The following is a 72,089-nucleotide window of genomic DNA, read 5'->3' as shown; positions in this document are numbered from 1 at the left end:
TTAAAGCTTGTGTTTCCTTATTTATTTTCATTTTGGATGATCTGTCCATTGGTGAAAGTGGGGTGTTAAAGTCCCCTACTATGATTGTGTTGCTGTCGATTTCCCCATTTATGGCTGTTAGTATTTGCCTTATGTATTGAGGTGCTCCTATGTTGGGTGCATAAATATTTACAATTGTTATACCTTCCTCTTGGATCAATCCCTTGATCATTATATAGTGTCCTTCTTTGTCTCTTATAATATTCTTTATTTTAAAGTCTATTTTGTCTGATATGAGAATTGCTACTCCAGCTTTCTTTTGATTTCCATTTGCATGGAATATCTTTTTCCATCCCCTCACTTTCAGTCTGTATGTGTCTCTAGGTCTGAAGTGGGTCTCTTGTAGACAGCATATATATGGGCCTTGTTTTTGTATCCATTCAGCCAGTCTGTGTCTTCTGGTGGGAGCATTTAATCCATTTACATTCAAGGTAATTATCGATATGTATGTTCCTATTCCCATTTTCTTAAATGTTTTGGGTTTGTTATTGTAGGTGTTTTCCTTCTCTTGTGTTTCTTGCCTAGAGAAGTTCCTTTAGCATTTGTTGTAAAGCTGGTTTGGTGGTGCTGAACTGTCTCAGCTTTTGCTTGTCTGTAAAGGTTTTAATTTCTGCATCAAATCTGAATGAGATCCTTGCTGGGTAGAGTAATCTTGGTTGTAGGTTTTTCTCCTTCATCACTTTAAGTATATCCTGCCACTCCCTTCTGGCTTGCAGAGTTTCTGCTGAAAGATCAGATGTTAACCTTATGGGGATTCCCTTGTGTGTTATTTGTTGTTTTTCCCTTGCTGCTTTTAATATGTTTTCTTTATATTTAATTTTTGACAGTTTGATTAATATGTGTCTTGGCGTGTTTCTCCTTGGGTTTATCCTGTATGGGACTCTCTGTGCTTCCTGGACTTGATTAACTATTTCCTTTCCCATATTAGGGAAGTTTTCAACTATAATCTCTTCAAATATTTTCTCAGTCCCTTTCTTTTTCTCTTCTTCTTCTGGGACCCCTATAATTCGAATGTTGGTGCGTTTAATGTTGTCCCAGAGGTCTCTGAGACTGTCCTCAGTTCTTTTCATTCTTTTTTCTTTATCCTGCTCTGCAGTAGTTATTTCCACCATTTTATCTTCCAGGTCACTTATCCTTTCTTCTGCCTCAGTTATTCTGCTATTGATCCCATCTAGAGTATTTTTAATTTCATTTATTGTGTTTTTCCTCATTGCTTGGTTCCTCTTTAGTTCTTCTACGTCCTTGTTAAATGTTTCTTGCATTTTGTCTATTCTATTTCCAAGATTTTGGATCATCCTTACTATCATTATTCTGAATTCTTTTTCAGGTAGACTACCTATTTCCTCTTCATTTGTTAGGTCTGGTGTGTTTTGACCCTGCTCCTTCATCTGCTGTGTGTTTTTCTGTCATCTCATTTTGCTTATCTTACTGTGTTTGGGGTCTCCTTTTCACAGGCTGCAGGTTCGTAGTGCCCATTGTTTTTGGTATCTGTCCCCAGTGGGTAAGGTTGGTTCAGTGGGTTGTGTAGGCTTCCTGGTGGAGGGGACTAGTGCCTGTGTTCTGGTGGATGAGGTTGAATCTTGTCTTTCTGGTGGGCATGTCCACGTCTGGTGGTGTGTTTTGGGGTATCTGTGGCCTTATGATTTTAGGCAACCTCCCTGCTAATGGATGGGGCTGTGTTCCTGTCTTGCTAGTTGTTTGGCATAGGGTGTCCAGCACTGTAGCTTGCTGGTCGTTGAGTGAAGCTGGGTCTTGATGTTGAGATGGAGATCTCTGAGAGATTTTTGCCGTTTGGTATTACGTGGAGCTGGTAGGTCTCTTGTGGACCAGTGTCCTGAAGTTGGCTCTCCCACCTCAGAGGCACAGCCCTGATGCCTGGCTGGAGCACCAAGAGCCTTTCATCCACACAGCTCAGAATATAAGGGAGAAAAAAAAATAGAAAGAAAGAAAGAGGATAAAATAAAATAAAATAAAGCTATTATAATAAAAAATAAGAAAAAAAATTATTAAGAGTAAATGTATTCAGAAAAAATTTTTTTTTAATTTTAAAAAATAGATTTATTAATTTTTTATAGTAAAAAATAAGAAAAAATTTTTAAGAAAAAAATTTATTAAGAAAAAAAATTTTAATTTTTTAAAATAAAAAATATGAAAAAACTTATTAAAAAATTTTTTAATTTCTAAAAATAGAAAATATGGAAAAAATTATTAAGAAAACATATATTAGGGAAAAAAAATTTTTTTAAGTAAAAAAAAAAAAAAAAATGGACGGACCTAACCCTAGGTCTAATGGTGAAAGCAAAGCTATACAGACAAAATCTCACCCAGAAGCATACACATATACACTCACAAAAAAAAGGAAAAGGGGAAATATATCCTGCTCCTAAAGTCCACCTTTTGAATTTGGGATGATTCGTTGTCTATTCAGGTATTCAACAGATGCAGGCACATCAAGTTGTTTGTGGAGCTTTAATCCGCTGCTTCTGAGGCTGCTGGGAGAGATTTCCCTTTCTCTTCTTTGTTCGTACAGCTCCCAGCATTCAGCTTTGGATTTGGACCCGCCTCTGCATGTACGTCGCCTGAGGGCGTCCGTTCCCCGCCCAGACAGAACGGGGTTAAAGGAGCAGCTGCTTCGGGGGCTCTGGCTCACTCAGGCCGGGGGAGGGAGGGGTACAGAGGAGGCGGGGCGAGCCTGCGGCATCAGAGGCGTCGTGACGTTGCAGCAGCCTGAGGCGCGCCGTGTGTTCTCCCGGGGAAGTTGTCCCTGGATTACGGGAGCCTGGCAGTGGCGAGCTGCACCGGCTCCCGGGAGGGGCGGTGTGGAGAGTGACCTGTGCTCGCACACAGGCTTCTTGGTGGCGGCAGCAGCAGCCTTAGCGTCTCCTACCAGTCTCTGGGGTCCGCGCTGATGGCCGCGGCTCGCGCCCACCTCTGGAGTTCGTCTAGGCGGCGCTCTGAATCCCCTCTCCTTGCGCCCCGCAAAACAAAGAGGCAAGAAAAAGTCTCTTGCCTCTTCGGCGGCTGCAGACCTCCTCTCCGGCTCCCTCCCGGCTCGCCGCGGCATGCCAACCCCTTCAGGCTGTGTTCACGCCGCCAACCCCAGTCCTCTCCCTGCGATCCGACCGAAGCCCGCGCCTCAGCTCCCAGCCCCGCCCGCCCCGGCGGGTGAGCAGACAAGCCTCTCGGGCTGGTGAGCGCTGCTCGGCGCCGAGCCTCTGTGCGGGAATCTCTCCGTTTTTCCCTCTGCGCCCCTGTTGCTGTGGGATCCGCGCTGATAGCCGCGCGGCTCGCACCCGTCTCTGGATTTCGTTTAGGCAGCGCTCTGAATCCCCTCTCCTTGCGCGCCGCGAAACAAAGAGGCAAGAAAAAGTCTCTTGCCTCTTCGGCAGCTGCAGACTTTTTCCCGGACTCCCTCCCGGCTCGCACCAAAGCCCGAGCCTCAGCTCCCAGCCCCCGCCCGCCCCGGCAGCTGAGCAGACAAGCCTCTCGGGCTGGTGAGTGCTGGTTGGCGCCGAGCCTCTGTGCGGGAGTCTCTCCGCTTTGCCCTCCGCACCCCTGTGGCTGCGCTCTCCTCCGTGGCTCCGAAGCTTCCCCCCTCTGCCACCCGCAGTCTCTGCCCGCAAAGAGGCTTCCTAGTGCCTGGAAACCTTTCCTCCTTCACGGCTCCCTCCCACTGGCGCAGGTCCCGTCCCTATTCTTTTGTCTCTGTTATTTCTTTTTTCTTTTGCCCTACCCAAGTACGGGGGGAGTTTCTTGCCTTTTGGGAGGTCTGACGTTTTCTGCCAGCGTTCAGTGGGTGTTCTGTAGGAGCAGTTCCACGTGTAGATGTATTTCTACTGTATCTGTGGGAAGGAAGGTGATCTCCGCGTCTTACTCTTCCGCCATCTTGCCCCCTCCCCTCATTGTAGTTTTGATTTGCATTTCTCTAATAATTAGCAATGTTGAGCATCTTTTCATGTGTCTTTTGGCCATCTGTATGTTTACTTTGGAGAAATGTCTATTTAGATCTTCTGCCTATTTTTTGATTGGGTTGTTTGATTTTTTGATATTGAGCTATATGAGTTGTTTGTATACCTTGGAGATTAATCCCTTGTTGCTCACATCGTTTGCAAATATTTTCTCCCATTCTGTAGGAAGCTTTATTAGTAGACAACATATGCTAGAGTTGCTCAGGAAATTGATGACCTCAAAGTTCATCTTGAGATATGGAATTGATCACTGGACAGATTTTCTCATTAGTTAAACATCACTGAAACTGCACCTAATCATGATAATACATCACATTCATCTATTCTCTTTGTATAATTTTGAAGTTTAAAGTACAATATGTCCTTGTATCCACAGGTTCCCCATCAGCTGATTTAACCAACTGCCAATTAAGTTAGTTGAATCAACAGATGGACTTGGTTGGATCAGAAGCTGCAGAACCTGGAGATACCTAGGGCTGACTATGCTATGCCATTGTATATAAGGGACTTGAGCATCTGCGGATTTTGATATCTGCAGGTATCAGGGGGAACCAAACTCCCATGGATATGGAGACAAACAATTGAACTTGAGATGTCTGTGTATATATGCCAGTGATTTCTTCTTTTAATTTGATTTAATCTCCTTTGTTTTCGGCATGGACCAACTAGATTGTTGAAATTTATTAAGGTGTTAATTTAAGTTATATGACTCTTCAGCATTAATAAAAATGAATAAATTTCATTATCCTGCATTTTTGCATTATGGACTACATTCAAGTCATCTGAAATGTTAATTTAGAATGTACATAACATATTTTATACAATGGCCGACTGGAGAGAAAATGTTGAACCAAATGTGATCTACATCTGGTATTTCTACAACTACTGAACTATATTAAATTTAAAATTCCTTAACTACATTTAAAAATTAAGGTTTTTTTTTCCTACAATTCATAATCTCTTGTAAAATATGTTGTGTGAAAAATTTGCTAGTATTCCTGCTTTGCTTCTTAGGTATTTACAAAATCATCATTAACATTGTTTACACTCTAGGATGACAGGATCTCCTTAGATTATAATTATATTTCTCTTTACTTCAAGTTTTAAATATGCTTCATATTGACATTCATACCACATATTAATACATAAAATTGCCCCTTTTAACCTACATAAAGCATTATATTCTATAATTAATACACTTATATGATCTTTGTGGAAACTTCATTTTTGTTACTTGGAACCCTATTGTGACATTAAAAAGATAAGAAAATAGAGAAGACATGTCTCTTCCATGATATCTTGTGTTTGAGTTCATATTTACAGCTTTATTAATGTGACAGGTATAATGAAATTGCAAGAAAATCAAGCACAAACTTGAAATATGTAAAAGTTATGGAGCACACTACCATAATGTTCAACTCCTTTATGTATTATTATAATTCTGATTGTTCTCTCCTGTGACAAGCATTATAATGAGAAGGAAAAATGTACAAAATTAATTTATTCTGAAGACAAAGATAATAATGAGGTGAGATGAGAGAATACACTTAAAATTTCTAACTGTCATTGTGTAAGTTGTACAGTTTCTATACTTCAGGACTTGATAAAATAAATTCTAATTTTATTTTAATTGTGATATGATTCAACAACAGAGGATTTGGTAGGAGCAAGAATTTTCTAATAGAGTATATCTCAGTTATAATTCTTATTTTTTTCTACAGAATTAAGGAAATTTTTTTGCAATGTAAATGTGATAGATAGTCACATATGTACAGTGTCCAAGATAGGGCATTTTACTCTATTTTTGGCTAATGATTTTATCTGAACTCTGAAAATGTTTACATACATGGAAATGTTTTGTTCCTTGATGACAGATTTTGTATACCTTTCTTTCCTGTTCTCATGGAAGCAAAGTTCTCCTAAAATATATATGCATATGACTAAGAATAATAATAGCTAACAATTTTAATGCCCTAGACATTGAATTAATTGCTTATTTAATTTCCAAACCGGTTTATAGGATGGGTGCTAATATAATTCCTACTTAGTTATAGAAAGATACTTTAACCAGGCCACTTAGCTGTTATATGACAGAGCTAGGATTCAAAACCAGAATTTAGAGTTCCAGAGCCCATATGCTTAACCACTCTACTATACTGTTCCTGGTCAACATGACTCATATTCATGTTTTCACAGACTATCATATGTTGAGATCTGTGATTACCACGCTGGCAGATTTCAAAATTCCCTACTTTTATTTTACTTATTAGTATTAAGATGAAATATGATAACCCTGGAATGAAATATCAGTTACCACCTTTTCATAAAAGAAATGATATCACAAGTGTTTATATCATCCTCAAATGCCTCTCACTTGCCTTAATAATATTCATAAATTAGAATTTATGGATATTTCTTTACCTTCCTAGCCTGTTAACAAAATGCAATTCTAAGCCATTTTAGATTACATAACAGACATATTGTTAACAATCTTTTTTTCCACTGACATGAGTTTATCATTTACATGATTATTCATAGGAGTTGTCACAGCTAATACTTAAGCAAGGTGTAGTTGGAAAAAATTAAAGAGATTGAGAGTTATAAAGCTCATTTTATGTCAATCTCTTACACACTACTATATTTAAAATAGATAACCAGCAAGGACCTACTGTATAGCACAGGGAACTCTGCTCAATATTCGGTAATAACTTAAATGGAAAAAGAATTTGAAAAAGAATAGATACATGTATATGTATAACTAAATCACTTTGCTGTACACCTAAAACTAACACAACATTGTTAATCAACTATGCTCCAATATAAAATACAAATTTAAAAAAAAAAAAATAAAGCAACCACCTCAAAAAGAATAAAAGCTCATTTTAAAATTTTTATATACCACTCTTTTATAATTAATTTTTATTGGAGTATAGTTGATTTACAATGTTGTGTTAGTTTCAGGTGTATAGCAAAGTGAATCAGTTATACATATACATATATTCACTCTTTTTAGATCTTTTCCCATACAGGTCATTACAGCGTGTTTAGTAGAGTTCCCTGTGCTATACAATAGGTTCTTATTTGTTATCTTTTATGTATAGTAGTGTGTATATGTCAATCCCCATCTCCCAAGTTATCCCTCCCCACCCTTCCCCTTTGGTAACCATAAGTTTGCTTTCTACAACTGTGACTCTAAAAACAATGTATTAACTTGTTGGGGGATTTATCAGAATAAGATGGTAAAGGCATTCTCTAACCATAGATATGATATCACTCTCTTTTTGTAAAGATAGATGTTCTCCCCAGATAATTCTTACTAATATCTGAACCAAATAATCTTTACAACTAGGTACATGTATTGTATGTATATATAATATATAAAATACAAGTGAAGTGTAGATTATGAGAAGCCACATGTTCTCCATAGCTTTGTCTTAGAGGAGAGTGCCATGGAATTTGGTTAAAAAAGTGAAAATATTGTAAGTAAACAATTGCTATGAATAATACGTGGTGCTTTGTAAGAATAGCCAATCTTCAGAATCTACACTTTATATTTTTCTGTTGTTATTATCTGTAGAGACTAATATCTGAATTACTACTTAATTAAAACTGTATTTTATTTGTCCAACACTTACAATGACAGATATATTTATATATATATATACACACACACACACACACACACACGTGTGTATAGACACTGGATATTTTCTGAAACATTATAAAATAAAAGGGTATTTGTTTATTGCCGTCATGCAAATGGCCAAATAGATATCACTCTTCTGAGCCCTTCAGAAATGTGCATTGCTGTTAGAAGTCTTACATTCTAATGTCCATTCCAGAATCACCTCTATAAATGTAAAAGAAAAACACATTGGTAATATTTTAAAACTTGTCTCGCAGGAGACTGAGAAAGGAAATATGTGGGTTACAATTTATCTTTTTGAGTGATTTTTTTTTTTAAAGGAAATAGATTTCACACTATTTGGTCTACATGCACAGCAGCATACAGGTACTTATTTATCAGAAAGGCCAAAAAATAAAAATTAAAAAAAGGACAAGAAAGAGAATTGAAAATCTAAACTTTAAGAATAATTTCAGGCAGGGCTTTGCCTACAAAACTTCTCATGTATTTTCATGATCAAGCTTGAGATCGTGACCAAAAAATGATATTTATATTGAAAGGGTCTTAAGCATTTTGGAGAGATACTTTTCATTAGGATATTGTTATTTATTATTTGCAGCCAAGAATGTAATTTTGGATACATTCATTAAATCTCAAAAATTCCCTATAGGATCCAAGCCGAGAGATTTGGATTTGATATACTTAACATTAGAGAGTGTATTTAAATGTGACTTTGGTTAAAGTTTACATCTATCTCCCTTAAACTATTTATGCTTCTTCTAACTAGGAAGGATTTAACTCTAAGCAACTTAGAATTTGTTTTAAACGTTTAAAGGGATGTCACTGGTTTCATTGTCTAATGGCAGCAGAGCATGAAATAATTTAAGCATGAATATAGTGTTGTGATTACGAGCACAGGTTATTAACACAGCTACATGAATTACAATAATGATAATTTATGTAAGGTGTCATGCCTCAGCTTCTTTATTTCTAATACGTTGATAATAATAGCAACTTAGTATTTTGTGTGACTATTATGTGAATTCGTCATGCAAAGCACTCAGGGCAGAATCCAATACACAAAACTTTAGTTATTGAGATTCTGTCTGAGGTTTTGGATTCCCTGTACTATTGCAAATCCATTGGAATTATCCTCTCACCAACTGAGTTGACCCATGCAGACTTTTGCATATTATACATACTACAATTTTTCATCTCTAGGCCTGGAGGGAGTCAAACAAAATAATACAACACCTAGGACAAAAATTTGAAGTCCAAATCTTTGTAATTTTACAAGGAAAAGAAGAAAATTTTTTAAATAAAAAAATATTCTCTTTATCATATTAAAGTATTGTAGAAATCACCTTTTGTTCAAATACTTCTTTGTTGTATTTTTATACTAATTACTGACCAATATTATGTGGGTATTTCTAGAAAGTGCAGAATCAATAACCTTTATTTCCAGAATATACCTGTCATTTCCCTTTTTACCTTTGTAGACAGGAAATCTGTAATCCTCTGACCACGTATCACCAGGTACTCCAATCTGTCACTTTTACTAAAACTGTGGTGTTGCTCGTATTCCTTGAACTTGCCTCACTTATATGCATCCTTTAGTATATCAGTGATGGAAACAATAGTGCAAATTCTGAAAATTAATTTTCTATAACATAAAGCATGCATTTGAAATGGCTTCAACAAAGTCATCTAAGGTTGTGATTATTAAGAATTAAGATAATGCTGATTGATATTAAATTCAAACTAAGAATATATACCTATTCCCTGTATTAAATTATTCCTAGGATTTTTAGTTCAAATTATCATAATTGTTCATATGGTAGAACTTTGCATTGTTATTTTTCAATTTTTATATTCTTGCAAAATTTGAAAAAAAAACTGAGCAAAACTCTTTAGAAAATTCATTATTCAAGTTAACTATTACTTTTTTATATATACTTATGACTAAAATTTTTCATCAAGACATTAAATAAGCAAGTGACAGGCAAATGTGTCTTCTATGAAATGCCTTTTAAGTTTTATAGACTTGAAAATATGGAATTGTATAACTAATTTCTATTTTTCAAATTTATCTTTAGGTTTTAAGACAAGTTAACTCTCTAGAGAGATTAGAAAGAAAAAATAGCATTTGCAAAAAGCAAATATCAGGAGCCGGATAAAAGGATTGAGAATAAATCAGGTTGCATATAAGTTAGAAAATATTATTTTTCTGAAATACGTGATCTTAAGTCACAATTAAATCCTCAGGATTTTATTTTTATTTTATGGGGGAGATAACTCTTAAAAAATAAAGAAAACTTGCTCTAGGCACTCCATTAGCTATCTAACTAAATATCTTAACTTTGTCATTGACAGGGAGTATTCTGTGATTCTTATCCTGCCAATAGGCATGAACTTTACTAGTATTGCCCCATTTAAAAAAAAACAACTGTATATTATAACCCAGCTTGTGATAATTGTCTGTTATTATGCAATATTGGTAGTTTCTATAATTTCATCATTAAAGTATTTTTAATAAAAATACTAAATATATTATGAGAAATAAAAGCACTGAGTGACAAGTAGAGATGATTCATTCATTCATTCATTCACTCATTCATTATTTAGCAACGTGCATTATGGTATCCTAATGAACTTTTGTAATTTACTAAGTGCCCAGGTATATACCAAGACAAACAAAGCGTGTCCTAAATAGCTTATAATCAAATAAATCAGGGTTCTACAAATAATTACAGCAAATTAGTTAAGAGCTAAAATATGCATATTCTAGGTGTCCTGAAAGAGCTCAAACAAATATGAGCACCAACTAAATGCCAGAATATACAAATACAAGTTTATTCATTTGCTTAGTATTTCTTTCTTTGTCTCTTTCTCTCTCTAGGTATGTGTAGATATGTAGGTATAGAGAAATAGATTTATGAAATATGGAAGTTTAAAAATATGTTCTTTTACATTTCTTTTGCATGTTTGTCTAATGTGATGTTGTTGCCTGTATCCTTCATCTGGTTAGATCTCATTTACTTAAATTGAAAAGACAGTTTCTGCTCTTGGTGAGTTAACAGACTTGCGGGGATACACATATATACAGACTTACAATAAATGTATTGCTGGTAAAGCTCTTAGAAACAGATACTAAGTTAGGTTTTGTATCAACCTGTTTAGAAAAGGAGAGTAAGCAGGCCTGGGCAGAAGACTAAGTAGAAATGTCAATATGTTTAATTTGAAGAGTCTGGGAGATATTTATGTTTACCTTAACATAAAGCTCAACACAAAGATATTTATAATCAATATTTAACACTGGAAATGAAGTGGGAGTCTAGGGAAAAGTGCATTCATAGCTCGGTGATACTAGTTGCAACAAGCTAACAGAGCAACTAGAAGTTTAAGAAATAGGGAAAGACACAACCCCGAGGGGGGAGCCCTAGTAGGATCAGAGACAACACTGGGGTTTGGAAAGGCTGTGTTTGGTCAGGAGCAATCAGGTTTGAGCCACACACAGATCCACAAAGGGTTCACCTAAGCACAACCTTGACCAAACACTGGCTGAACAATATGATATTCTGACATAGAAGCAACTCCTAGGAAGAGTGACTTAAAAATACAATCACACAGATCCCTGTAGTCTGGAAGGCTGTGTGTATGACCAAGACTGAGCCCTTTCAAAGGTAATCAGAGAGGGAGAATCCAATCTATTAGCCCTTAGATGAAAATAGATTAAAAAAAAAAAAAAATGTAAACTTGAACTGTGAGAGCAGCCTCCAAGCTATTATACATTCAATGGTAATGGGTGAAAATCTAACTGGTTAAAGGGTCTTAAGCACAACAATCTTTGACCAATAAATGGCATATGTTGTTCCAGAGCTAAAATATAAAAACATGAAAAATATCTGAGGAAGTGCATCAGAGACTTCACACTGTGGGGGAAATAGATTACAGAGAGTTGTTTCAGCCAAGTCACTAAACAAAGAAGTGACCAGAAAAACAGCAACATCAAAATCAAACCCTGGGAAGGAAGGAGCCTAGGGGACCATGATCCAGAATTGTTAAATGTATTTTCTAAAAGGTTCATTTTTCAAGTAAAAATTGTGAGACATACAAAGAGACAGGAAAGCGTGATCCACATATAGGGGAAAATGAAGGCTTATTAACACTGCTTAATGAAGAGGGCCAGATGTTAGACTTTGCAGACAAAATCTTCAAAGCCATAATAAATGGAAGGTTGCCCCATGTTTATGAATTAGAGTAATGAATATTGTTAATATGGCAAGAATCCCCAGATTAACCTACAGATTCAATTCCATCACTATCAAAATCCCAGCTGGCTTTTTGTGTTTTTGTTGTTTCCAGAAATGGACAAGCTGATCCTAAAATTCATATAGAAATACAGTGGGCCAGAATAGTCAAAAGAATCAATTAAAACCAGTATTCGTGAGAATTTGACTTACAGAGTTGTATATTCTTTAGAGGACAAAATTCTTATCTGTGAACAGGAATCATTTGCCTTGTTGTGGGCAGGAGAAATTTCTGTCGCTTTAGGTTTACTGTAACTTTAACCATACAGGATTGTAAAATAGCCTAGTCAATAGCAAATCAGTCTGAAGTGCACACGTTATGGAATCATATTCCCTTGAGGGTCTGTCAGAAAATGCACAGCACTCCTCTTTTCAGAAGATTTTTTTTTGCCCATTTCCATATGTTTTTATCCAGGTATAGCAAGGGATTTAAATGGGTAAGGCTTTGATGGAATGAATTTGTATATTATTAAGAAAGGCCTAAGGTAAAGAAAGAAAGCTGCCAAAAGAAAATGGAGCTTGCCAACCCTTAATTAGCTTCAGGCCAATTAAGAAACTAGGTTGTTTGTCACTGTCAATTAAGAATATATCGACCCTTTGTATTACCAGATTCCCCATTTGCGGATTCAACCAACTGTGATCAAAATATTTGGAAAAAAAATTCAGAAAGTTTCAAAAACCAAAACTTGAATTTGCTATGTGTCAGCAAGCATTTACATAACATATGCATTTCATTCGGTATTATAAGTAATCTAGGGGTGATTTAAAGTATATGGGAGGATGTGCACAGGTTATATGCAAATACTGAACCATTTTGTACAAATGACTTGAGAGTTCACAGATTTTGGTACCTTGCAGGGATGGGGGTGGTCCTGGAACCAGTCCCCCGTGGGTCCTGAGGGAGCATTCTACTACCCTTCCCTATCCCCCTACTAATTTGTCTAAATATGTGTGGTTCAGTAGAGGTGAAAGTGCATGTTCTGGTCATTTCAATAGTAAATAGGTATACCGAGAGCTCACATTGGTGAGAATATTGAAGACGTCATTTGCCCTGGGAAGCAGACCCCCTGCAAAGACAAAGGGACTTAGAACACTAGAGACACTTCTCTCTGGCATGAAGCTGGGCATTGCCCACCTTGCTTAGGAATCCCAAGGGGCAAAAGCCAGACCAAATGATTTGAATGTGGTGCAAAGAGGGATGGACACAGAGAGTGAGTCCACGGTGTTAGGCTTAGGCCTTAATTCCTGTATAAGTACTTTAAGTGCAAAAAAGGATAACTAATGTAAAGACAAATGTTAATGGACTATCGCTACAGCTGGTAATTAGGTACAGCAAAAATCATGAAGGTGAAATGTGATGCCTGAAACTAGGAAAATGTCCTATTAGAGTAAGTTGTCTTGTAAAAGGGCAAATGGTAGACCCACTTGAATAACTACACACAAGCATCTGTAAATGCTTATAAATTAACTCCAGGGGAAAGGACATCTAATAACCTTATTATTCTTTTACTAATCTGACAATATTTGTAAAAAAAAAGTTCCATTCCTCTAGGATTTAGCAACTTTGAAAAGGTAGATATGAATCTATATCTAGAATTATTTCTCAGTATTCTTAAATAATAATTAGTTTATCTAAAGTCAATGACCCATGCTCCTAAAGAAATGCATTATTTAATATTCATATTACAGATTTAATATTTAAATGATTAAAACATATAGTATATACGTTTATATATATGTCATAGTATATAGATATACATTTATAGTTTATAGACGTAACTTTTATTACATAAGAATGAAATATTTTGCAAGCAGAATGAATAATTTAATTCTGGTGATTTTAATATGGTTGACAATTTTGGAAAGTAGGTTATTGCTTTTGAAGTGGCTAAAATTATTTTCTGAAATGCAGTTTGAAAGCACCTAAAAAACAAGGAACAAATAACATGCAGATGCCATGAACAGAGGCTTGCAAACTGGTGGCAAGTAGGCTGAATTCAGCTCCTAAAACAGGTTTGGTTCATAAAGGTCAGGATTCCACTGATTTTTAACTTTAATTATTTGATTATGCACACATTCCCCAATATTCTAGTTTGAATCACTCCTTATTTTCTTAATTCTAATAAGCTTCACTCATTTGCATTTACTTCTTGGACCCTATTTTCATTTGCATTTGATACTCCTGCCTGAGCCCCTTATTTTCTGGAAGGAAATAATTACCAGTAGATTTGCAGAATAAGAGTGTCAACCCACCCCAGAGGCTACTGAGATTTTCAAATTAGGAGGCTGGTATTGATATTTCCTTTTCCTCTCCTCCAGGTCACACAATAATAAGGGCAATAGTAACATCTAGTTCATGCATATTCGTTACCAGTCCTCTGTGGTAGGTTTCGTGATTAGTACCAACTTATAAATAAGGAAACTGAGACACTAATTACTTTCTCAAGTTATTAAGTGATGGAACCAGGATCCTAACATGGGTAATGGCACCAAGACCTTTGCTCTTCAGTACTTCTCTATTTGACAGCAGTCAATGCACTGATAAAGCACCCAGTGACTCACAGGCAATCTTAGTAATAATTGTACAGCTATAAGCACTTACTATGGACTGGGAACTGTACTAATAACTCCGTAAAAATTATGTCACTTAACCATCATCCAAACTTATGAAGTATGTATTTTTATTATCTCTTTTACTGACGAGAAAACTAAGGCACGGAGAAGTTATTGGCCAGCTCAAGGTCATATAGGAGATAAGGGGCGTAGCCAAAATTTTAATTCATTCAGTCTAGCTCCAGAGCTTGTGTTCTGAGGGTTATCTTTATATTTATTTTAAGATATTGCAAATAATCTGTGAAGCAGGAATATGTCATCACAGAAATATGTCCTACAAGTTATTTATTATTTTAATCTCTGTAGATACTTACGTGCGAAAATAGATTTTCTTAGCCAAACAATGCTTGATCTATTGCTGGAGTGTGTAACCTCTGATTTAAAGGACTCTCCATACTGTTCCACATTCCAACTTTAGAGTCATTTTTTTTTTTTTTATTCAGGCAGAAACTCACTTAAAAACACAAATACTTTATTTCAGAGGCATTATTGAGTTTATTACTCATATAAAGACTAGGTATCTGGTAGGGTAAGGCAGCAACACAGGTCTTTCTTGATGCGCACAACAGTAAAGTTTCAGATACCAAAGTCTCTGGGTCCTGGAGAAAATAAGTAGTATCACCAACAACTATCAAGTGTACTATTTGTGGGTCTATTTTATTAATGACAGGAGAACAGGAAGGTGAACTACCTCAGGCTTACATTATCTGTCTGGTTCACTTGGCATTTTGTTTTTTAAATATTTTATTTATAAAATAAAGTAAGCAAGATCAGGGAAACTAATCCTAGTTTGTTTGAAGCTTTCCCTGTCTGAAATTTCAGTGTCCCAGGAGCTCCCTCAGTCCTGAGGATGGTTGTTCACTATGAATTGGGCTATTCTGAAGGCAGGTAAAAACCTTAGTGGAGTTTACTGCTTTCCTGCCCAATCTCATGTTTCGTCCAAAGGACAAAGCTTGTAACTATAGGAAGTATGGGCAAATGCCCACCAAGACTCAGGTGAACATGTAGTAATATGCCTAGATGCACTGGAAATTGAAATAGAAATGTTCCTCTCCAAATCAGCTTGGTTTATTATCAAATAGTCTCCATATGGTCTAATCAAATGTTTTAACATTTTAATAAGGTCAGCATAATTTGTTCACTAAGATGATGAAATAAATAACTGCCTAATCCATTTCTAAATTGTTGCTGCCTTTATTTTCATGTAATGTCTTATCATAAAGAGATAGGGGGAAACTAAAACCCTTGAAAGTCTCAATGATCACTCAAGGAAAGCATATATCATGCTTCATATCCTAGGAAATGCAAGATTAACTCTTCTTACCATAGCATACCCTTATCATAACATTAACATTCTAGCCCCTTGTCAACTATTTTGCTCCTTTGAAGTCTAAAATTAAATTCATTGTTAGTTCACTTTAATGACCTTAGTCATGCCCCTAGTAAATAAGCACTTCTTTATGGGACTATTGCATAGATCTCTGTTTAACATACAGCTAACCTAAAACGGCAGTGTTCAGTGACTCATATCTGGCTGATTATTTTGTTGCTAATAATCTGCTTCTCTGAGGAATAAACCTGTACTTTGAACCATGATGATTCTTAAAAGTAGCAAAACCTGTGGGGAAAACAACATTTATAGTTGAAAATATTGATTTATGTATGCCAGAACTTGGTTTCAGGTGTTATTACATTTCACCTGTATGAAATAAGAAAATGAGTTTTCATCAGTAGAACCTATTATTTGGAATGAACTGGACTTGCGGAATTAAAAGAAGATAGTCAATATACCTTACACCTATACTGTGAAATTCAATCTTAAGTTACCTTCTTAAAAAGAAACTATGAGGTAATTTTCTTCAAATAATACCAGGCTCCACGAATAGCATGTCTTCAAATGTAATACTGAAAACTATGCACTATTAATCATTATTTCTATATCGTATTTTACTTAATGAATTTCAGTTATTCCATATAAGTATTGCTGTCATTCAACAGACCTGGTTCTTTATTAGTTATTTGTTTTTTGGACCAGGCATGAACTAAACACCTAGCTGCTAGGGACCAGGACCTTTTTCTGAGGAATCACAGGTTATGCAATGGCAGCTCAAGGAATGCCGTTCACACAACTGAACTTGACTTTGTTCTAGGTATGATATTGGCAAAGAAACCATCTTACCGGGGAGAAACTATCTTACCAGGGATAGTTTAAATGTTTCAGGATCAAAGTCAACTATCAACTGTATTTAAGTTTATAAGTTACAATTGAATGTTACTTTAAGTAAGTAAAATAGAACACTTGTTATTCAAAGTCCCCTAATATTCTTATAGTTTGGTAATATTTAACACACTGTATATGTATTTTGTAACTGAAACAGGATGATGTGTAAGTCAGTAACCATATGTTTCACTTAGGGGGGTGGTCAATGAATTTATTTAAAAATATTTTCATCTTTCGATGGATATTTTAGCAAAAGATGCACATAAACATTACCCTGAAAACAGAAATGGATATCAATAGAAAGAAGTATATCACTTACATTAATTCAACCTTTTGTATTAATTACTCATCCAGTTCTGTCTAGTTTATGGTCAAGTAGGAATTAAAGTGTTTTTTGTTGTTGTTGTTGTTTTAAGTTTTATGGCTTGAAGAGGCGTATATTTTGTTTGGGGTAACCTGTAATATATTTAATCAGTGAGGGTAAAAAAGGAGGAGAATTTAAGTTTATTTTTGAGCCCTTCTGAGGAGCCAAAATTTTTACATATTTTATTTAATTTTCAGAGAACCCAATAAATCAGATATAATACTTTTTCCCTCTTATGTACAAGTGAGCGCGCTCTAAAAGGGAAACTAACATGCTAGAGATCACATATTTTAAAGAAGACAAACGGTTCAAAACATGGCCGTTCAGACTCAGATCCTTTATTTACCCTGTTGGATCAGCAACCAGATACAGTCTTTGCATTGTCATTATTTCGAAGGATTAATCCAGATGTATGTGTTTGACTATGTGTCTTATTGCAAAAATTTAGAACTATGTCTTAGAATGAAGGAATAGAGTGGGATATATATTAATTCCAATCATTTTTCAATGCAGAGATTTTGTACCTGTCAATAGAGTTCGTGAGAACGAACCAGATTTCTGAGATGTAAAACAGACCTCAGTCATCCAAAAGTCTTGGAGATTTCTTAAGGCTGAACTGGGAAACACTGAAGTTCCCCCTTCTCTGCTGCAAAACTGCCCTGTGCTCTCCACACCAAGGTGATAATATAGAATAGATGTGGAAGTGTTTAGTAGGCAAAGGCTGTTTTTGTGTATTTTTCCCAGCAAACATTAGGAATTTCTATTTATTGATACAGATTTAGATTTACTGTGCTTATAAGATATGAACAAACACCATACAAATAAATTTAACATATATCCAAGAGTCATAGAAAAAATATCCATTACCTCATAGAGTATAAACTGTTGTTTCTGGAATCCAAGAGGAAAGAGAATTCAACCATTCCTTTATCATACTCAGAAAAGTCAAACTTTTGGAGGAATTTCTATCGTATTCCAGTGGGCTACAAAGCATGCAATTTTAAAGTCCCACCTAGCCCAAGCTGCTCTTGCCTTAACATCTTGGGTTGTTGTTAAAGATACCTACAAAAAATGTCAGAGAGACTGACACTGCGTAAGCTTCCTTTCTTTTCTCTGACTGAAGATAACAAAGTTGAAATATATGAAAATTATACTTAAAAAAAAAAGAATGTGATTTCATGCAAGCTACCAAAAGCCTCTCAGCATCAGTGTACTCATATGTAAAATAAACATTGATATATTTTTCAAGAGTTCATTGTGAGACTGTAATGAGATAATTTATTACAGCACTAAGCCTAGGGGTTGGCACAGAGTATTTCTGTCTTCTAATATAATTTCCTACCAACTAATTTATGCCTGCATTTCATTAAAATATACTGGCTATTTTAGGTTTTCAATTCAGATATTAAATATTTCAATGGTTCATAGTTGTAATTGATATTTTATATCTATTTTACATTGTAATGTTCAAAATACATGTGATATATACTTTTAACAAACTTACTAAACAATTAAAAATGATCAGTTTATGTAATAAAGGAAGGTTGTTAGCAAAATTGTTATTTCACTTCTGTACAATATAAAGGAGTAAAGATGTTGACAAATTAAAAACAAACTGAAGTATAATTAATAAAAAAACTTATACTCTTTGGGAAAAAATGGAGTGTGGTAGAACACTCATATATTTATGCTGTACCTTACTTGTAACTTATCAAGTATTGATTATTTTCATTTAAGTTATTGATTCAAGGCTGTGGTCTACCTGATATATCTGTAACTAAGAAGCCATTTGAGAAGGTTCTTATTCCGCCGTCAAAATGAATCATGCTTGTAATATCTTAGACAATGAAAGGTGATCAACTCCCACACATAAAGCACACGTCAATTTCTGTGCTTGTAGTCATATCTGTATTCACTGTAAAAGTTTTTACAATCATAACTTCATTGAGTGTCTTCAGTAAATCTTTAACAATTTTCAATATTTATCTTTTTATCATTTCTCATTGTTTTAACTTTGGATTTCTTTATTATTCTTGTTATGTATGGAATGAATTTTTACAAATTCCTGAGGACATAATTTTCATATCATTAATTGGTGTTTGCACTTTATGATAGTATATGTATGCTTGCATTATACTTTCTGTCATTCTCTCATCCATTCTTATCAAAATAACATATTGATAGAAGTGACCTCCATGGAGAAAATTGAAATATAATGGATACTTGATGCTACTGTCTATTCATTAAAATCTATGTGTACCAATAACAGTTGTTCTATTTATCGATGAAATACTTCATTTAAAAAAAAAAAGAAAAGAAAAACAAGAGGAACTTATGCATGGGAGCATAGAGAGCATATTTTACTGGGATATCTCAGTATGCAGGACAAAGAAAGTTTGGACACAGAAAAGTCCTAAAAGTATGCGTTATTAAAGTCATCAAGTATAACTGCACGATTATTTTTAATGCATAGAATAGGTGGTATCCCAGATGAATTACATGGTGAAATAGTCTTGCCATATTAACTATGTGTTTGTATTACACATTAAGATTTTAAAAAGTAAATCTCGTCTCTCTCTCTCTCTCTCTCTCCCTCTCTCCTCTCTCTCCCTCTCTCTCTCTTTCTGTCTCCCCACCCCCCCCACACACACACACTCCTCAGTATTTTATAAGTGCACATTAGCTTCACAAGTTTCCATTGGTTTCTACTTCATCAGCTATTTGAGGCTCTGTTATTAGATACTTGGACAAATAAGTTCATTAGATATTCTGGATGACTTGAGTTCTTTATCATTATGAAGTGTCCCACTTTATTCCTAGTAATATGTCTTGTTCTGAAGTCTAGTTTTTCTAATATTTTTCTAAATTAATTTTTATTGGCATATAGTTGCTTTACAATGTTGTGTTAGTTTCTACTGTAAAGTGATTCAGCTATACGTATATATACATCCCCTCTTTTTTGGATTTCCTTCCCATTTAGGTCACTGCTGAGCACTGAGTAGAGTTCCCTGTGCTATGCAGTAGATTCTCATTAGCTATCTATTTTATACATAGTATCAATAGTGTATATATGTTAATCCCAATCTCCCAATTCCTCCCACCTCCCCTTTTCCCCCTTGGTATCCATATGCTTGTTCTCTACGTCTGTGTCTCTATTTCTGCTTTGCAGATAAGATCATCTATACCATTTTTCTGGATTCCACATATGTGTGTTAATATACAATATTTGTTTTTCTCTTTCTGACTTAATTCACTCTGTATGACAGTCTCTAGGTTCATCCACATCTCTACAAATGACCCAATTTTGTTCCTTTTTATGGCTGAGTAATATTCCATTGTATATATGTACCACAACTTCTTTATACATTCCTCTGTTGATGGATATTTAGGTTGCTTCCATGTCCTGGCTATTGTAAATGGTGCTGCAATGACCATTGGGTACATGTGTCTTTTTGAATTATGGTTTTTTCTGGGTATATGCCTAGTAATGGGATTCCTGGGTCACATGGTAGTTGTATTTTTAGTTTTCTAAGGAACCTCCATACTGTCCTCCTTAGTGGCTTGGCTGTATCAATTTACATTTCCAGCAACAATGCATGAGGGTACCCGTTTCTCCACACCCTCTCCAGCATTTATTGTTTGTAGATTTTTTTGGTGATGGCCATTCTGACCGGTGTGAGGTGATACCTCATTGTAGTTTTGATTTGCATTTCTCTAAAATTAGTGACGTTGAGCATCTTTTCATGTGTTTGTTGGCCATCTGTATGTCTTCGTTGGAGAAATGTCTATTGAGATCTTCTGACCATTTTTTTTTGATTGGGTTGTTTGTTTTTTTGGTACTGAGCTGCATGAGCTGCTTGTGTATTTTGGAGATTAATCCTTTGTCAGTTGCTCATTTGCAAATATTTTCTCCCATTCTGAGGGTTGTCTTTTCGTCTTATCTATGATTTCCTTTGCTGTGCAAAAGCTTTTAAGTTTAATTAGGTCCCATTTGTTTATTTTTGTTTTTATTCTCCTTACTCTAGGAGTTGGGTCAAAAAAGATCTTGCTGCGATTTGTATCAAAGAGTGTTCTGCCTATGTTTTCCTCTAAGAGTTTTATAGTGTCTGGCCTTACGTTTAGGTCTTTAATACATTTTGAGTTTATTTTTGTGTATCTGATATTAATATATCTACTCCATCATTCTTGGTTGGTATTTGCCTGGTATATTGTTTCCCATCTTTTAGTTTTACTCTATAATCTGTACATTTTAAAATCACTTTCTTGGAACATCATATAGTTTGGTCTTTTTTTTTCTCTGACAATGTTTGTTTTTTAATTACATAGTGTGTTTAGATCTGCACTCTTCAATGTGGTATCCACTAGCAGCATGTGGCTGGTGAGCTTTGAAATGTTGGTGAATTGATATCTCAGACGTGTGCTGTAAGTATAAAATACACTCCAGAGTTCAAAGACGTAGAATAAAATGTAGACTGTCTCATTAATGATATATTGATTACATGTTGGAATAATATTTTAAAATATTTCTTTAAATATAATATACTAAATTAAATTAACCTTTTATTTCCTAGTGTGGACCACAGAAATATTTAAATTATGTTAGTGGCTCCAATTATATTTATATTGAATAGTTTTGGTTTATGCCACTTACATTTAGGTTAGTGGTTTTAAATCTGTCATCTTGTTTGTGTTTTATACTTTTGTGTACATCTTTTTTCTTCCCAATTCCATCTTTTTCTTCCTTCTGTTAGATTGTTTTTATGATTCTACTCTGTGTCTACTGTTGGCTTATTAGCTAGAACTCTTCTCAGTGGTTACTCATGGGTTTATAAAATATATCATTGACTTAGAATTTACCTTAAAATAATATTATACTTTATGGATGGTTAAAGATGCTTATAACAATGTATATACTTCCATTTTCCTCCTCTCATCTTTTGTTCTATTTTGGCTTCATTATACTTAAACATATACTCTAAAATTCACAATAAGGTGTCAATTATCATTAAAAGATATTAAAAATCAGGAACACTGTGTCTTATATAGACCCACATATATGCAGTTTAGCTCATTCTTCATTTAATTGTGTATATACTAATTTCTATTTGGTACTCTTTTTCTTTTCCTTAAAGAACTTTGTAAACGTTCTGGTAGTACAGGTCAACTGATGAAGAATTCTCCCACATTTCATTTTTCTAAAACATCTTTGATTTACCTTTGTTTTGAAAGATATTTTTACTAGGCATAGAATTCTGAATATGTAATTATCTTTTCCCCCTGTACATAATATTTGTTTTTGTTTTCTGACTGCTTTAATAGATTCTCTTTATTGTTTTCAACCTTTCATGTGCTTGGTGTGGTTTATTTTATGTTTATTCTACTTAAAGTTATTTAGGAGACTTTCTTGTATCTGGGATTTTAGTGTTTCCATTATATTTAGAAAATTTATAGTTATTACTTCTTTAAATATTTTCCCCCTCTTCACCTTCATTCTGGAATTCCAATTACAATACATGTATGTATCCCACGGGTCACTGTAGGTCTATTCATTTTTTTTGTTTTCAGTCTTGCTGTTTTATATTGGATAGTGTCTATTGTTGTGTCTTTAGACTCAGTGACATTTTCTTCTGAAATATCAATTTTTCTGTTATCATCCTGTCTATTTTTTAAATAAAATATTTTAGTTTTCATATGTAGAATCCACTCACACCTTTTTTTAATTTTTCATTTTTCTCTTCATTATGTTCAAGCTGTCTTTGCCATCCTTGAGCATAGTAATAATATTTATAATAGATGTTATAAGGTTTTCTGCCTATTTCATCTTCTCTCTAATTGCTATTAATTTATTTTTTCTGTTTATATTTTATATTTTCCTCTTCATTACTCACCAATTATTTTTGTTCGGGTGTTGTTCATCATGGATTTTGTGTTTTGAGTGCTATATTCAAGGAGTATAGGACTTTGTTCTTGCACACACATAAATTAGTGAAGATTAGTTTTACCTTTTAGAGATTTTCACTTAAGCATTTTCGTGTGTGTCCAGAATACTTTTTAATCTAGGCCTAATATAGCCACAGTCTAGGGCATGACCCTTTGGAGGTCTCTAACCAATGCCTTGTCTTTATGGGATTTCCTGATTCTGGCTGGGGGGAATGGAAACTCTTCCCAGCCCTATGAACTCTGAAAAAAGTTTAACCTACTATTTACTGGTGGTTCTTTTCTTGATATCGGGAATTTCCAGCCCTAGTTTTATGCACAGGATAGTACTCTGTCTAATAAAATGTGACACAGAGACACAAAGTGAGCAAATGCTGTTGGAAAAATGGTGCCAATAGTCTTGCTCCGTGTAGGATTGCCACAAACTTTCAATTTGAAAAATGCAATATCAGTGAAGCACAATAAAATGAGTGATGCCTACATAAGCTTCCTGAAGACCAAGCCTGGGTCTGTCTCCTTTATTATTGCATGCCCAGTGGCTTCTATATTACCTGGACAGTAACATGCACTCAACAACTATTAGGAACATAAATTAATGAATGAACAAATAGGAAGAGTCTTAAACAGTGTAATCCATATCTCAGCCAGAGTCACTCTGCTCTTTAAGATATATCTAAGGTTAACTTAATTTCCATTCATACATTACTGAAAGTCACATGCCTTCCCAGACATTTCTGAAAATTCCTGAGGGATAATATTATGAGTCTCATGTAGAAGGGACCTCTTACCTCTGCTTAATTAATTTAATTTAAGGCTGTTCTCATTTTTCACATGGATTATTACTTTTAGATTCTATATTGGCCAGATGGAGAACAGCACTATTTTTTGTTAATGGGAAGAGTCATAAAATAGAATAAATGTTTAATAGCACAGACATATACTTACTTGTTGAAAAAAATAATATTCATAAAAACATAACTCTGAGATGGCTTAGTGGGTACATAGATGAGATCTACAGTTTGCCTACTACATATGAAGTTGAACATTAGTCACACCTGTTCTTAAAATTTTGCTCAGTGTTTTGCTCAAATCACACTTTGCCCTCCCATCACGTTGCTGTGACATGTTGCTTTTTCTTGCTCTCTCAATCTTCACTTGTCTTTTCTGTCTTCTTCTAGTGCATCTTAGTGAGAAAGTGACCAGCTAAACAACCAATCAACCAAGTGAAAGCCCCCAAATCCTCTCATATTCTTAATTAGGGGAAATTGACTGGTTCTAGCCCTTTGCTCTCAATTACAATCTAGGAGTCAGCCCTCTTTCCAGGTGCCAAGGAAATCTTAAAAATTACTGCTTGTCAGGCTAACAGATTTCAGTTAATTTCCTTTACAAAGCTATTCTTATATGCTTCTCCTATTTGAGTAGTAGGGACTGACTTTTTAGTCTTCTAATTTAATATAGAATTGGTTACTGGCCACATAGTGCTTTTAATAAATAGATCATAGAGCATTTAAGGTAGCCATTATGAGGAAAGGCTGAAAGAATTTGTTAAGATCAGATAATTGCAAAAAGTTGTAAGATTTATAAAAATCAAAAAGAAAAGAAGGAAGGAAGGAAAGAAGGAAGGAAGGAAGGAAAAAGAAAAAAGGAAAAAGGAAGGAAGGGTCATCCCCACTTCATAATTACCCATGATATTGAGGAGGCTTATACTATACTGAATTATCGTTCAACTTCTCCATCTAGCTACTTCTGCATCCTTCACTCCCTCATAGGGATTGTTCTCTAGACCATTCCTAATATCCCACTTATGTACAAATCTCCATGTCTGACAACATCAAGTAAATAGTGAATAATTTACATGTTTGAGGGCTGTAAATTTGGAAGGAGCCCAATAAATAACACCCATCTTATCTCTCTGAATTCTAAAGCATTAAGAAACAGACATAGGACTCAACCACATAGAGATCGAAATACTATTTTTCTTTTTAACTGACAAAGGCAAGGTTATAACTTAAACGTGTGGCAGTAAAGGGCTTCTTCATGCAGCACTCAGAAGTAAGCAGTCTCACCTTGTTGGAAGTTGATGGGATAACTGCAGACATATTATTACAGAATAAATTTTTTACAGAATTTAAATTTTTGGCATGAAAGAACATAGAAGACTGTATCTTTTTTGAAAGGAAATAATACCAAAGAAGAAAAGGAAGAACTAAGCCAAACAGAGGTAGTTCCATTTCCTACACTTATCCAGTTTTATCGTTTGTTCCTCTTCCCCTTAGAAACACTGGTAGCTTTTACATTTTTTTATCTTTATTTTGTTGTTGTTGTTGTTGGTTTTATGAGACAGAAAGCTTGAGTTGAGATGTAAAGCTAAAGAATGCAATTGTATTGACACTAATTTTTCAGGTTAGGCAGGATCTGTAAATATGACTGTTGACTCCCACACATAAAAAATCTTTAAAAATCTTTTATTAACCTACTTATTTGAGCGTAGGAGATTTCCATGTGCATCCAAGGGTTGTTCTTAATATTCCACCTCAATACACATAGCTTTATAGCTTTGTTTTCTGTAAAAAAAACTTGGCTAAAGCTCATCACAACACAAGAGGATACTCTGACCTCAACCTACATCTTAGTTTCTCCCCACAACTGGACATAATAATGAAGTTTCAGTACCTTTTTTTTCCTTTCCTCAGCCTCTTTTATTATTTTATTATTGCCTCAGCTTCTGCACTGTAAAAAGAAACAAACAACATTAACAATATGAATTCATTCGTTCTACCTTTGCTTTATCATTGCAAATTTTACTTCTTTTGGATTTGACTCATGCTTGAGATTTCAACCATTATTTAATAGAAGGAATATGTCAGTTCATGCTAGCCTTTATTTTTCTTGAAGGCAATTAGCATTTATTTTCAGCACTACTATTATTTTCACAATTTAGACTATAGTATTTGATCTCATTGCCTCCTCTGTTTATCAATGAAGTTTGAGCACTAAGTGCCTAATTAATACTTATTAAATAACTGAATGATGGTTGAATGTGTGATATTTCTTATGACCTTGAATTATTAATCTCAGAGTGTTTGCTGTTGTTTAGGGACATTATTTCTGTAATAAAGAGGGAGTAAAGAATACGAATGATAGATTAGAAGGAATCTAAGGATAACCACTAATATTTGTGCCTATGAAAAGGCAGGCAAATAAGAATATATATTTCTTTGAGAAATTACTAAAAAGGAACCATTTAATTCCTTTAATATAACTCAGAAAAATACTTTCAAATATATGGCATTTTTAAATAGTACAATATTGTAGTTGGGATGGACCAAAGGACACTATAGTATGGTAGAAATAACTTGAGCTTTGAAATCAGATGGTTCATTTAGGACTTAAGTCTCAACTCTTCTCAACTGTGTAACCTTGACAGTTACTTAAACTCTTTGATTCTCATATTCTTTATTTTCAAAATGGTAAGAATAATAAAAGAAAATATACAGATAGCAAGTAAGCATATGAAAAGCTGCACCACATCTAATGTCATCAGTGAAATGCAAATTAAAACAATGATAAGATACCACTACACACCTAACTGAATGGCCAAATCCAGAACTCTGACAAAACCAAACGCTGGTGAATATGTGGAGGAACAGGAACTCTCATTCATTCCTGATGGGAATGCAAAATGGTACAACCACTTTGGAAGACAGTTTGGCTACTTCTTACAAAACTAAACATACCCTATTGTAGGATTCAGCATTCATGCTCCTTGGTATTTACCCAAATGAAATGAAAACTTCTGTCCAAAAAAAAGAAACTTGCACATGGGTGTTTATAGTATATTTCTTCATAATTGCCAAAGTTTGGAAGCAACCAAGATGTCCTTTAGTAGGTGAATGGACTAATAAACTGTGGTACATCCAAACAATGGAATATTATTCAGCACTAAAAAGAAATGATCTATCAACCCATGAAAAGACATGGAGGAAACTTAAATGCATATTACTAAGTGAATGAAGTCAATTTTTTAAGGTTACATACTGTGATTCCAACTCTATGACATTCTGGAAAAGGCAAAACTATGCAGACAGTAAAAAGGTCACTGATTTCCAGGGGTTCAGGGTAGGGAGGGATGAATAGGCAAAGCACAGAGGATTTTTAGGGCAGTGAAATTACCCTGTTTAATACTATAGTGGTGGGTATATGTCTTTATACATTTGCCCAGACCCATAGAATGTACAACACAGAGAGTGAGGTGGGCAGGGAGTATATAGGAAATCTCAGTACCTTCTCGATATTGCTTTGAACATAAAACTACTCTAAAAAATAAAGACATTAAAAATAAATAAATAAATAAATAAATAAATAAAGACATTAAAAAATACTTTAAAATGTTGTTATAAGAATTAGATGTAATCATCTGAGTGAAATAACTGGCACAAATAATTGTTCAATTCAAGGTCAACTAAATTGCATTATATCTTAAATTAATATTCTGTGAATGATGAGAAATATGTTCATCATAATCCTTTTTCATTCTCAGTCCCATCGCAGAAGTTTTACTAAAAATGCTTGAAGGCTTTTTTAACTACCTAAATTCTGTTATATAAAATAATATTCTTTGAATGGTCAATGTTTTAGCTATTATTTTCAAAGTAAAAATCAATTGTTATCATGAATAGTATGAAAAGTATGAGAAATGTGTATATTTTCTAGAATGAAACAGATATATTGAAGATCTCGGCTCAAACTATATTATGAAGAGGTCTTTGACCTCAAAGCAAAATATCAATCTGAGACACTGGCTTCCTCTTTCAAAAATAATTGGAAGTTAAATTTGCAATTATGAATTAGTTAATCATCCTGTCTCTGTTGTGAACTCATTCTCAAAGTTTAAAAGCTTTGTTAATATCTCTACACTTTGACATGAGTGGGTTTGCTGAGGCTCAAACTGACTTAAGCCTGGATTTTCTTCTTCTCAGTGTTGTTTAAAGATAACATAGGTCTTTTGTTTCTTTCAAATAAATACTGATGAATAAAAACTTGACACCTTAGCATTTAAATGATCATGACTCATATTATTGTGAGAGGATATAAATACATATGTATACATAATATATACTATATATAATATACATAGACATACAAAATTAATTTTTCCAAATTTTAAACTAATACCAGAACAATTACTTTTTATGTTTACCATTGCTACTTTATTGCGTCTTCTATCGTAGTTTAATATCTTTGATAGAATGGGTTTTATTTCCTGGTTATGTATTTTCCCCTTAATCTTGATGATTAAATTGCTTACAAAAAATGGCCTCAGTTCATCAGTCCTCTATATCCATGACCTATGCAATATCACTTTGCAGCTGCAGCTATTAAGGGGGTGGAGTCTATTTCCTAACCCTTAAATTTAGGCTGGCTTTGTGACTTACTTTGGAAAATAGAATGGAAGAGAATGGTTTGTGTGCCAATTTTCAGCATAGGTCGAAAAGGTCTTTTATGTTCCGCTTACTCTCAGATTCCTGCTGCTAAATTTAAACAAGCCAGTACTAGCCTGTTGGAATGTGAGCAATGTTGTTACCTCCACCTATGTCAGCTAATACCAGCCAAAGAGACAGCCAACCACTACACATATGAATGAAACCATCCTGGAGTAGACATACCCAGCTGACCTGTCAAATGCATGAGCGATCCCAACCCAGATGAGCTGAGCCTGTATATATTGTTCAGTAGAACCTCTCACTTGACCCGCAGACTGACGAGCAATGACAAGTACTTATCCTTTTAACCCACTAAGTTTGTTTATCACAATGCAAGAAATAACTAGTATAGTTTAGCTATTTTCAGATCAAAATAGACCTTTTAAATAACTTTTGATTAAATAGGTCTTGTTACTTGATATGACTGACTGGTACCTTATTTGCTACTCATTTTTCAAGTTTGCTATGGGAAATTATTTATTCATTCATCAAAATAAGTATTAAGTTAATTTTATTAAATTCCAATGAATCTTATTTTAGAAATGTATTTGGCTCAGGCTCCCGAGAGAATCTATGGTAAACCAAGTTTGTTGGAAACTAAAGATAATATTCTTTTTCCAATATGTTCAAAGATTTTGAGTTCCTTTCTGTGAAGAATGGGGTGAAGTGATCCACAGAGGCAGCAGGTTCTGCTATAATGAGTGATCTAGGGACAGATACTACAGCATGTATCTTAGTATTTCTTAATTATATTTCAGTCATTCATGATTCTCCTATCCATGGATATCTTTATGAAAAAACCCCCACCATTATCAAGATTTTCATACTATTATTATGACTGAAGTAAAATAACAAGTCCTGTGCTGGAGACTACTAGATAATGAGGTAAAGAGCTTTTTAAAAATACTCGTTAGTGCCCGGCAGCAGATGCACGAGGGCCAGCCCTGGCAGGGGCTTTTTCTAGTGCCTGGCAGCAGGCGTGCAAAGACACATGCACCCCAATGTTCATTGCAACACTATTTACAATAGCCAGGACATGGAAGCAACCTAACTGTCCATCAACAGAGGAGTGGATAAAGAAGATGTGGCACATATATACAATGGAATATTACTCAGCCATAAAAGGGAATGAAATTGGGTCATTTGTAGAGATGTGGAAGGACCTAGAGACTGTCATACAGAGTGAAGTAAGTCAGAAAGAGAAAAACAAATATTATATATTAACGCATATATGTGGAATCTAAAAAAAAATGGTATAGATGGTCTTATTTGAAAAGCAGAAATAGAGACACAGGTGTAGAGAACGAACATATGGATACCAAGGGGGAGGAGGTGGTGGGATGAATTGGGAGATGGGGATTGACATATATACCCATATATATATGGGTATATGGGTATATGTGGGTATATGGGATGACATATATAGTGACAATATACACTATTGATACTGTGTATAAAAAAGGTAACTAATGAGAACCTACTATAGATCACAGGGAACTCTACTCAGTGCTTTGTGGTGACCTAAGTGGGAAGGAAATCCAAAAAGGAGGGGATATATGTATACGTATAGCTGATTCACTTTGCTGTACAGTAGAAACTAACACAACATTGTAAAGCAACTCTACGCCAATAAAAATTTTTAAAAAACAAAAAAGAAAAATACTCATTAGACACGATAGTTTAGTGGTAAAAACGAACCAACCAATAATTATTGTACATTATAGTAAGTACATAAAATATTGTTACATACAAATAGAGTGCTCCAGGAACACCAGCTCAAGTGATGCACCAGCTCAGAATTTTCCTCAGGAACTGAACAGGAATCTTTTTTGAGGTGGCTAAATGAATAGAGGTTTGAAGGGAAAGTGGGAGTTGCATGAAATGGTATAAAGGATGAGGTGGAGATGATATTCCAGGCAGCATTGCTGTAACACGCTAGGACCTACATGAGACACCACAGGGCCACCCACTTTAGGAAATCACTCAGCAACCAGCTGAGGCTTGCTAGGGCAATTCTGGGAGTGATGTTTAAAAACACTACATAATCTAATAATGTAGAAAACCATTTGTACTTTCTAATAAAGAATCTGTGTGTTATTTGTGTTAAATATAGTTCTAAGACATCCCTGGTGGTGCAGTGGTTGGGAATCTGCCTGCCAATGCAGGGGACATGGGTTCGAGCCCTGGTCCATGAAGATCCCACATGCTGCAGAGCACCTAAGCCCGTACGCCACAACTACTGAGCCTGTGCTCTAGAGCCCGTGAGCCACAACTACTGAGCCCCCGTGCCACAACTACTGAAGTCCACGTGCCTAGAGCCCGTGCTCTGCAACAAGAGAAGCCACCGCAATGAGAAGCCTGCGCACTGCAACGAAGAGTAGCCCCCGCTTGCCGCAACTAGAGATAGAGTCCGCATGCAGCAGTGAAGACCCAACGCAGCCAAAAATAAATAAATAAATAATTTTTTTCAAAAAGGAAAAAAATATATAGTTCTAAAAATATAGTTATTTTATTACTACCTGCACAAATAAATAATTAAGGAAGATCCACAATATCTTGACACCATGTATCCCTAAAACTTTTTATTTTGTGGCTTTCAATTTTGAAATAATTTCTGAATTTGAAGTTCACATAATTTATCCTATTACCACTTATAATATCCCAGGTCTTGCTTTATTTCTAAGTATTCCTAGAGCTAGAGCAATCCTTCACCTATTTCACATAAGAAGACATGAATATATTCCCAGGACAGCCAGTCTAATGCTTCTACTCATTTCAGTACAGTTGCCTTTAGGCTATGATAAATAATCTTTATTTCTGGAATTTGACACCTGTGATAGTTATATTAGGCTCCTTCAGTTTTCACAAAGAATTATTGTGTTGAATTTTGACAGCAATTGAAATGGGAGAATTCCATTCTTAATTACAGAGACAGATAGCACTTTATTGTCCAAATAAATTTATAATTTTAGAATTACAGAAATAAAAACTCTCCAGGCTACACTGCATAACTGAGTCTCTGCCATAGTCAGAAGGTTAGAATATCCTAAAACTACCTACAGCTTCAGCAGCATCGAGCTGAGAACATCAGGCCTGAAAATGATCCCTGCCATCAAGGTATTCCTTTCTCCCTGTCTCTTTTCCATGTGTAGCAATATGAAGTAATTTTGAACAGAACTGAAAGAGGACAAATAACATCTGTAATCCTAGCTGTAAGAAACAAGGGAAGATGTTGTTTCCAAACTTTTCATTCTATGAAGTACAGGAAGGAATTCTGCAAGGGCTATGGAATCAGCACCAATGAGCCAATCCTTGATCTCTCTATAGTCAAATCCTTTATTTATTCAGTTTCCATATACATTCCTTTTTCCCATATTTAAGTTTCTTGATAACAACAGCAACAAAAATAAAGTATAATACAGTGCAGTGACAGCATCTATAAATACAAACAGGCCTGCAGAAGTCAAATAAGTCAGTGTATCACCTTGCCTAGTGAATCTTGAACACAAGCTCATTTTTCTATATAACACGAAGCACTTCTTTGAGATACTATTGTGTGGAATATCATGATGGCATGTTAGGTATTTAGAAGATTCATAGTTGTTATCACCAGAAGAACTGTGTTGGTGAGAAAGACAGGTAAAGATAAAGAGCAAGGGAAAATTACTATGCCCTCCTTGATAGAAGGGGACCAGTATACTTGATCTAACACTGGATGACTGTCTGGTCTTAAGATACGACATCATTTGGAGCAGTTTATCATTTGCTTCTGAGTTAGCAGATTAGAAACTTAACAGTAGCAGTAGACTGATCACCAATGACAAATAAAAAATTCGTATTGTTGATCCTGTGCATAATCTCTATTCCTGTCACTACAGCAAATTGCATGAGCCATTTGATAAAGCATTGAGATGACTGGCTGGAGAAATATGATTTCTAAGAAGAAGTCATATTGTTCACCTGGTTACTGAGATGTTCTTCAAGATATAGAACCAAGTTATTAAGCATTCATATGGAAACAAGCATTTTCAGAGCCTGGATGCATTTTGTAAGGTTTATCCTAATACGTCTACTTATATTTTCTATTATTGCTTTATACAAGTCTCTAATCACTCATGAAAACAATTAACCAACATCCAAAAATCACTGTAGATTTAAACCTCCAATGGTAATCTTTCTTTCCTGATAATTAGGACACCCAAATATACTGCTTGAAGCTCTTAATCCACTTGTCATTCAGAGCTGCCTTAAAATGGGACCAAATGACAGTAATAGTTGTTTTATGTCAAGGGATTTCTGGACTTTCAATCTCAATTATCTTAGGCCAGCATGGAATCTGTATTTCATCTACTGCTTTGGGAATTAGAACCACTCTCAGAAAATCAAGGTAGCATATTTTTATAGGAGACATGTAGTATATACACTCATATCAATGAATTTATTCTGCTCTAAAATCGTTCTCCATTCCCTGTTCTAGAAACCTCAGAATCCATTCCTTTTATAAATGATAAAATCTTGCCCCTCTTCTAGTAGGTATACCTTTCGTTCAAGGTAAAACTTAATAATTAGCTCTTTGTGCTATGCTGATTTCTGGCCTCTAATTTATTTATTTATTTATTTTAAAATCTTTTTGGAGTATAATTGCTTTACAATGGTATGTTAGTTTCTGCTGTATAACAAAGTGAATCAGGTATACATATACATATATCCCCATATCTCCTCCCTCTTGCATCTCCCTCCCAGACTCCCTATCCCACCCCTCTACGTGGACACAAAGCACCAAGCTGATCTCCCTGTGCTATGCGGCTGCTTCCCACTAGCTATCTATTTTACATTTGGTAGTGTATATATATCCATGACACGCTCTCACTTCGTCCCACCTTACCCTTCCCCCTCCCTGTGTCCTCAAGTCCATTCTCTACGTCTGCGTCTTTATTCCTGTCCTGCCCCTAGGTTCTTCAGAATCATTTTTGTTTTAGATTCCATATATATGGGTTAGCATATGGTATTTGTTTTTCTCTTTCTGACTTACTTCACTCTGTATGACAGTCTCTAGGTCCATCCACCTTACTACAAATAACTAAATTTGGTTTCTTTTTATGGCTGAGTAATATTCCATTGTATACATGTGCCACATCTTCTTTATCCATTCCTCTGTCATGGACACTTAGGTTTCTTCCATGTCCTGGCTCTTGTAAATAGAGCTGCAATGAACATTGTGGTATTTACTCTTTCTGAATGATGGTTTTCTCAGGGTATATGCCTAGTAGTGGGATTGCTGGGTTGTATGGTAGTTCTATTTTTAGTTTTTTAAGGAACCTCCATACTTTTCTCCAGAGTGGCTGTATCAATTTACATTCCCACCAACAGTGCAGGAGGGTTCCCTTTTCTCCACACCCTCTCCAGCATCTATTGTTTGTAGATTTTTTGATGATGGCCATTCTGACCAGTGTGATGGCCTCTAATTTAAATCTGGAAAAAATGAAGGGTGGCATGGGAAGACCTGCCTGGCTTTTACAAAGGAATATCTTGGGTGATTCATCAGTCAGAAAGAAAATTTGGCTTATTCCAGGGGGAGAACCTTGGTGTAGGTTGGCTATTTCAAAGTACTCTAAGTCATGCACACTTCCTAAGTGCCATTACAATTTAGGGATCCACCAATTTCCATAAATTTTCTAACTTTCACTAAAGATATCTGGCAAATTGAACCTACTTTATAATTCACCAACCCACAGAATGAGACCTGGAATCTCATTTTCCTGTACAGCAACCGTATTGTTATAAGAGATAAAATAATTATTTTATGTTAGTCATAGAAACCCTCAGATCTTCTGACTGTGCTATGAGATAAGAAATTAAAAGCTGGTGCCCTTCATTCTCTATTTTTTAAAGATTTTCCCGATTGATTAAAGCACCCAGACTTCCATAGTCTTTTCATTACTTGCAAAACCCCTAATGATTTTTGCAGCAAATATTTGGCCACCCAGACTTGCCTTTAATGCCTTCTATTACTTAATTTCAGGTGCTCATCAGTGACAATCCAAGTAACTAAATGTGGAGTTTTAATGGATTAACTTTTCCTTACTTTATCGCTGTCAAAACTAACTAGCAAATTCCAACTTCCCATATTCTTGAGAGCGTGTGGCCAATGGATGTTACTGATAACAGTTACTCAAGTATTTAATGCTTTGAGTTGTTAGCAGCAGTACCACCTTCGCTATTTAGAATTGTAGCTACTTTATGAAATCACTGTGAAAGTGCAACCTCTAGAAACATCTGCTAATCCACACTGCAGAACTGGACCACCAAGGGTATTATCTGCTGGCTCACAATCAGAAGTTGCACAACTGTGAAGCGCTGTTTATAGAACCAATTCTTCTCTGCCAAGAAGAGGAAACTGACAAAGTTGAAGCAGTCTCGAGGATCAGGACATCAGTACAGGATCCAAAAGCACACGTTCTCGTCCGTTGATCTGCTTCTTCAAAATGGATGCCTTTTTCTACGTGGAGCTTAATTCTTCCTCGAAATCCAATAGCTGAATCTATGTCATGCCTAAAATCTTAACTAGAAAAAGGTCTAGGAAGTGTAGTTTTACCTGGCCTGTTCTCCTCTTCTCCTAGAAAGTATGATTAAAAGGGATCAGTGAGTATTGAGTAAACAAATCTGTATCATCAGTATAAAATTGTTGGGCCTTTAAATTATGTCACATATATTTTATAAGTTTTGTAATTTATATGCACAAGTTTTAAAGTCTTTATTTTGTAGAATAGAATATAATTTGTTAATAAAAGGAAAAAAGAAAAGAATACATTTATCTTTATAGAAAGACTAATAAAAATATCTTAGGCAGATCTTTGTTACTTATTTAATTAAAGAAAATGGAAAAAATATATGGTCTATTAGAATAATCTGCAAATAAGAGCATATTCATTTTTAGCCTTGTTCATAATTTGATAAAAACAAAATTCCAGGATAAAAATTTGTCATATTCTGTAGTGATTTCTGATATTTTATATTTAAAACATTTTATTATTTACCAATAATTACTCAAAATATTGTATTTATTAATTATAAAAAGTGAAGAAATCAGTCCACAGTATCACATTAAATAAACTTTAGCAATATATTCCCAAAGACTTATGTAATAAAAATGCTGTTTCAGTTTGTTGGAGGAGAAGATGGAAAAAGTAGTCAAGGGTAAATAAGGGTCATAAAAGAGATAAAATATAAAATTCATAGAATAACCAAAACAGAATACAAAACTAAGTTTCAGAAATATTAGGGGAAAAAGATAAGAAAAATAGAAGAGGAAAAAGACAATAACAAAAGGTAATATGGAAAGACAGTATTTGAGAAAAGGCATTTGAGTATTTTAAAGGTGGCCTTGATAATTTATTTATCAAACAGACAAAAAGTAAGCACTATTAACTCTGCTTGAAGATAGAAATAAAACCTACTTTGTGAAAGAATTATAGATTAAGGGAGGTTTTTAACTTACCAAATTACTATATATGTAATAATACTGGGAGAAAAAAAAAAAATATATATATATATATACACACTAAAGATGAAGAAATGGGGGATATCTCTTAATTTAGATTAAAAAATATGAAGTATTGGAAACTAGTATTATCCTAAGGAGCACAATTTCTAAGATCTAACACTATTTTTCCTGGGTAGCAACACTTATATTAGAAAAGAAGAACTACTCCACTTGATGTGAGATATATTGTTAGCCGACATCATGGAGGGTTTCCATGTAGAGGTCTATTATTTTAAATAGCACATTAGCATTTGCATGGACTTAGCATAGGAACAATATTAGGGGACCATTGTCTTCAGAGTCTGTATCTAATTATTAACTGCATGCAAGACCAAAAACCATATGAGGATTACGATAATGACACTTTACATTTGTACAATACATTTCAAACAATGATTTCCTATAAATTATCACGTTTAGTTCCTCATAACAATGATATCTTTTTATTCTATTTACCAAAATCAAAGGGGATCTCAAGAATATTTCTTAAGATTTAATGTTATTAATAATAAAACATAGTACTGAATTTTGTTTTCAAAATTTTCTTTTCAGAAAGCCCAATTTCCTTCTATTTTACCATAGCCCCAATTAAGGTTAATGGTTTCCTCAACTATTCTTTTGCTGCTAACCAAGTTTTCATATTATTAGGGGCTATAAGCATGATTCAAGTTATTGCGGGTTTTAACTACTCATTTTTAAAAAATAATTTTCTTTTACATATACGATCTAAATATATGAAAAATATATATGCTGGCTTTGCTGGCTTTGCAAAATGTATTTGGAAGGTTTCCCTCCTCTATTCACTGGACATATGTTTTATGCCACTCTAACTGAGAACATGGCAACATTCAAAGTACAAAATGGAGTACAAAGCCAGCAAAATCTTCTATTTTGTGGTGTTCTTGTCTGATACCATAACCAGACAAGAACGCCACAACATCGAAGATTATAGGTCATATAAATAAATTGGCAGGAAGACCCTAGTATATTCTAAGTGTGGAAGAAAAAAAGTAAAGAATTAACTTGAACATACTAAGTTATGATAATTTCGTTTCTTTCAGACAAACTTACACTCTTGAGTAAATTAAGGCCAAAGAGCAGGAAGAAAAGACAGAAAATGTAGATGATTGTAGTACAATTTTCATTCATTTACTAATTATACTCCTTAAAGAAAAATCTCACAATGTATTTTTTTCTTATTTATGCAATGGTTGGAATCAATAGGCAATACAAACTACATATAAAGTGCTCTAATTTTGAGGTTTGAGGATGCAATTCTGATTTGAGGATGCAAAACTTTGAGGATGGAAATATGATTATGATACAAAATCAATTTAAAGGGCCCTATGTCAGACATTTCCTCAGTTTATGATTGTTATCCCAGTATCCAACATTTGTCCTGGAATGTCCATTTTTTAACAAAGTATTTTTATTAGTAACTAATCAAAATAAGCTGCAAATGGATATTTTAGAACTCCATTTTGTACTTTGAATGTTGCTATGTTCTCAGAGTGGCATAAAACACATATCCAGTGAATAGAGGAGGGAAACCTTCCAAATACATTTTGCAAAGCCAGCAAAATCTTCTATTTTGTGGTGTTCTTGTCTGATACCAAAACGAGACAAGAACACCACAAAATAGATTGTAGATCAATATCCTTGATGAACATAGATGCAAAAATCCTCAACAAAGTATTAGTAAAATAAATCTAACAATACATTAAGAGGATCATACACCATGATCAAGTAGGATTTATTTATTCCAGGAATGCAAGAATGGTTCATCATCATCGAATCGATCAATGTGATGCATCACATTAACAAAATGAAGGATAAAAATCACGTGATCATCTCAAAAGATACAAAAGCATTTGACAAAATTCAACATCCATTTATGACAAAAAAAAAAACTTTATACAAAGTGGATATAGAGAGAACATATCTCAATATAATAAAGGCCCACAGCTTAAAAAACAAAAATTAAGAACTGGGCAGAAGGCTGAACAGACATTTTTTCAAAAGAAGACATACAGAGGACCAACAGACACATGAAAAAATGTTCAACATCACTAATTATTAGGGGAAAACAAATCAAAATCCCAATTAAATATCACCTACACCTGTTAGAATGGCTGTTATTGAAAAGATAATAAATAACAGATATTGGAGAGATTGTGGAGAAAATGATACCCTCCTACACTGTTGGTGGAACTATAAATTGGTGCAGCCACTATGGAAAACAGTATGGATATTCCTCAAAATTTTAAGAACAAGACTACTATTTGACCTAGCTATTCTACCTCTGGGCATTTATCCAAATAATAGTAAAACACCACTGATTCAAAAAGATACATGCACCCCTATGTTCACTGCAACATTACTTACAGTAGCCAAGACATGGAATCAACCTACGTGTCCATCAATGGATGAATGGATAAAGAAGATGTGATATATATATATATATATGCAATGGAATACTACTCAGACATAAAAAAAAGAATGAAATCCTTCCATTTGTGATAACATGGATGAACTTTGCAGGTATTATGCTAAGTACAAGTCAAACAGAGAAGGACAAAATACCATATGATTTCATTCAAATATAGAATCTAAAAACAAAACAAAACAAATGAATGAACAAAACAAAAATAAACTAATAGATACAAAGATCAGATTAGTGTTTACCAGAGAAAAGTGGGTTGGGGGATGAATGAAGTGAGCAAAGGGGGTCAATACTATGGTGATGGATGGCAACTAGACTTGTGGGGGAGTCACTTGGTAGTGTATACAGATGTTGAAGTCTAATGCTGAACACCCAAAACTTATGTAATAAAAAAATTATGTCATTTAAATTATTTTTATCTCCTCATTTCCCTCTCAAAATTTCTGGGTTTAAATAATCAATTTTATAGTGAATCTACTTAATAGTATTCATGATGGATAAATAGAAAATGTAAGAAAAAATAATTTTATTATACCATGAGCTGAAAGTGTTACAAGAGACATGGGAGAGCAGGGTGATTACAGAGGTAAAAGGAAAGAACAAGCAGAGTGTATCTCTGTTTTCAATGCCTCTAATTCATACAGAATATGCCCTTACCGTAGAGACTGTCATGTAGCATAGCACGATGTTTTTTAAAAGAACTTGAATTAAAGAAGATCCAAATGGTCATGAATGGATTTATCACTTTCACAATCTAGATTTATCAAATTTATGTTTTATTCTAGATAAAGTAACATGCCTATCTATTTAAAAAACATTAGTGGAATTTTAAGAATAATTTGTACAGATGAGATAGAGTTTTAAATCAAATCACCCAGTTAGTAGATGTATAATCCTAATTTTCTTAAATTCACCTTTCTAAGGGTAAGGAAATAGAGGTTTATAATATTCAAGTAATTTGCCAAACCATAATTGGCCGTAGAAAAAAGATTATATTTCGGGACTAATGACCTCTTAGACCAGATTTACCATAGACTCTCACCATCTTTCTCCTCATGTGTGTGCTTTTCAGGCAGAGGTTTCAATGGAAGGAGTATTCTGGGATGGAGTTATTTATATAATTTACCTCAAAGAGCATTTCATACATATCTAAAGTATATATTTGAAGATTTAGAGGCAACCTATTTTGAACAAACAACAAACTCTATTCTACTATAATCTACACCATGAAAAAAAGAATTAAAACAAGCCAGATTTTGGGTGGGGAGAGAGCCTAGGCCAGAAAAAAAAAAAACAGCCAATTCGAAAGAAAGGCTAAAGAACGTGAACATAAATAAGATCTCTGAAGTAGATGTTTGTTTATAAGTTGAAAATTCATTTAAACTCCTCATCCCCATTGTATGGGCAGAAGTGACATCACTAGTATTTTAAGTACCTTTATAGATAAAAAATGAGAGTAAAAATATAAGTGAAATAGGATATTGAATCTCCTCAGTAAGAAAGAGACTTATTCTTTGATTTGTATGTTTTCTTTCAAGAAAATTACTTTTTATCAAAAAACTATCTGTGAGAGGATTTATAGTGTTAGCAAATGAACAGCATGTATTATATGCTTGCATAGTAATTTGAAGGAAATATAGCCAATTCATATATATGTCAATTTAGTGGTAATGAAAAAGTATTATGTTTTCCATTGGTTAAGTAAGTACTAAAGCATTAAGTAAAGACAAATATTTATACTATATTTCCCATGACTTTATTGAGGTAGAATTATTTTATTGACCAATCACGCATGCATCTTAAAAAGTAGATATCCCAGGTTCAGTGTTGGACAGGTATATGGACATCCGTTTCCTATGGAAAAATACTATAAAACTTCACACCACAAAATATTGTGTAATGAAATGCACTTATTTTTTCTCCAAAAATAAATTTATCTGTGTAGCATAGAGTATCGTTCTAAGAATATAAAATGTAACTCTTGCCAAATGAGCATGTAACGTAGCTTTCGAAAAACTGAAAAGCTTTATAATGAGAGAGAGTTGCATTTGTAGCAAACATCATTCTACAAAAAAATGGGATTTAAAATGTGAGGTAGACTGGTGTGACACCTGACTTGATAAACAGCAGCTGTGATCTCTGTACATTTCTATTAGAGGATTAAAGAAAACATTTTCAGTGCTAACATTTCTATTTTTTGTCTTATACACTAATTTAAAAATAGTGATCATTTGGTAAAATTGTTAATTCAAGTATTTCTTGCCTAGCCTGTCATGATAATTGACTGTAGATGTCACACCACTAAAAACATCATAGAAAATATCCAAAACAAGCCAGAAGTTTCAGCTACCACCCTTAAGAGAGCTTTTCTTTTTGCTAAAAATAAGAACTAAATAGAATGACCTGTAATTTAGTTGAGACACAATGCTGATTAATAATAAAAGTTCCCAAAAATTGAAATCAAGAAGGAAAATGAACCTAAAATATCTCAATTGATAACCAGTCAATAGGTCCCATTTTGGCTGTGCTTGTTATATTCCAATCACTAGGCGAACTGCTTTCAATGGATTACCTCATTTAACTCTCAAAACAATGCTATTTCAAATGCTATTACAATATCAGCAGGGAGACTGAAGCTTAGAATACTTAATACTATGCTCAAGGTCATATAGCTAGTATGTTAAAATGCCAGTATTAATATCCAGGCCCTATGATTTCACAGTTATACATTCTTAACCACTACTGCTGCTGCCTCCCGTCATTCGCTCAGGTTCCTAAAGTGGGGGGAAGGGGACGGCCGCACAGATCCAAGAGGATGGAAGGCTGGCTTTGTTTAATGAGGAGTCTAGGTCCTGCCCATGCCTCATTTGGTTGGCCTGCAGTATTGAGGACAAGTTTATGATGTGCTCTCATCATATTCTAGACACAGGACTTTTCAGGGGAACGACTTATCTCCAAACTCTCTCTCTCATGAATGAAGTTGAATATGTTTACATGATTCTGGGATACATATAATTAGCATAGGAGAAGTATTACTCAAAATATGAAGCAAGTTAGGATAATGATGGAGCGAGCAGGTTTTGTGAGCGGATGGATATACCACACTAATAAAATTAGAGTTCTTGTAGAATGAGAATAACAATAGTACTGACTCAGAATTTGAAGTCTAAAATGAGATATTATATGTAAATATTACTTATAAATAGAAGGGTTTTTTTAATTGTAGAAGGTTTTTAAATAGTATTGAGGTTTTATTGTCTTATTTTTTTTCCTACCTCTCATATATTACCTTAAATTTTTGACAAAGTGAAGCCTTTTTACATGTATTTTATTTCATGAAGAAAGTGCAGTTGTGGTGACTATTATCACCAGGAAGGTCTATAAACAGAAGATGTTTTTAGAATACAATCATACACTGCTATTTAATTTTTAACTTAGCCATCAAATATTATAAGGGTAAATGGTATTATAGAAATGTTTGTAAGCAATTTCTTATAAATTCAACATGATATTTTTATCATTGAATTCTAATTTACTGTGATATCCAGGGCAATATTTTGATCTTCAAATCTTTAGACTCTTTTAGAGTCACATCTCAGGGCTGTAAGCGCACAAGTGCTCATCAAGCTAGCCAGCTGGTTGAACTGTTACAAGGTATCAGTTCAAAACGTACACTAGGGCTTCCCGGGTAGCGTAGTGGTTGAGAATCTGCCTGCTAATGCAGGGGACACGGGTTCGAGCCCTGGTCTGGGAAGATCCCACATGCCTCGGAGCAACTGGGCCCGTGAGCCACAACTACTGAGCCTGCGCGTCTGGAGCCTGTGCTCCGCAACAAGAGAGGCCGCGATAGTGAGAGGCCCATGCACCGCGATGAAGAGTGGCCCCGCTTGCCACAACTAGAGAAAGCCCTAGCACAGAAACGAAGACCCAGCACAGCCATAAATAAATAAATACATAAAATTTTTTTAAAAAAATACACTAAACACATTAAATCAAGGGGTAGAAATAACATTTATCTAAAAAATAAAATAACCCTTATATTACCATTAATTTTACTTTTTAAAATTACATGTGAATACATCTCAGAAAGGCCATTTATGTATGTGCATGTGTTTAAGAAAGTTTCCTTATAACATTAAAGCATTGTGGTGCTCTACGACTGGGTAAATTAAAAGTTTGAAAATTTCAAAACACTTTTGCCAATATATGTAAATCTGTTTTCCTCAAAAGTTTAGAAGTGAGAGTTAACTGGTGCCATTTTAGAGAAAGTGTGTGCCATATAACCTAATTGCCAAAGCCTCACTTCGATGTCAGACGAATCCAACAAATCAGACTGAGTTTCTATCCAAAAAGTCTGCCTTCATTTTTCAATTCAGAAAAACATGCTGATGCCTGTTTGCCTGAAAACTCTCTGGTTTCTGAGTTCTAATTCTAAGGTGGATAGGCAAAGTTTGGACCTTGCCACGAGTTTGTTACCTGCATGTTATAAGGTGCTACCACCCTCAATGTTTCACCTCTGTTCTCTTCACCCTCTGTCGTGCACCTCTCCTCAGGAGTGATCATTAGGGGATAGAAAGGTGAGGCCATTAAATAAACTCTGTTATCAACCTCACCACATTTTGCAACATAATATTCCTACAAGTGAAAAATACGGTTTTATCACCCTTAATAGTGGTATCTCTAAAAGGGAGAAAGACATACCTTCCTGGTAGTTAGATTAAAGGAAACTCCATGACTATAAATATTTTATATTGTCCTTTGCTTAGAACCCCAGCATTTTTGCACCCCACATACACCACAAAAACATTCCAGGTAACAGGTATGTCTTCCTTATAAAGTTGGAAAGGGAAGCAGGAGAGAAAGCCTCGGAATGGGAGGAATGGAAGGAGATACCGAATGAACCTCGTCTACAAGTGCAGGTTCATGAAAGTCAGGTTTAGGGAAAAGTCTATATGGAAGTTAAGGACCTGGAAAGTTATTCTCCTACTCCCCAAGAGTGTGTGTGTCATAATTTGAAAATCCCTGCATGATTCTATATTAACCTCTGAATAATTTGAGATGAATGGATGTATTGATAACTAAACTCAAAGGATTCACTAGAAATTTTGTTTTTAACTCCATTTAATGTAACAGTGCAATGGTGTTAGTAACTCGAAATGGATTATGATTACTATTATAACAAAAAAATTAAGTTTTTTAAAACAAGTTTACACATTATTTTAAAGTTTAGTTTAATGTTTTCTGGGAGTAGTTAATTTTATTTCAAAAGAAAGTAGAAAGAAAATATAAGGCAGTTTGTAGTTGAATTCAAATGATGCTTAGTTTTAAGAAAGGAAGCTAAATCAATAATAGCAGAAGTTTTTCTGGAGAAAAAGTCAATTTATGAGTCACTATATGTATCATTGTTTCATTACTGAAATCAAATGCATGTAACCATTTATTCTCTGTCTGTTTAGAACTACAAAGAGGGATATAACTCATAATATATTTAAAATAAAGTTAATTCATATAGTCACATAGTCATTAAATAGACTAGTCAGTAGTAAAGTTTTAAAAATATAGTTGTATGCATAAAATAGCCACTGCCTCTTTTCTTTATTGTATGTTTGATCTTGTTACATCAAGATAAACTTTAAGAGCATATACATTATTATAGCCATCCCTTTTCTTTAGGAGCAAATTTAGAATTATCATGAAAAAGTATAATAACATGTTGAAGATCTTGACACGAAGCAGAAGGGTAAAAGGTATATTCATTGTGATTTTTATTTAAACTGAAGCTCATACAAAGCTGACAGTACAAAAACAACAGCAACAGTGAAAACAGAACCCCAAGGGTTTGCTTCTAAACACAGTGTGGTTTCTGTTTATCTAGTTTTAATTTACTTTGATATGATTTTTGTGGTCACTCATGAAAATATTATAGTAATCACAACATCTAATTTAAAACTGAAATCACATTTAAATAATTCATAGACATACTTTTAAGTTCTTTCAAAAGATAATCAAGTTTTAATGCCAGTTTAAGTGCCTTTCGGTCCCTTAAGAAACCTCAGTATCAGTCTAAACTGTTCCTAACAACAGAAACAGAAAAATAAATGGTGTATCACTGGTTTGATGAAGATGCAGCAGAGAAAATAGATGGAGGTGTTCTTTCCCACAACAAAAATAATTATAACTCTCTCATAGCCGTAGGTATCTAATTGCTCAAATTTCTCAGGTTTTTAAACGTTTTCTCATAAATGGAGTCAATTGAAAAAGTAAGTGGCATCTGCTGTTTCTGTTGAAACCATTGTTTTTTCAGCTCATGGTTTTTCCACAGAGAAGTGTGCAAAATGACCCCTGAACTATGTAAAATATTGTTGTATTCTCTTAATCAATTCCATTTAAAATGTGGTTTAGCTTGAGAGGCTTTTGAAAACTTTTAAAATAAAATCAGGTCACTTGAGAATTTAGCATGGAAATGTAAGTTATAACAATAAAAAACTATATATTATAGAATAAATTTAATATTAATTATTTTGGTCAGCCTATTTGTTCAAACTAAAAATATATTATTTTCACTCTCTTTTCAATAACTGGTTCTCCCTTTTTATGCTTCTTCTTTTTTTTTGCAAACTCGGGTGAGTGACTATTTAATTTCAAAAACAAAATGATCTAAATATTTGGTACATTGTTTATTTGGATGTTAAGCATATTCTCCATGGAAAAGGTTTATAGCCTTCACTTTGTAGGTTCCTTTCAGTTGTATTAGTTATTATAATTATTAAGCTTTCATTAGCTCCTCTCTATTGATTTATATTTGTTTTTTAAACTGTTATATGGCTTCCCAACTAAAATCCATTTTGTAGTCTGAGAAAACATCAATTTAAAAATATTCTTTACACCTCTACTCTGAGCATTTAATCTATTGAAATTTTATCTCCTTTAATTCATTATTTTCCAGTTTTTGGAAAGTTCAGGTCCTTCTTGTTTTAGTTTGCCTTATAGTCTTTGAAACACTCAACTGTACCTAAAATATATGATGCTTAAGAAATATTCAGTACATAATTGCTGCTTTATGCAAATCTTGATGTGAGTTATCACATATTGAAGTTGCGATGGTTAACTTTTTACGTGTCAGTGTGGCTAGGTTATGGTGCCCAGTTGTGTTTGGTCAAACACTAGATGTCGTTGTGGTGGTATTTGTAGATGGAATTAACATCTACGACCGGTTTACTTTAGGTAAAGGTGATTATCATTGGCAATGCAGGTGGGCCTCATCCAATCAGTTGAAGACCTTAAGCACAAAAACTGAAGTTTCTCTGAGAAGAAGGAACTCTGCCTTACAACTGTATCATAGAATTCTTGCCTTAATTTCCAAGCTGCCTGCCCATTCTACAGATTGCAGACTCAAGAGTACAACATCAACCCTTGCCTGACTTTCCATCCTGCTCTGTCCTATGAATTTCACACTTGCCAGCCCCAACAATCAAGTGAACCAATTCCTAAAATAATGTATTTTTTAAATAAAATAATTCATTATATGTACATGCATTCCTATCGGTTATGTTTTTCTGGAGGATCCTGATGGATACAGAAGTTATATGTATTTTGAATATTAGAGTATGTTTAATATCTGTATTTGTATACATTTCTATCATCCTTGTTACCTAAGTTCCTTATAAACTACTATATATCACAGGCTAAACTATGATATGGATTTTACTTCCATGTAAAATAGGTGGTCTGCATTCAAATCCTCCATCACCTTTTACTTCCCCCTCCCCTAGGATGTTTTATTAGCTCAGTTACCTTCTAGTTGAGATGGGTCAGCACACAATTTCCTGTTAACAGTAAAGATTGAATGAACACATCTTACCTGTCAGGCACAGCTTTGATCTCATTCTCCATGGTGACGTAAAAGCCACTGCAAGAAGACATCATTTGCCATATTTCTCATATGAAACTGTAGGCACACATGGAGGAATGCTTTAAGCTTTTTCCAAGAAAACAGAAAGAGTCAAAAAAGAAAATCGAAGTGTTCTTTAAAGCAGTGAGAGATTCTGGATTTCTAATATTAGATTGGGGCCTTTTTTAAAAAAAAATTCATATAACACCAAAGGAACTCTGTAGAAGATGTATGCATTTTTTTCATTCCTGCTATAATATAAAGCATGTACTACACTTGAAAAAAAACATAAAGAGCATACTTTTACTATACTAAATCAATATTGGTGAAACTCATTCTAAGACTACTTAGAAGAAGCTAAATGCCGATGTTATTCTTTAACTGTACAGGAGTAAAAACTGAATATAAATTGCTTTTGCAAAGGATTTAAAGCTTCTCTGTAACTATCTTGTCAATTTTATTGGCAGAGATACCTAGTTAAGGCATTTTATTCAAAATTTCTCTGTGAGCAAAAGACTAATAATGGCAAGCATATTGAAACCCTACTTTAGGAGATCCTAGCCTATTTTTGCCCAGTGCTATGAATCTTGATTTGTTTGTTGTTTGTTTGTTTAGTACTATCAAAGCTTTCTCTTTATATGGATTAAAATGAATTTTGATGTCCTTTTTTATTCTTTCAGTTTCTTTATACTGTAACAATGCTCCACTGGGTTCATTACAATTATGTCTAATTACTATTTAGAATTTTTCCTATTTACATAGGCCAGAAGAAAACCAATAATGAGTTTTACAAAATGTGCACAACATTTTACCCTTTTAAAAACAATTATTAGAATAAAAGAAAGCTGATTTTTATGACTGGCTTGAATTAATACATGTAACTAAAATTATTATTGGTATAGTCAAGAAAGAAATGGCAAATCACAACTACTTTAAGAATATGGGATTAATCTCTTTAATTGTATAAAAAAGAATGTGGGATTAATTTCTTTAATCATATAAATAATTTCCTATGAAATAAAAAATATGTAAGCAGGCATTTCATAGAAAAATAAATACATACGGCCAATAGCAATGTTTAAGGCAATGAAAAATCTTCATTATTAATAAAACATTTAGCAACAAATATTAAATTATATAGCCTGCCTTCCAAAATGGCAAAATTTGATAAATACGTAAGAACCACTATGGCCTATTAGGTAGGCAAAGAGACACTCTTAAATGTTTCATTTTTTTTTTTTGAATTGAAATACAGTAGATTTACAATGTTGTGTTAATTTCTGCTGTACAGCAAAGTGATTCAGTTATACATATATACATTCTTTTTTTAAATATATTCTTCTCATTATGGTTTATCACAGGATATTGAATATAGCTCCCTGTGCTATACAGTAGGACCTTGTTGTTTATCCATTCTATAAACAACATAGTTTGCATCTGCTAACCTCAAACTCCGGCTCATTCCCTCCCCCAGCCCACCTCCCCCTTGGCAACCACAAGTCTGTTCTCTGTGAGTCTGTTTCTGTTTCATAGATAAGTTCATTTGTGTCATATTTTAGACTCCACATAAAAGTGATATCATATGGTATTTGTCTTTCTCTTTCTGACTTACTTCACTTAGTATGACAATCTCTAGTTCCATGCATGTTGCTGCAAATGGCATTATTTCATTCTTATTTATGGCTGAGCAGTATTCCATTGTACATATGTACCACATCTTCTTTATCCATTCCTCTGTCAATAGGCATTTAGGTTGTTTTCATGTCTTGGCTATTGTAAATAGTGCTGCTGTGAACATAGGGGTGCATGTATCTTTTTTACTTATAATTTTGTCCAGATATGTGCCCAGGAGTGGGATTGCTGGGTCATATGGTAGTTCTATTTTTAGTTTTTTGAGGAACCTCCATACTGTTCTCCATAGTGGCTGCACCAACTTACATTCCCACCAACAGTGTAGGAGGGTTTCCTTTTTTCCACACCGTCTCCAGAATTTGTTATTTGTAGACTTTTCAGTGATGGCCATTCTGACCAGTGTGAGGTGGTACCTCATTGTAGTTTTGATTTGCATTTCTGTAATAATTAGCTATGTTGAGCATCTTTTCATGTGCCTGTCAGCCATCTGTATGTCTTCTTTGGAGAAATGTCTATTTAGTTCTTCTGCCCATTTTTTGATTGGGTGGCTTGTTTTGTTTTTGTTATTGAGTTGTGTGTGAGCTGTTTGTATATTTTGGAAATCAAGCCCTTGTCGGTTGCATCGTTTGCAAATATTTTCTCCCAGTTGTCTTTTCTTTTTGTTTATGGTTTCCTTTGCTATACAAAAACTTGTAAGCTTGCTTAGGTCCCATTTGTTTATTTTTGCTTTTATTTCTATTGCCTTGGGAGACTGACATAAGAAAACATTTGTAAGATTTATATCAAAGAATGTTTTGCGTATGTTCTCTTCTAGGAGTTTTATGGCGTCATGTCTTATGTTTAAGTCTTTAAGCCATTAAATGTTTCTTATGGCAATGTAAATTGATTCTACACTCTGATATGTTGATAATAACACAGAAAATTCCTTAATTTTTTCTATATCTTGAGAAAATAATTAAAAATGATAGAGTTAGATACAAGCATGTGTGATATAGAGTTTATTCCTTTATCCACTCTTTTATTTCAGTATGTACTGAACACAGAATAACTACAGACACTGATCCTGTGGATCTTGTGGTCAAATAACAAACTTTCCTCATCCTCACCGAGATTCAACTCAGCTAAGGGACAGTTGCCTTTTAAAAAGTAATTATACATAGTAATTTCTGCTTTATTTAAGCTCCATTACTTATCTCTTGAGTGACTTTGGGCAAGTTATATATTCTCTACATGCTTCAGGTTCCTCAAGTATGTGTGTGTGTGTATATATATATATATATATATATATATATATGTCAGACAGATGAATACAGAGAATCACAATCAGAAACCTCTGCAGGAACCAGTGCCGGGTTAGGAAAAGCTGAACTGCAATTGACAAATTGCTGAAGGCTCAGTGAAGCTGGAGTTCTGAAGGTTAAAAACTTAAGGAAGAACCAGTCATAGGTGGCCTCCCATACATTTTGTGAGTTTTAGCTCCAGAAGCCCAACCTGGTTCTCATAATGAAGATTAGAGAAAAATCCCCTCATGCTTCCAGAACAGAGGGAGAGAAAAAAGGAACCATTTTAAAATACACCAGAGCATTCTGTTCTCCTAACAAGGCTTGCCTTTGAAAGAAAACTATTTTACCAGAGCCTAAACTACTGGGATTTTGTCAAAGCTTAACTGACTTGGGAGAAGGCAAGTACCCAACTCCAACCAACTCTAGCCATCCCGTTCCACCTACAGGGAGGGAGAGGGAATAAAAAACTGTGAGGCTCGAAGGCAGAGACACAGATTCTCCAAAGGACAGTGACCTAATCATCAGACTGTGAAATGCTTCCCCTTTCCAACACATTACTAATGACCTATTTACTGTAGTTCCTTTTACCCAATACATCATGTCTGGCTATCAAGAAAAATTACAAGCATGCTATAAGGAAAAAAAAAAAAAGCTTGAAGAGACAGAGCAAGTATCAGGGTCAGACTCAGTTATGGCAGAAATATAGGAATTATCAGACTGGGAATTTGAAACAACTATGATTAATATGGTAAGGACAGTAATGGAGAAAGTAGAAAGCATGCAAGAACAGGTCAACAATATAAGCAGAGATATGGAAATTCTAAGAAAGAATGAAAAAGATGTCCTGGAAATCAAATTAAGAATGTTTTTGATGGGCTCATGAGTAGACTGGAGTTGGCTGACGGAAGAATCTCTGAGTGTGAGCGTATCTCATTAGAAACTTCTCAAATGCAAAATGAAAGAAGAAAGACGGAGGGAAAAAGAGAAAGAAAGAAACAGAATATCTAAGCACTAGGGACAACTACAAAAGGTGTAACATACATGTATTGGGAATACCAGAAAGAGAAGAACAAAAGCAAGAGAATAAATATTTCAAGCAATAATGACTGAGCTAATTAATGACATTAATATCAGACACTAAACCACAAATCCAGGTAGCTCAGACAACAGAAGGTGGAAAAATACCAAAACGAGTACACCTAGGCATATCATTTTCGAACTGCAGGGAAAAAAATAAATAAAAAAACTTTAAAGAAACCAGAGGAAAAAAGCACCTTACCTAATGGAGGAACAAAGATAAAATTATCCTCTGATTTCTCCTCAGAAACAATGTAAACAAGAAGAGAGAGAAGTTATATTTAAAGTTCTGAGAGAAAAAGAAACTAACCCGAGAGTTCTGTACCCTGCAAAATGATCCTCCCTAAATCAAGTCTTTCTCAGACTAACAAAAATTGGGAGAATTTGTTGCCAGTAGACTTGCCTTGCAAGAGGTGTTGAAAGAAGTTCTTCAGGGAATTCCCTGGCGGTCCAGTTGTTAGGACTCAGCACTTCCACTGCTCTGGGCCCTGCTTCCATCCCTGGTGGGGGAACTAAGATCCCGCAAGATGTGTGGCGTGACCACAAAAAAAAAAGTTCTTCAGAAAGAAAGCGCTGTGGGTTGAATTGTGTCCTCCTAAAATTCATATGTTGAAGGCTTAACCCTCAGCGTGACTCTATTTGAAGATAGGGTTTAGGAGGTAATTGAGACTTAAAAAAATCGTAAGCATGGGGCCCTAATCCGATAGGAATACTGACCTTATAAGAAAAGGAAGAGAGGAAGATCTCTTTCTCTCTCTCTCTCTCCCTCTCTGTCTTTGTGTGCTCAGAAGAAAGGACATGTTAGGAAAAAGTGGCCGTCTGCAATCCAGTTCTTACCAAAAACCAAACACTGCCAGAACCTAAGTCTTGGACTTTCTTATCTCTAGGACTCTGAGAAAATAAATTTCTGTTTTTTAAGTTATCCAGTCTGTGGTATTTAGTTATGACAGCCTGAGTTGACTCATAGAATTTGGAACGTAGAAGTAAGGTACTGCTGTAACAAATACTTAAAAATGAGAAAGTAGCTTTGGCATTGGGTATTAGGCAGAGGCTAGGGGAGTTTGAGATGAGTGCTAGAAAAAGCCCACATTGCTCTGAAGGGACTGTTGGGAGAAATATGGATATTAAATTTGATTCTCTTTAGGGGTCTAAAAGAAATAAGAGCTGAAGAGCAAGCCTCTATTGTCTTAGAGAATACATATATGATCATGAACAAAACTTTGGTAGAAATGAATGTTAAAGTCAAATCTGATGAGATCTCAAATGGTGATCGGGAACATATTATTGGAAACTGGAGGAAAGGCAATCCTTGTCATAAAGTGACAAGGAAATTGAAAGAAGTATGTTGTAATGTTTTGTGGAAGTGGAACTTGAAAGAGATGAAACTGATATGTAACTGAGGGAATTTCTAAGCAAAGTGTTGAAAGTGGGGCCTTTTTCTCCTTTCTGCTGATATTAAAATGTGAGGGGAGAGAGATAAATGGAAGGAATTGTTAAGCAAAAAGTAACCAGAACTTGAAGATTTAGAAAATTCTCAGCATATCCATGTTGTAAAAAATGAGAAAGATTTTTCTGAAGAAAACACTAAGGGCATTGACTGAACAATGTGTTGATAAGGAGATTAGTATGGGTATGAATCCCAGATCTAATCAGCCATTTCAGTAGAAGGCAACAAGAGAGATGGGATTATAGCAGCAGAGACAGTGCCAGGTTAAATCAAAGAGAACACAGATAGGATACATAAAAGGGAAAGCTTTCATACTCCTGGGATTCTACAACACTGGATGACAGAGCTATTTGGCTGCAATAGCACACTATTCTTTGAGAAAAGGAAGAAAGACACCAAAGGTAATTCAGAGGTCATCAGGCTGTCTCCTCAGTTTCAAAGAATGGGACTACCACCTCCACTTCAGCAGGCCAGGCTGCCACCAAGAGAAGCTTGCGGGTTGGGCTGCCCAGGACTTCCATAGGGGCTGGAACTTCCAGCAGAGCCATGGGAGCGGGGCCATCACATAGGGCCCTGGGGTAATGCTGCCATCCCACTAGGACTGTAGGGCAGAGCATCTAAGCAAAGAGGATTATTTTCCAGTTTTAAGATTCAGTTTAATTTTCACTGCTTGTTTTGGATTTGCATAGGACTCATCCATCATCACTTTCTTTTTTTCCATTTTCTCTCTTCTGGAATGGGAATGTCTATTTTATGCCTGTCCCACCATTTTGTTTTGGAAGCACATGACTTGTCTGATTTCATAGGTTCACAGCTGGAGAGGAATTTTGTCTCAGATGAATTGTACCTCAAATCTCACCTGATTTAGATGATATTTAGAAAGACTTTGCACTTTAGACTTTAGAGTTGATGCTGGGATGAGTTAAGACTTTTGTGACTTTTGGAATAGAATCGTGTGTGAGATAAGAACATGGATTTTGGGAGATCAGAGACAGAATGCCATGAACTGAATTGTGACCCCTCCGGAGTAATATGTCGAAGCCTTAACCTTCAGTGTATACTGTATTTGGACCTAGGGTTTAGGAGGTGATGAAGGTTAAATGTAGTCATAGGGGTGAGTCCAATAAGTCCAATAAGACTATTGGCCTTATAAGAGGAAAAGAAAGAGATTTCTCTCTCTCTCTCTTTCTCTCTCTCTCTCCCTCCCTCGCTTTCTCTCCATGTGCACTCAGAGGAAAAACCATGTGAGGACAAAGCATCCATCTCCAAGCCAGTAATAGAGTCCTCCTAAGAAACTGAGTCCTGCTAGAACTCCAGTATTGGACTTGCTGGTCTCCAGAACTGTGAGAAAATAAATTTATATTGTTTAAGCCATGCAATATGTGATATTTGTTATGGCAGTTTGCGCAGATAGTACAGAGGGAAAATGATACTAGTCAGAAACTCAGATCTAAATAAAGAAGAGAAAATCATTAGAACAGGAATAAGTAAAGGTAAAATAAAAATGTTTATCTTTCTTATTCTTTTTTTTACTGAGTTATATAGTTGATGTACAATATTATATAGGTTACAAGTATTCAATGCAGTGATTCACAATTTTTGAAGGTTATACTCCATTTACAGTTATTATGAAATATTGGCTGTATTTCCTATGTTGTACAATTTATCCTTATAGTTTATTTTATACATAATAGTTTGTACCTCATAATCCCCTACCCCTCTATTGCCCCTCCCCCCTTCCCTCTCCCTACTGGTAACCACTAGTGTGTTCTCTATGTCTGTGAGTCTGCTTCTTTTCTGGTATATTCACTAGTTTGTTGTATTTTTTAGAGTCCACATATAAAGTGAGATCATACAGTATTTGTGTTTCTCTAACTCATTTTACTTAGCATGATACCCTCCAAATCCATCCATGTTCTTGCAAGTGGCAAAATTTCCTTCTTTTTTATGGCTGAGTAGTATTCCATTGTATATATGTACCATATCTTCTTTATCCATTCATCTGTTGGGTACTTAGGTTGCTTCCATGTGTTGGCTGTTGTAAATAGTGCTTCTTTGAACATTGGGGTGCATGTATCTTTTAGAATTAGTGGGTTTTAAAGCCAAAGAAATTTATCTATATGACAATGTGTTCAACGTAGAGTGCCAAGTAGGAATGTGTTTGTAGATCAGGATTCAATTAGTTGCGAACAAGAGACAAAGCATTTCAGCAAACTAGGATTAAAGGGGTTTTTACACATTAGAATATGCAGAAATGCTATTTAATCGATAAAAACAGAGTGCAGTCAGTGTAGGAAGCAATCCTATTTTATTGAGGGAGCAAAGGCTGACCATATCAATGATGCTCGTACTAAGCATACATTTATAGGCTTTGAAAATGCGTGGCGCTCTACTAGATCATTTTGCAATTAATATAGACTGTTGCTGTTTTGAGTTTTGTTTTTGTCATGTACTGGAGAATAAAAAAAAGTTTCGTTAAGTTGAGTTCTATTTCCAGGACGACAGAGTTAGCAGCTCAGCAGACTCATTCCCCAGCAAAACAAACAACATGGAAAAAACTATTAAAACAAAACCCAAAGAAAATAAACTCCACTATTCTAAATCTCTGGAAATTGCACTAAGGGCATAGAATAAATGAAGTGTTTCTCTAGGATAATCTACTAAAACTCAGTAAGATCAGTGAGATTCTGACATTTGAGCCACCACCCACTTTTTCTTCTGCCCCTTCCTACCTAGCCATAGATCAGCTGGATGGAAGTTTCACTTAGGGTGAAAATATCTAAGATGAAGACAGCCCTTTTCTACTCTCATGCCTCAGTCAAGGCTTACTCTATCTCTCCAAGAGGGACAGGCCACCAGCATTTCTCATCCCTTCTGACTCACAGTTGAAGAGGCTAAATTCCTGGTGAGTATAGCAGAGGTTGGGGGCTCCCATCTTCGATTAGCCCCTTACTATCAGGACAAAGTCTCTTCTCCAGGCACAGCAGACAAGCAATACTGGGGCCTCAAATGCTCTCTTCCCAGCTTATTTGCAGGGTGGAGGCACTGCACCTGGAGAAATGGGGAGAGGAAAACCAGGAAGAACAGAGGCTACTCTTGGCCCAGAACACAGACTAGAGGCTCAGATAGTTTGCCTAGGACAAGAAGCCATGCATAAAACAAAAGAGCTCTGAAGCTCTCCTCAAGGCACTAACTTTATTTGAAACAGAGTGTGAAAATTACAGCCTAAGAGCACTCTTAAAATGTGAGTTCCTTTTAATTAAGAGCAACACACTAAACCACGGGCCATTGAATTCACAACAGAAAACTAGGGAAGGAGAAAGTGAGAAGAGCCCTCCTCGAGTTTAAACCTGAAAGACTGGCCTCAAAAACTACTCATGCCAAATATAATTTGATCAGACTACTGAATATTTTTCATGTCATAAGGCACTGTCAATAAAGAAATCAGTGGTAATTAGTAGAACCTAAGAAACAGGTATGTAATACCAAATAAAGTAGACAGTTTACCAGAGAGATCAGAAAAAAAGTGGAAAGCTGCCCTGCTAAAATCACTGTCATCTCAGTGTGGTCATAGCACACCCAAGACTGCTTTCTTTAAGAAGCCACATCAAAGTCTTCAGACTACAGGGGAAGTAGACTTCAGTGAAATAGCCTAGCTAAGTCACAAAACAAATAAACAAACAGCAACACAAACAAATCCCAGAGAATGGCAGAGGGAAATCAGTATGAAGAGTTACTATAATGTATTACCTAAAATGTCCAGTTTTCAACAACAACAACAAAAAATATAAGACATACAAATAAATATCAATGTGACCCATTACAGGAAAAAATGAACAAAGAAACAACAGAAAAAAAAAAAAAACAGACAAAAGAAATTGCCAGTAAGAGGGTCCAGATATCAGATTTAACAAACGAAATTTCAAGTTAGCTTTATAAATATGTTCAAATTGGAATATACCCAAATGGAAATTCTGTAGTAAAAAGTACAATAATTGACTCAAAAATTTATTAGAGGGACTAACAGTGGACTTGAACTGCCAGAAGATAAAATATGTGAATTGGGAGATAGATCGATAGAAAATATGCAACCTGGAAAAACAGAGAGAAAATAGAATGAAGGAAAATAAACAGAGCCTCAAAGAAATGTGGGACATTTTTAAGTGCACCAATGTACACATAATGAGAGTACCAGAAGGAGAGGAAGAAAAGAAAAGATCAAAAACAAATATTAGGGCTTCCCTGGTGGCACAGTGGTTGAGAGTCTGCCTGCCAGTGTAGGGGACGCGGGTTCGAGCCCTGGTCTGGGAGGATCCCACGTGCCGCGGAGCAACTAGGCCCGTGAGCCACAATTACTGAGCCTGCGCGTCTGGAGCCTGTGCTCCACAACAAGAGAGGCCGCAATAGTGAGAGACCCACGCACCGCAATGAAGAGTGGCCCCCCACGTGCCGCAACTAGAGAAAGCCCTCACACAGAAACGAAGACCCAACACAGCCATAAATAAAAATAAATAAATAAATAATTAAAAAAAAACAACAACAAATATTAGAAGAAATAATGGCTGATGAAAAACATTAACTTACACATCCAATAAGCTCAATGAACTCCAAGTAGGATAAATGCAAAATGATTCACACTCAGACATATTATGGTAAAATTGCTAAAAGCCAAAAACTAAAATAAAATAATGAAAATAGCAAGAGAAAAACAGCTTATTGTGTATGAAGGAAGCCCAGTAAGATTAAAACCTGACTTTTCATCAGAAACAATAGAGGCCAGAAGGCAGTGGGATGACATAGTTAAAGTGCTGAAAGAATAAATGTCAACCAAAAAACTTATGTACAGCAAAATACTTTTCAAAAATTAATGCAAAATAAATACTCAGATAAACAAAAACTGAGAGAATTTGGTGCTATCATTCCTGCCTTACAAAAAGCACTAAAGGAAGTTCTCCAGGCCATTACAAGTATATCTGGATAGAATTCAAATCTATATAAAAATCAAAGAATACTTTTAAAGGGAATTATATAATTACAAAGACAGTATATATGAATTTTTTATTCTCCCTTTTCTTAGCTTATTTAAACAGGAATTGTATAAACATACATATAGAATTATACTCTTGGTTCTATAACATAATGAATTGTAATAATATCTGACAAGCTCACAAGGGAAGTCAGTGGGAGCAGAGCTGTAATTGGAGTAAAGATATGATACTAGATGGTATTTTGAACCACAAGAACAAATAGAATCAGAAATGATAAATAAGTTGAACAGAACAAAGTTTATGAATATATACGTAATTTCATTTCTTTTTCAATTACTTTAATAGACATAAAATATACAAAGTAAAAATTTATAACAATATATTGTAGGAATTGTAACATATGTAAATATATACGTGAGTGTATACTCATGTATAGGTACAGAGACAAATTATATATATATTATTTTATATGTAACGTAATTATATATGTGATATACAAACAAATAGCACTGAAAGGGAGAATAGGAAACAGTGTTATAAAGGAGTGACATTTCTATATCTCACTGTAGTCAAGTTAGTATAAATCTGAAGTAGTTTGTGATAAATTGAGAGGTATAGAGTAAGCTCTGGAGTAAAACATATAATGGAAAGTAGAGGGTTGGAAAAGAGATCGGGATTGAGTAGTTTCTTCAAAAATGTCCATTCATTTTTCATAATACATATCATATAAAATATTCACTTTTAAAATTTAAATAGAATTAACTAAAGTGTTAATCTTTTAAAGAGCGAATTTTGTTTTTAAGTATTTTAGAACTCAGATGATGTTTTGTGCCTAAAATGTCTAGTTCTGCACTCTTAATTATATGTTAAACTGATCCGGTGGCCTTCAACTGTCAGTTCCTCTATAATTTTCTTATCACAAAATTATATTTTAATTAATTTCTTGTTTCTGGTTTACATCTCCAGTAGAATTTGTGGGAAGTCATATGGCTGCTGGCATGAACTTGAGCCCTTATGTATTTGAGAATGTCTTTTTGTTTTGTTTTCATGGTGGTGATGGTGGTAGTTTTTGTTTTGTTTCATATTTCTCAAGTAAATACATAGGACTGAAATGATCAAATCATAGGGTAAATGTATGTTTTGTTCTATTAGAAACTTCTAGTTTTCAGTGGAGAGGGCTTGTTCATCTTTCATTAAATTTATTCATATGAATGTTATATTTTATGATGCTGTTATAAATGTTTTAATGTCATTTTCAAATTATTTATTTTTGGCTATGGACTTGGCTTTCCTGTAATGACCATATGTCTTGTGTAGTTATAAAATGTACTTATTATTTTTAATATAATCACTATAAATTTTTAAGGATTTCTTAGAATTTTCTGCATACAACATCATAAAGAGACATTAGAGACAGTTTTTAGAAATGTTTTTTAACTTCCAAATATTTGAATATTTAAAAGTACTTGCTGTCGATTTCTACTTTATTTTAATATTAAAACATAGGAGGTTTTCTTTGATTTTATAGCGGTTTTGTCTGATTTTGATATCAGGGTAATGATAGCATCATAATATAAAGTGGGAAATAATTCCTCCTCATCAGTTTTCTGAAAGAGATTGTGTAGAATTGATGTTAATTCTTAAATGTTTGTTCATAGTCTTGTGCAAAACCATATGGGCCTCGTGATTTCTGTTTGGAGTGTTTTCATTAAAGACTCAATTTACTTAAAAGTTATAGGACTACTCATTGTATCCATTTATTATTGAGTGAATTGTGGTAGTTTGTGTTCAATGAGTTGCCCCATTTTTTGTCTAATTTATCAAATTCATGTGTGTAGCATTTTTTGTATTATTCCCATACTCTTGTCATGTATGCAGGTTATGTAATGATACCCCTGTTTCTCTCCTGATAGTGGGAATTTGTCTTCTCTCTTTTCTTCTTTGTTAGTCTTGCTAGAGGTTTCTCAATTTTATTAACCTTTTAAAAAGTATAACTCTTTGTTTTATTGATTTTATCTATTGTATTTCTGTTTTTAATTTCAGTAATTTCTGCTCTTATGTTTTTTTTTGCCTTCCTTCTTCTTGATTTGGGCTTATTTTGCCCCTCTTTTGTTAGGTTCTTGAGGTGGGAGCTTCAATTATTGATTCAATTATTTGATTTTTTTTTCTAACATAGGCATTTAGTGCTAGACATTTTCCTGTAAGCATTTCTTAAGCTATGTTCCACAAATTTGTTCTCCTGTATTTTCATTTTTATTCAGTTCAATGGATTATTCGATATTCCTGAGACTTTGTCTTTGACCCATAGGTCAACTAGATATGTATTATTTAGAACCCATGTGTTTGGATATTTTCATGTTATCTATAATAACAGATTTCTTTGTTTCCATGGTGATTTCCACATGATTTTATTTATTTATTTTTTACATTTGTTGAGGTTTGCTCTATGGTCCAGAACATGGTCTATCTTGTTGCATGTTTCATAGGCAATTGAAATGAGTATTGTTCTCCTGTTCATTGGAATGTTCTATAAACATAAATAAGTATTCTAAACATATCAATTGGATTCTCTTCTTTGATGGTGGTGTTGAGTTCTTACACATTTTTGCTGATTTTCTGTCTAGCTGTTCTAGCAACTGTTCAGAGAGGAGTGTTGATGTCTACAATCATAATTATATATTTGTCCATTTCTTTCAATTCAATCAGTATTTGTTTCACATATTTTGCAGCTCTGTTGTTTGCTATATATTCACTTAGAATTTCCATTTCTTTTTCATGGCTTTACCCTTCTATCATTATATGTTATCCATTTCTGTCTCAGGTATTTTATTTGCTCTGTTTCTACTTTATCTGATATTAATATCCCCACTCTTATTTTCCTTTGATCACTGTTTATATATTAGTTCCATCCCTTTACTTTCAACTTGCCTATACCATTATATTTGAAGCAAATTGCTGTGGATAACATATAGCTCAGTCATATTGTTTAATCTGCCTTGACAATATCTGTCTTTAATAGGTGTATTTTGATAATTTGCTTTTAAAAAGTCAACCAGAACATTAAAAATAAAATATGAAAAGGTAGTGTTCAATAATTTAAAAATCAATTTTACATTAATCCTTTAATATTTTTCACATAATAACACTATGAGGTAGTTGTTTGTTTTTTGTTAATAGCATACAATTTTAATGTGTTTGGAAACAAAGTCCCTGACTTGATTTGAATGAGGCAGCATTCTATAATTGAAAATACATGGGATAAGGAACCAGACCTGAATTCTATTGAATATTTTGCTAATAAAATTGTTTTATAATGTTTATATATATTATTTAATATTCTAAATCTCAGTTTGTTCTTTCTTAACTAGTGGTTTGTGAGGACCTAATGCAATGTTTGAAAGAGTTTCTAAACTATAAAATGCTTTGAATATATTACTAATTATTATTAAGCTTAACAATTTGCCCAATGTCACAGAAAATAGTAGCTCAGTCTGGCCAGAACATGGGGCTTTGCCTTCCTAGATTTTTCTATAAAAACTCTTTTCCTAATTAAAAGCATGAAACACCTCTGCAGTTGTTTCAAGGTACATTTTAGAAATTGAATACTTTCAATTTCCCAGTATGTAACTTTAAAAAATAATTTATAATGGATTAATTTTACTTAAGTTTACTTATATTTTCATAGAATTAGTAAAACTATCATACAAAATAGCATTGCTTATTACTTTTAAAACATCAAAAAAGACATAAAAAAGCACATTAGGTAAGTTGTTTATAACCTTACCATTTTTATTAAAACCCAATTCAACTTAATTAAATTAGATTTTTTCAAATGAATAAATACAACTCTATGGAAATAAATGTGCATTATATGTGCAATATTATATATACATGTATTAAAGATAAAAGATTACCAAGTGGAAAACTTGAAATTGAGGAGAAAAAATAATAAGTCCCATGATAACATAAAGAAGACAAAAATTGGCAATCTAGTTTAGTAATAAGATATTTCATTTTCTCCACAAAAGCTGTGAAACTTTTGAGAGTTGTAGGACAATAAAATATAAAATTATGGATGAAATAAAGAATTATTGACCTTCTGTGTCAGAAATCCTAATAGGACTGGTCCTATCCAATCTCAGAGAAAATGTGCAGTTAGTAGATTAGAAACAGCAAAGCTACTTGGTTCAAGTGACCCCATGATTAAATTCAGTATAGCTTAGAACAGTGACCTAAATGCTCTATCAAACTAGAGTTTGAATTCTCAAAGACATATTTTCAAGGTGTGAGAAAAGGAATGGAGAAAGTGGTCTAGGAAATAATAAAGTAAAGCTAGAGCAGGAGAGATAGGTGAAAAAAAATCAGCATTACCCAAAGAGGATAAAATTTTTAAAAAAGAAAACAATATAGGTACAGTAACTTTACTTGGGCAGCTGCTTTCAGCATACTTATTACTTTACTTTAAGGTAGATGAAGTGTTCCTATGTTATTCTTTGCTGTTTTTTTTTTTTTTTCTGCAATGATTTATTCTCTTAGTGGCCATCACATATTAATGCTAGCAATAATTAAATTTCATATTAAACCAGGCTGTATGCTCTTTCCCTGAAGAATGAATGCAGGTTAGCAATAATTCTTATTGGATCATAAAACTGTTCCTTAGGAAATGGATCAAGGAAATTATTCCCTAAAGCCTATCCAAAGGAAAAACCTCACAAGTTTTGTTAAGTTGTTAAATAAAACAGTAGGCAGAATTGGGAAACTCAGTAAATGAAATAAAGAAATTTAGAAATGTAAAAATATTAACTTTTTATTGAAGGTAAAATTGCATTACGATGTACAATGATGCCTGACTTAACCAATACCTGTCCAAGCAAGTCTCCATCAAATAGCTGGTGTTGCCATGTAACTAGAAGCCCTAAGTATAAATGAGGATGGCTGTAGACTGCTCAGAAGTTCCACAAATCAGAGCTTTATGCTAAAGCAAAAGATAAAAGCTCATAAAGTAACATAATCTAATTCATCAAAGATCAAACAGTAAGGAACCTATAACAAGGCGATCTTTTTCAACAGACCAACAATGTCTAAACTAACAACTGAATTCACCTGATTATCTGCCATTTCCTAAAAACTGCTGAAAGGTTTTTTTGTTTGTTTGTTTGTTTTTTTAACTCTAGTGCACCAAAGTAATGAAAACCTGTTTTAGCAATTTGATTCTCCTTGCTTTAACGTCTATGTTCAAATGCCAGCATTCAACTTCAGAAGGATCTTGATTCTCTATTAAAATCCGTTTTGTAATTTCTGTTGAATTTCTTTTTTTTTTTAACCTTTAATAACTAAATTTTGGGGACAGTTTATATTTTTCTCTACAATTTTATGATCTTCAGGAGTAGTAACGAGCAACTCATGATTATGTAGTTTTATAGATTTTTTTCAAACTCCATTGAAGTTGCCCTTGATTTCCTGAGCTAACATAACTGTGAAGGACTGTGTTATAGATTAATTAGTGATAATTGATGTACAAATGAAAGTTGATATTATTGTTTTAGGGCTCTGTATCATCAGAGATATTCTTGTCAGAGGTGGTTTCACTACAGAAATAATAGAATCTGAATTTATGGGGAATTTTGGTAATCAGAACACATGGTTCTACACCATGCTATATGAATACTTACTATTCAGAAACTGTTTTTTGAAATTTCAGAACAAATCTAATTTTATCCACATTACACTCTTATTGGATTGGAATGATTATTATGCTTACCCATAGCTTAAGAATCTGAGAATATTACCCACAGAATTAAACCGAGAGATGGAGGCTAAGTAAATTGTGCAGAATCACACAGCCTTGGCAGAGAATATAGATCTTATTCTTTCAATCTACTTCTTGTTATGAATCATTAACATTTTAAAAGTGCTTTTTGTGGTGTCACTTGTATGCCATCTTCATGATTTTTGCCATATCTATATATCATCTATATGGTTATTTATTCAATATTGTTATTTAGGTTGACCCTCTTTTTACTCCAAGAAAATCTAAGTATGAATATTTTACATCACCATCATGAAGGAAAAAGCAACATACCTTGGTATAAAATGAGGATAACTATAAAACATAAGCATAATGAAAACTGTTATTAAATTAAAAATTATAAATATGTATTTTAAAACATGATAATAAAAGTAACTTGTTTTTTAAAAAGTTACTGTCACTATTTATAATATAAAAATAAGAGCATTTCTGATTATTTATTATCAGCTTTATGCTACTAAATTAGAAATAATATGAGGGATTTTGTATTATTAGAGTACTGCCTAAACTGTGTTACTAGAAAATAAGACACCAGAATATAATGACTTCAAAACAGAGAAGTTTATCTCTCTCATAGAAGAGTCTGAAGGTGCACGTAAAGGGCTGAGAGTACAGTTGGCTTCTATCTTTGACTCCACGATGGCTAATACAGTTGTCACTCAAGCAGTGAGACATAACAGGAATGGAGAACATCCATATGCCTTTAAGTTCATGACCTTAAAGTGGCACACGTCATTTCAGAATTTTACATGCTGTTGGGTAGAACTTAAATTCCAATGAAACCTGGGAAGTGTAATTCTAGTTTGATGACCACATGCCCAGCTAAAACTCAGAAGGAGAACCACTGGTAATCAGCTAGCAGTGCTATCACTAGTTTAAGTAAGGCAATTGAACTCTGTAATTTTGTTGCTATTGGCATACACAATCCAAACTCACATACATGTGACCAGAAAGGGTAAAATATAGTAAATGCCTTCTCGAAAAATATTGCATATTGAGAATTACCTCCTAAACATAAAGTTATGGTAAAAATTCATTCCATTATGTTTTTTTTCAAGAATTTATCTGAATCAATCTCCAAAACCTGTTCTTTTGAATGTGTTTATTTAGTTATATTTTCCAAGTGGTAAAAAATGGAGTTCTTTCACTAACTGTTGCCATCAGCTTTGGAAAACATTTTAGAATACCTTTTAGGCACTCTCAAGTATTTCTTCATAATATTCAAAAATTCTTCAGATGAAAATAACCTTGCCATTTAGATAGTGAAAGAGACTAACTTAACATAATCAAGGTCTATAAGCTGTGGTTCCATATTTTTATCATGTTCATTCTTCCTTGGAGAGGCAATACGGAGAGATTGCTTTGTATGGACACATTAAGATTTTCAAATGAGCAACTATATTTACAAAATATGCAGTTTTCAAAGTCAGTTCTACTTATGCATATATTCTTGCATAATGAAGATTTTTTTCCCCAGGAAGAATTGAAGTGCCTCTCTCATTAGAAAATATGAGTGAAGAATTTGGAATACCACAAATAGTAGCCTCAGTTTGAAAAATAGATGTTTGTAGTCACCAGCCCGGTCTTTACAAACAGAGAAAAGATTCAAGAATGCTATGACCTGCACCAAATTTAAAAGCTGGAAAGATTTATCTGCCTAATTGAAGACAATGATATGAAAGCAGCAGAAAAACATATATGTACACTACCTGTAGGAAATTAGATGTACTGAATGTTCATATTAATTTACATATTACCTATTATATACTTCTGGGTTACATAACAGGGACAGAGTAAAAATCTTAAAAAATCGTTCCTGGACTGAGAGATGGCAGTCTTTGTGGGCGAGTGACATTAATCAAATAAGCACACTAACTTTTGTAAAATTGCATTCATGACAAATGCAAAGAAAAAAAGGCTGATAGTGCTGAAAGAGACTGTATTATTTTGAGGAACAGTTGACGTAGGCAGGACAAGGGGATATCTCTCACTGAGTGATGAATGGGGTTAGACATGAAGAATAAAATAAATATCTAGGTGAAGAGGGAAGATAAGAACACCCCAGGCATAATAATACACAATTTTATACACACACACATAGACATACACATATATATAGGCACCCACATATATATGTATAAGTTTAGATATATATGTGGTTGCCTATATTTGGCTTTCAAGTCCTATATGCTAGAGGTAGGTCAAATGTATGATTAGACAAAAGTTCTGCTTGGAAAAATCTGGACCAACCACTTCGGCTGGATAGATGAGATCCCATCAGTCAGGCTCCATTGCTGCACAGGGGTCAATAGCATAGAAAATTCATCAATGCTGTGTACTAATTAATGGATAGTTCTGCTAAAGATGATCTGGGCATGTTAGGAATAGAAAAAGAGGAAGAATGAATGCTGCCTGAGAAACCATTCATTCATTAATATAGTTTTCTCTAGTCTTTTAAAAAATTGGACTCTCTTCCTGCTCCCTTACCACTTTGAACATTCTGTAGCACTTGCCCATTGCTAAAATTATTTGCATCCTGTTTTGTGCCTTACATTAGAATGTGGATTTCTCGAGTGTAGGAAACTATATTTATATTGTTTTTATGATTTATTTCGTCATTTATTTTTTTAATTTGTAAATAACAGGTTTTTTGTGCATGTGATATCTAGACATCAAATGTTAATTGAAGACTATTATTAAAGGAATGGAGGGCTTCCCTGGTGGCACAGTGGTTAAGAATCCGCCTGCCAATACAGGGGACACAGGTCTGATCCCTGATCCGGGAAGATCCCACATGCCGCGGAGCAACTAAGCCCGTGAGCCACAACTACTGAGCCTGCGTGCCTAGAGCTCATGCTCCGCAACAAGAGAAGCCACCGCAATGAGAAGCCCGCTCACCACATGGAAGAGGAGACCCCGCTCGCCACAACTAGAGAAAGCCTGCCCCGCGCGCAGCAACAAAGACCCAACTCAGCCAAAAATAAATAAATAAACAAATTAATTAATTAATTAATTAAAGGAATGGAACATTTCACTAAACTGGGTAAGATTTTGACTGGCAAAATCAAATGTAAATAATTTACTTAGCAAACAAAGATGTTTATAGGGACTGGGAAGCATGTATACAGTATTTTTTACACTGAAATATAGATCATTAAAATCTGATGTTAAGATTTTCTCAATGTATTATACTTTACTTAGACTCTATCAACTAGCTGGAAATCATGAAAATTCCTTATAAACTGCAATGTATTAATTCAAAAATTTTCATCAATATGCTAATATATTAGCTCTTTTCTAAAACACCAAGAAATTGTTACAGACACACATCTCAGTGCCATAACTTTCTCAAGGAGTACTTGTTAACTTATATTCCTGCTTTGGATCATGGATAATGAAGACATATTTTTAAACTACCAGGCAGTGTAAATTGAACCTATGCAAAGACATACGATTCACTGAATTTAATGGACTTTCTGTTTAAAAAAAAGAGAGAGAGAGACAAATATCTTTTACAGCTCACTAGAAATTATGTAATACTCTATGATATTAACAGTCACAAATATAATGTACCTCAGGAAATACAGTCAGAAAAAAAAGAATGATAATAACACTTTTATGATTATGTAGAACAGAAGGTAACACTTTTTAAATTAGAAAATGGTTTCTTTTTTATTTTTATTTTTTGAACTAGGACATTTACACCTTAGAAAATCATACTTCCCTCAAAGAAAAACCAAATAATTATTTACATATATAGAAATGTTTTCTCTGTCCTTCAACCTGTTAAAATTTCTTTAAATCTATAGATATTAACATATGCTTTAAATATATTATATTGAAATATAGAAATTAGCTATAGGAAATTGATACCTTAAAATTAATTTTCCAATTCTGTTTGTGCTATCTAATATGCCTTAATTTTGGGTTTGCTTTGTTTTGTTTTTCATGTGTGTGTGTGTGGTATGTGTGTGTTTTGTCATCCTTGTAGTAACCCAAGAACCATGAGGTCACAATAGATATGGATATACAGATATATAGGTTTAGGTATTTGATTAGATAGGTGTAGATAGGTATATATATAGATAGGTAGATATAGGTAGATGGATAAATAGGTGTAGATATAGCGACACACATATACGCATAAATATACATACATCTCTATATAAACACCTATGTATATACACACATAAATCTTTTTCTCAGTGTCATTGCAATTAGTGATTAATTTCGCTGCTTTACATTGATCAAATATATGCTGTTTAGCAATAATAAAACCTAAAAAAAAAAACCTTACTGTTTATAAGACAATTCAAAAATTTATTCTAACTCAGTCGCTATATCATCAAGTAAAATGATTTCTTTCATTTTTGTATTTTAGCAAGATATAATTTTTTAAATTTTCTGAGGCTAGAGAGTTACAATACCATAAACCATAACAGGATAATTTTCCCACAATAGCTATGCCAAAATTGCATGAAAACTGAGACTTAGGTTAATGCATGCATTCTGAAAGGTGACATGAGAAATCTGGTCATTTAATCAAGACCATCCCCCAGAGTTGATTTCATAACTAGCTTTCTGTTTGCTCTAAAACGTCTTGGGTAAAAGAGCAAGAAAAAATAAGGGATATCTGCTACCACCATAGCAACTTAGTAGGAACTCAATTTCTGTTGGCATGTGACTTGATCTGCAACTTGCATATAGGTGTTGGAATGGTAAGGAATGAGCAAGAGAAAAGTAAAGAAAAGGTGAGTTTTCAGGATACAGAAATAAGTATAAATAAATAAAAGTAGGCTGTTTTAATGTTTTCATAGTATGACCACCAAAGGGCAGGGTTAGGGGTCAGAAAGGTGAGAACTTCAGCCATACACAGTGAAGGTAGAGCTGGACCACATACACACTTTCTAGTGGAGTTGTACCCCTGCAAACTTTGCTCGAGTCCTAATATTTACATTATGTTATTTATGTTGCATTAAAACCACTTCACTCTCCTAATTTTCTTCTGAGAAAAATCAGTCCTGAAAAGGAATATCAGATTTAACAATGCCAAGTAGGCACAAGGAAAGTGAATTTAATCACCAAAAGAAACTGAGAGGCAAGGCAGGTTCTTCACAGATGTGAGAAGCTACGAAGCTCATTTTGGTGGCCTTGTATACCTACCTCCTCATTTCCTGTATTTTTCTCAAAGACACTGACCACTTGTACTGTTCCATAGTTTTGCTTCCAGCATTGCCACACTCAAACGCATTTCCAACCCTTTTCAAATCCATTACTTTGTTCCTGATTTTTTTTTTTCTTTTCTCTCACCATGGCTTTGTTAGGTTAGTGTGACTAAAAATATCACAGTATTTTGGATATTTCCATTTTACCAGAGTACTCCTTAAAAAGTAGAAGTATAATTTGTCTTGTTACAGGTTGAAAAATATTTGTAGAAGGTAGCTTTGTACATACTTCCCATTGTTTATCAAGCACATTATGAAATGCTAGAAGCCCCTCTAACACTAAGCCATCCTCCTGCTAAAATTGCTGGTCACGGTGTTTGAAGTATCTGCTTGATAGTCTTGGCAGGTATCTTTTATGTGTACTTGTGCCTAACATTATTCTTATCACCACAATATCAGACTAAGCTAATTTACTTCATTGTTGAATATGTTCCCTATATCCTTGTATAGTTATAATTGAAGTGAGACTTCACCAGTCATGACTGTCAAATTTAAGAAAAGCACATTAAAAGAGAGCTTTCTCTTCTAGCCTTCATATAATTATTTCATTCAGTTGACATCACAGTAATGGAAAAGCATTAGAGAGTTTTAATTAAAGGAATAATATGGCATAATTTTATGCTTAAAACTATCTCTCAGGCTGGTTTATAGATATGGACAGAGATATGTAAGAGAAAGTGGGGGTGGGTATATAATTTAGGAGCTTAAGAAAATAGCCCAAGGAAATAGTTACAGTAGCTTGAAATAAGGTTGTATCAATGGCAGTACTGAGAGGGTCTATACTTGGGGATATATTTAAGTGGTAGGACCAATAGATCTTTTAAGTTAACTTTATATCGTTTATTTGGGGAGATGACAAGGATGATTTCTAAGTCTGGGTAGCTGGATAGATAAATCTAGCATTTAGTAATATGAGGAAGAATTGGGTGGAAGCAGATTTAGCGGTGGGCTATAAAAATCCATGGCTCTGTTTATATCATGTTAAGTTTGAGATGCCTTTTAGACACCCAAATGGAGATTTCACATGGGCTTATGAGTCAGGTACTGCAGTCAATATCTGTGTTAAAAAGAGAGATTTTGGAGTTAATATGTATAAAACTGGTATGTTAATTCATGGGAAAAATGAACTATCCCAGGGAAAAAATGTGGAATAAAAAAATAATGAAGACGGAGATTCACTCATACCAAGATTACTGAAGGCTGACTTAGATGCAAACTGAACATAAGTCATGGGCATTGGTGAGTTTAGTGTGAGAATTTTCAGTGGAATTATGAGAAGGCACACCTGCTTGGAAACTAGAGAAGAGAATATCAGGTACAGTTGGAGACAATTAAGGCAGATGACTTTTTGTTTTAAGCAAAATATGATGTTACTGGGAGTAGGTAAAGGAGTTAAAATGAAATGAATGGAAAATTTACTTACACTAAAACGTATTCAATGTAATGTAACCAATAATAATACATGTTTTTATATAAAAGTTACTGATAAAATAAATGAGAAATTAATAATTGAAGAGAAATGAGATAATTGTGAAGCAAAATTATTTATATGTTTAAGAACAGTGAAGAGGAAATGAGGAAGAATTTAGTCTAGCTAGAGTTTTCTTCAACTACGGTGATTGCGGTAGAGATGGTGGCAACTGGACTTACTGAAGATCAATTTTAGAGTTAGAGGCAGTACAACTTGTAGAAATATACATTATGAGGTGTGATGGTAAGGCAGAAATTCAGGATGAGTCAGAATAACTTTACAAAGGAGAGAGGTTGCTTGTTGCAAAGAATATGGCTTTGGCTCCATGATGCTTTCCATCCTCACAGAATTTTAAAATTGCCTCTTGATAGTCAGAGGAGTTGACCCTAATGATCTCAGCTTGAAGCACTGAAGAGAGTGGTTTTCAAGGTCTTTCTAGAAGCTTCTGTAGTTACCAAAAATCTGAGACTGTAACAGCCTTCATTGGCAATCTCACGGTTCACTTGAGCCTCATCCACACAAAGGGCTCCAGCCACCCTCAACGAACCAATGGCTTCTACTTCACTGCCACATTCTAAAACTTGCAGGATTTGCTCTCCTTGGCTAAGTCTAGCACAAAACCATACAGAGAAAAGGATTCTGTAGCATTTGAAGCCAAAGAAAAGAATGGTGGTATTATGGAGTTGGCTATAGAAAATCCAGCACATAATTAAATAATTTAAACATCTGTTTAAATTGTTAAACATAATTTAAACATCTGTTTCTGAGGTAGCATTTAGGCCATGAGAATGAGAGATTTCTAGGAAGAGAGAGAACAGTGAGATGTGTAGAGAAGAGCAGTAAAGAGTGAGCCTTGAGATAGAATAGACTAGGAGTAGCCAGCAAATAAGCTTAAAATAAGTAGCCAGTGAGTTGGGAAGAAATCAGTAATTTAATTGATTACACAAAATACAAGAGAAAATGTTTGTTTCTTGATGGAGGAGTAGACTGTCATTTCTAAAACTACTGGAAGTTATTAAGACAAGGATAGAGAAGTGTTGATTAGTTTGAGCAATAACGAAATAGTGACCTAAAAAAATAATTTCAGTGATGGAATTAGGACATAAGTCAGAGAGCACTGGAATTAGAAAATTGATCATGAGTAAGTGTAGTCACAAAATATGAAGTGGTTGTTTGATTTTTTTCTAGGAGAAAACTGGGAAAGAAGCTATAGTTGCATAGAGGGTCAGAAAGATCATTATTACTTATTAGATCTTAGATGACTCAAATATGTTTGTATGTTATTAGGAATAAGACCTTTGAAAGAAAGAAAATTGATGCCAAAGGAATGGAATAGAATATTATAAATGGATTCCTTGAGAAATTGAGAATTGAAGGGCTTAGCTACAAATATTATAAACTTAGGTTCAATGAGCAATTGCTATGTGAATGGCATGACCTAGAGAAATCTATTCAAGTTCAGATATTCAGTAAGCCCGACCTCTCCTTCCTGCATGTGGATATGGGAGACGCCTGCAAAGATAGTTCAGAATAATGGAAAGATTTCTACTCACTCTAATATATTCAGTCCCTTTTTAACTCTGTTATTTACAGTAGAGTTTCTCAGTGAGGATATTGCACAAAATTGCATGAGTTTTAGCTAGAGACTTTGTGAGAGATGATGACTGAAAGATAAAAAATTTTTTAGTTTTACATACTGCAAAATGTAAGAGCTTGCCCTAGTGGACTTTGACTAAGCAGGCTTTTTAGCAATTCTGGTGGAAATCTTTCAGTTTCCTTTGGCAGTGCACAGTAAGTAGGGACCATGTTCATTTGTTGAGTCAATTCTCAGAATTTGGCCTGAGAAAGATGTGGCAGCTGATTTTTGTTAAACTCTGTCTTGAACAGAGGGGAAAACAAGTCAGCTGATGATGTCATGCCCTCCCTCCTTCCCCTGACCTCTTTTATTTGCCACCAACTGACTCACAAGAGCAAACAAACTCTACTGCGGTCATAGAAAATTAAAGTATGGTTTCATTATAAAAAATGACTTGTTTTACATTCCTCGACTCAGCTCTCCCATAGTGCTTTGCTGTTATTAATGTTGGAAAGTGTGGATTGTATAAGTTAGACATATAAGCTAAAACTCTCATATATATGCGGTTTTCTCATTTAGTTTTATATAATGCTAATGCCCTTCTGTTTTATGTTTGATTACTGTTTGTGTTTTACAAAGACATCTGATGGTTCAGTGTTGCAATTTTTGAAGGTGAGGTAGATTTTAGAAGAGGGAGATTCTAAGCCTAGGCTTACAGGTAATACTGATGAGGTTAGTGGTGAAGGACTACAATCTTCTGAGTTATTTCTATAGAACAAAAAGGAATACATACAGAGATAGATCTGTACAATGAAAGCTAATGATCAGTGAATTTTATGTATGCTCAGAATCTAAGTTATCCTTTTCTATTTTGCAAAATTGAAAACACATTTATCTAAAATCACGGTCATTTAGCAAGCAAATGTACAGATTATTTTTATTTTTATAAATTTTACTGGAATATAGTTGATTTACAATGTTGTATTAGTTTCAGGTGTACTAACACTTCAGGTGTACTAACACAAAGTGAATCAGTTATACATATACATATATCCACTCTTTTTTCTTTCTTTTTATATTATTTTCCCATGTAGGCCATTTTACAATATTGAGTAGAGTTCCCCGTGCTATACATCAGGTTATT

This window comes from Balaenoptera ricei, chromosome 5 (genome assembly GCF_028023285.1).
Source record: "Balaenoptera ricei isolate mBalRic1 chromosome 5, mBalRic1.hap2, whole genome shotgun sequence".
In the NCBI taxonomy this organism is placed as follows: domain Eukaryota; kingdom Metazoa; phylum Chordata; class Mammalia; order Artiodactyla; family Balaenopteridae; genus Balaenoptera; species Balaenoptera ricei.
The sequence above is the reverse complement of the archived record's forward strand: the minus strand, read 5'-3'. Positions refer to the sequence as shown.